This window comes from Papaver somniferum, unplaced genomic scaffold, assembly GCF_003573695.1.
Source record: "Papaver somniferum cultivar HN1 unplaced genomic scaffold, ASM357369v1 unplaced-scaffold_118, whole genome shotgun sequence".
Classification (NCBI taxonomy): domain Eukaryota; kingdom Viridiplantae; phylum Streptophyta; class Magnoliopsida; order Ranunculales; family Papaveraceae; genus Papaver; species Papaver somniferum.
The window spans coordinates 5,623,949-5,696,037 of NW_020620825.1; the positions used below are offsets into that span (position 1 = coordinate 5,623,949).

Genomic DNA, 72,089 nt, shown 5'->3' on the forward strand with positions numbered 1-72,089 from the left:
CAACATATTTCCATCCCAACTTAATAATTATCTCCAAAATTTGACCATATGTGTTCGATTAAATCTTGACGCAAGCGAAAATGTGTTTCTTTATTGTGTATAGCATGACGCCGATGTGCAGCTCTCATTCTGGAAAGTTCCTCAGTACCTACCCTCGATATATTCACCGGTGCCGACCTGCTACGTGAGTCATATTCATGTGGCCAATCACCGGGAAGACGCTCATCCTCCACTATCATATTATGTAAAATAATAACCGTTTTCATTATATAGGCAAGCACATCCGGGTTCCACATTCGTGCAGGTTGTTTGACAATGGCAAATTGTTGTTGCAGTACACCAAATCCACACTCTACATCTTTCCGTGCTCCCTCTTGCATCGATGAAAATTTATATTTTTTCGGTGTATCTGGTTGTTTAATGGCCATCACAATAGTAGCAATCTGTGGATAAATGCCATCACCGAGATAATATCCCATATCATATGCATGCCCGTTTACTTCAAAGTTCACCGGTGGTGTTTTCCCGTTGATAAGTTTTCGAAAAATATAAGAACGATTCATTACATTAATATCATTGCAGGAGCCGGGCATACCAAAAAACGCATGCCAAAACCAGAGATCATGTGACACCACTGCCTCTAGCACAATACTTTCACTCCCTTTATACGCGGTGTATACTCCTGATTCTGCTGACGGACATCTATCCCATTTCCAATGCATACAATCCACGCTCCCCAGCATCCCAGGAAATCCCCTGTCTTTGTTTTCTTTCAGCAACAGTTCAACATCACCCGCAGTTGGTGAGCGTAAATATTCTTTCCCATATAATACCACAATCGTCTTGCAAAACCGACGGGTTGCTTCTAAAACGGTGGTTTCTCCAATGCGTAAATACTCATCTATTGCATCTGCTGCACATCCATAAGCTAACATTCGGATTGCTGCAGTTACTTTCTGATGAGGGGATAATCCAAGAATGCCACAAGCATCTCTTTTTTGAGCAAAATAAGGATTTCTAGACACTACATCTGCCAATATTCGGTTGAACAATTCTCGCCGCATTCTGAATCTCCTACGAAATATGTTAGCTGGGTAGGTGGGGTTGTCAGAAAAGTAGTCATTCCAGAGAAGTATATCTCCGGCTTCACGATTTCTTGGTATTTTTATACGAGTATGAGACCATGTCATACTTGTAATGGCAGTTCCCAAACTAACTGCTAGATTATTTCGGCTCAATGCAACCGCATCTTCATCTGATGAGTAAAAGCTGTTATCAGAGATCGCAGAAGAAGAAGTAGAAGAAAATTCGGAGTCCGAAGAAGAAGAAGATTCAGCGTTATTGTCACAGTATTCCATTGGAATGTATAGTTTGAGAAGTGATTGGGAGAGTTCGAAGAAGAAGAATATTTGCAGTGTTGGTTTGTATTCACCGAGATATGTAGTATTGGTTTTATAGACACATGATAGACACTTATGGCATTGCAGATTGAAAATGCGAGTGAAAAGAATTGACACTGCAAAGACTAAGACTATAGCTAAAAAGAAGCGACACTGACCGATTGAAAATGAAGGCTTAAAAAGAAATAACACTAATTAAACTACAAGTACCGAAACAGAGGCTGAAAAGAAATCAACATGTCAGAATGAAAATGGAGTCTGAAAATGGAGGCTAAAAAGTAACCCTATATAGAGATAACATACGCACTTTGTAGGAGTATCCAAAGTGGAGGCTAAAAAGTACATATCCAAAGTGGAGGCTAAAAAGTTACTTATTCATCAGTAGGAGTATGCGATGGTGTTTGCCGTGGTGGGATAAACGTCATTCTCGGATGGGGGTTAACAGACGACATTGTTGATGCTTGACTCACTGGAGCCCACACCGCTGGTGGGATAGTTTCAGAAAAACTGCCGAATCCAATAGGGGGACGCGGCGTTTGTTGCATACGGAATTGCATCTGATCCTCCAGGTAATTGTTACGAGCTGCAAGGCCTCGTATTACTTCATCTTTTGCCTTTAAACGTATCATCCTGTCTTCCGTTTCATATAATACAAACTCGCGAAACGCACGATTAAAATCGGCATGTTCTTGAACTAGATTATAAGCTTCAGGCTGTCGATATCAAAAAAATAATTAAGAAATGAGATTACCATATATTTTAATATAATGACGGGATGTACTTACGTATGATAATTGTTGTGGTGGTGGAATAGGTACATGCTGAGCAGGTCGTTGAATAAGGTGTTTAACACGGTCACCATCAACCCCGTGTAATTCAACTACCCAATCGACTTTGGTCACGAATTGATGGAAGTTAGTTACATGTCGCCAATATCGCAGATACATATTATATGAAACAGCTTTCACAAACATATTTGCATCTACCCATCCAGCTTCTTTCACATGTTTTGCTTTCTCATGACTGACCTCGCCAATTTTAAATGGTGGATTTCTAGGAATTCCAAAAGTAGGATGATTTTGCCTCCAAGATCGTTCTCCTAGGTACCACATATTCTGTCAAATTACCAGTAATCAGAGAAAATAAGTTCTTCAACTGAGGATAAAATGATAACTTTGAAGTAATAATGTTCATATAAAAACAAAGTACTAACTGACCTTGCCAATCCAAGTAAATATAACCCTTTTGTTTGAAAGCTCCACAGCCCTGCGACCAACATCAGAGTCAAGAACACCAATGGCGGATTCCCACGGTCTCCATGTCACGATGTCTGCAGTCAACTGATTAAGCGCATTCCTACAGTGAACAATATCGATAGTCTTTTTCTTCGCTTTCCACCGGGAAGTTCTTGGCCATTTTTCTTCACTAGGGTGTTTGTCACTATCTTCCAGGCAATTGTAGTTATCTAGGGATACCACGGACGGTGTTGTTTCATCTTCGCTATCTTCATCGAACCCGGTATCTGGAACTTCCAAATCTCCAACATTAGGGTCTATTTCAGGCTCCATTGGACCTTTACCTTTGCGTTTCTTATTATTCATCTTTTTTCCTTGTGCAAATCTCGACGTTATTCTGCTCAACATCTGAGCACGATATAAATACAAGTTAGTAATTGTTTTTTCTGAGTTTACAGCATCCATAAAATGTTCTATTCTATATTATAGAAGATCAAAATTTACAGTATAGAAAATCCAAAAAATTTACAGTAAATAAACCCCAAGATTATATTTTATTTACTTACAGTATAGAAGATCAAAAAAATTTACAGAAAAAATCTAGACACCGTCTTTATAATACAACTGTTTAACATTTTGTATCTCCCCTTTGTGAGCAACACAGTGAACTTAGTCTATCAGTAAAATTATTCTATCAGTGAAGATCAACAACAACATTTTGTATCTCCCCTTTGTATTCTATCAGTAAAATTATTCATACATAATCAAACAAACAAATTATTCATATTCTATCACTCAAATCATTCTATACATAATCAAACATAATCAAACAAAGAACAGTAACAGTAACCTCATGTTATATGGTTAATGAAATCAAACAAACACGGTTATGCTTAATGAAATCAACATGCAATCCACTCATTCCACCCAAAAACAGCCTAATTAATCATACCTTTAATCTTCAATCCAACCAAAAACAAATTACCCAAAAACAAATCATACCTTTAATCTTCAATCAAATTTCCCCGCACCCAATTAACGAATAAGATTACTCGTTTCTTTCGCAAGAACTCGTTTCCCCGCACCCAATCAAATTTCCGTCACATTCGATTTAGGTTTTGCCCTAGATTTTTCGTCTGTTTTCGTCTTTTTTTTTTCTTCTGTAAACTGTTTATGTAAAAGGAGGAGGAGAAGAAGAGATAATGACGTCTATATCCAGACGGATTTTCCGTGCACGCCTCACTCAGACGCACGTATTACAATCGCTTGATTCAGACGCATGTATTACAGACGTCCCACTCAGACGCTCGTATTACAACCGTCCCTCTCACACGAACGTATTACAAACGTCCCACATAGACGCAGGTATTACAAACGTTCCACTCAGACGCTTCTTCTATAAACGTCTCACCCAGACGCATAATCCATTAACGCCCGAAACATACGCATAATCCATTAACGCCCGAAACATACGCACTTTATATCTCCGTACGAGTGATACGCACTTTTCATCTCCGTCCCAGTAGACGCACTTTCCATCGCCGTCCCATATCCGGCGTTAGTTATACTTGCGCCTCAATCAAGCGGGCATTATACCTCCGTTTCATTCAAACGCATAATAAAAATCCGCTTCATCAACAGACGTGAGTATAAGTTACGTCTGGCATCGGGCGTTAGTGTAAGTTACGCTTCACCAAATTTGGTGTTATCCCACTGCGCTTGGGTCACCCAAAATACCAAAAATTTTTGGTTTTTAGTCTGGCTTTTGGTATTTGGTCCGTTTCATGACTGTGGTTGCTCTTAACATACAAGAAGAGTAAACCTGACAAAGTAGAGATGAGAAAGTACCTGGATATAAAAGTTAAAACTGTTTCATAACCTTTCAAAAGGGTGTAAAAACAAATTTTCACACGAAATATTGAAGAAAATATTTTGCACCTAAAATATGAACGGGCAATTGGGGGATACTTTTTTTAATTGGGGGATAAGCTGTTGGCATGGTTTTCCAATGATGTCGGTATGGTCGATGGATTGTCGGTATTGAAAAACCATACCGACAGCTATAGTAAAATATCCCTAATTAAAAAAAAGTATCTCCCAATTAATTGTTCTAAAATATGCCTCTTACAAAACCTTGTATACATAACTTAAAGGATGCAAGAATGACTTTCCACATAATCATTACTTAATTCACACTAAAGAAAACAAGTATGGTTTGCATGGTCTTGATCCAACCAATAGAAAACCATTATGCATAATCCAATGCGTGTAAAAGAAATCATGCGGATTAACACTTCAAATACATATCTTGGAAACACTTTTCATCGATAATAATACTTGTATTTATTTAGTATTTCTTTTTGGTAAGATAATTATTTAATACTTTGATGCACAATTACTTTATATGTTTAATGTCACATCATCAATTTCGTACTGGGGTTTACGTATGTCTATAGGTGTCTTGAGTTCCCAGTTGTACATATATATGTCCATGCTTTTTCCTATCTTGCCCTTTATCATATTCCATGTGTTAGAGACATAAACTTAATTGTGAGGATAACCAAACAACATAAATAGGAGTTAAATGGTTAAAAGTCATCTTGAAATTGCCACTCCGCCTATCTAATGGTACAAGAGAAATGCAATATTCCGCCTATATAAAAGGTATGGAGGGAGTATATTTGATGCGGGACCCTTAGTAAGATTTTATAAACAGAAAAAAAGGTTTTGTGGGTAGTTGATGATTACAACATCTTGGACTAAAAGTTCAAAAGTAAAATAGGTGGGACCGCTATGTTTTTGGTTCACATTTGAATTAAAGTTAGAGAGAGAGAGAAATTTTATCTCTTGGATTAAAAGAAAAAAAAGTTTGGGAAAGTGAGCCTTAATGTCACATCACATCAATCAATAATTAACACGTTTATTTCAAAATTTTGGCTCTCTTTGTCAAGACAATAAACAAGAAACCTCTTACAAGTGACTCTCTTTTGTATTCTTTTTATGACAATTCCAACTTTAAATTATGTTGAAAAAGTTTTTCTTCAACTGTATGTGTGACGCGTTTTAGGAAACAAATATTATACTTATCATGGTGGGACCACTATATTTTTGGTTCACATGTTAGCCCAATTAAATTTAGAGAGAGATAGAGAGTTTATTTATTGGATTGAAAAAGAAAAGGACAAGTTTTCTAACTTGTATATGACATGTTTTTGGAAAGTGAGTCTTAATGTCATGTCATCTCTTTACACACATCAATTTATACTTGGCACGTCAATTTGAAAAACTTGTCTCTCTTTACCGAGACAAAAAAACAAGAAACCTCTTTCACATGACTGATGACTATTGTTTTTATGCGACCTTCCTAGGCACGGACCATTAGAGGTAAACCAATTTGGTCTACCTCTCCTCCACCACAGGATCTGATAGGGGTGGGGTTTTAAGGTGTTAGTGTGGCCTGCACAATTTTGTTGGATGGTTGGATTTCATTGGTCCACAATTGGACTATGAAATTTGGTGTACCATTAGCTTTTTTCATTTTTATGCTAATTCCAACTTTAACTTGTGTTGAAAAAGTTTTTCTTCAACTATATGTGTGATGTGTTCTAGGTCAAAAATAATTTATACCTAACTCATTGAAATTTGCTTTATCTCTTGGATTGAAAAATAAAAGAACAAGTTCTTTGACTTATATGTGATATGTTTTTGGAAAAGTGACAATTAGCTAAAACATGATGCGTTTCCAGGAATGTTTCTCGCACCCTCTTACACATGATTGTTTTATTTTCTTTTCTTTATTATTACTTTTTTTTTGTTGATTTTTGATGGAGTTCTCTCCTTTACTCCGTTTCTTGCTATTGTTACTTTAAATTTTATTTCAGAAGGTTTGTTTCAATTTTATAGTGCGATAACCTGTAGGGCAACTATTTTTTTTAATGAATACCAATCAAAACGAAGAACGTAAAATTTGGATGAATCATACTACACTCTTTACCTTACAATAGAAAGCAAGAGATATGACCTACATACTTTACACGTGTTGGAAATTTTGCACTTAAAAGGATGAAACAGAATAAATAATTTTTTGTAGCTATGACTTCAAAACCTTTCAATTGTTTTCGACAAACATTTTGACCCAAAGACTGCATTTTCAGCTGAGTATAACAATAAAACTTTAGTGTGAACAATTTTATTTTCACCCATGTTTGAGTGTAAATAATATTTCTTACCTATTTTTTTTATGAAAAATTGTATCTTTCAACCTCGATGTTCATGTGAAAAGTTTAATCTTCACATGTGTTTTTAAATTGAATAATCCATTTTTCACATGTGTTTTGAGTAAAACTCGTAATTTCACTATTGAATTTGTCATTACGAGATTAAGTTTCTTAAGTAGCCATATTTTATGTCAGAATTAGGATCCAACAATATTTAACATACAAGAAGACTAAACCTGACAAAGTGTAGACTGAAGGTTACCTGGATGTGGAACTGTTCCAAAACCTTTCAAAAGGATGCAAAACCAAATTTTCACACAAAATATTGAAAAAAGAATTTCGAACCTAAGATATGCCTCTTACAGAACCTTGTATACATTTCCACATAATCATTACTTAATTCAATCTAAAAAAAAAACAAGTATGATCCGCATGATCTTGATCCAACCAATAGAAAACCATCGTGTATAATCTTACGTGTATAAAAGAAATCATGCAAATCAACATTTCAAATACACAGCGGGAAATACTTTTATCGACAACAATACTTGTATTATTTTTTTTCTTTGTTGTAAGATACTTATTTAGTATTTTATGCATTGTTACTTATATTTTTATATGTCTCAATGAATAAATTTAGTGATATACGATAGTTGATCTTGAAAACAAATTTTGCATAAACAGCTTGTATTAAAACTTTTTGTCTGGTACTTTGGTTTATAAAGAGAAGTTGGATATGTATTTGCTAAGCAGGTAGATTTGATGCAAGACCCATTATTTATATTGTATAAACAAAAATAGGTTTTGTAGGAAGTTGATGATGTTAGCATCTTTGATTAAATGTTGAAAAGTATAATAGGTGGGACCACTATATTTTTGGTTCACATGTTAGATGAATTAAAGTTAGACAGAGATAAATATTTCATCTTTTGGATTGAAAATCTTTGAAGACTTGAAGACAAGTTAAGGCAAGACTTGAAGACAACACAAGACAAGTTAAAGAGAGATAAAGATTGACAAGACAAGACTTAAAGTCAGAGAGAGATAGAAGTTTATCTCTTGGATTGAAAAAGAAAAGAACAAGTTATTTGACTTATATATGATATTTTTTTGGAAAAGTGACAATTAGTTAAAACATGGTACGTTTTCAAGTGAGTACACATGATTGTTTTCCGCACCCTCTTACACATGATTGTTTTATTTTCTTTATTACTTTTTTTTTATGGAGTTCTCTCCTTTATTTTGTTTCTCACTATTGTTACTTTAAATTTTGTTTCAGAAAGTTTGTTTCAATTTTATAGTGCAATAACCGCTAGGGAAACTATTTTTTTTTAATGAATACCAATCAAAACGAAGAACGTAAAATTTGGATGAATCATACTACACTCTTCACCTTATAATAGAAAGCAAGAGATATGACATACATACTTAATATGTGTTGGAAATTTTGCACTTAAAAGGATGAAACAGCACAAAAAAAATTGTTGTAGCTATGACTTCAAAGCCTTTCGATTGTTTTCGACAAACATTTTAACCCAAAGACTCCATTTTCAGGTGAGTACAACGATAAAACTATAGTGTGAACAATTTTATTTTCACCGTGTTTGAGTGTAAATAATATTTCTTACCTATTTTTTTATGAACAATTTTATTTTTCAACCTCGATGTTCTTGTGAAAATTTTAATCTTCACATGTGTTTTTAAATTGATAAATCCATATTTCACATGCGTTTTGAGTAAAACTCGTAATTTCACCATTGAATTTGCAGTTACGAAATTAAGTTTCTTAAGTAGCCATATCTTTATGTCGAAATTAGGATCCAACAAAGATTAAGATCCAATAATATTTAACATACAAGAAGATTAAACCTGACAAAGTAGAGACTAAAGGTTACCTGGATGTTGAACTGTTTCGAAACCTTTCAAAATGATGCAAAACCAAATTTTCACACAAAATATTGAAAAAAGAATTTCGAACTTAAAATATGCCTCTTACAGAACCTTATATACATAACTTAAAGGGTGCACGAATGACTTTCCACATAATCATTACTTAATTTAATCTAAAAAAAAAAAAATATAATCCGCGTGATCTTGATACAACCAATAGAAAACTATCGTGTATAATCTAACGTGTGTAAAAGAAATCATCCAGATCAACATTTCAAATACACAACGGGAAATACTTTCATCGACAACAATACTTGTATTACTTATTGTTTTTCTTTGTTGTAAGATATTTATTTAATATTTTATGCATTTTTACTTTATATTAATATGTCTTAGTGAATAAATTTAGTGATATACGATAGTTGATGTTGAAAACAAATTTTGCATAAACACCTTGTATTAAAACTTTGTGTCTGGTACTTTGGTTTATACAGAGAGCTGGATATGTATTTTGTAAGATCAGTTCTTATGGTAATGTTCAAACTCAAAATTTTGTTGAGCCATCTGGATGGTCAAACGTGTTTCTCCACTATGGTAAAGCATGGCAAAATGAACAGATTTGGTTTTCTAGGGCCCCACTAGTATTTTTTTTAATATAAAATATTTTGTAGGATAAAGATGAAAAATAAAATATAATATTTAAGTGAGATAAAATAGGATGAAGTGAGATAAAATAAGGTTAAAAAGTAGTAAAATAATCAGGGATTGTACTTGGCGTCAATCCAAGAGTCGCGGGCATCAATCGAAGTGGCGCTGGCGTTTTTCCGCATGAACGCGCGTCATTTCTTCTGACGCCAGCGTTAGTAAGGATGGCGCGCGTCCTTACAATAGACGCGCGTTTGATGTTCCGACTCAATGTTCAAATGAACAGATTTATTCATTTGAACATCCATTTTCTGTGTTTGTTCATTCCATAGTGGGAGCAAAATGAACAAACTCCAAGTTTGTTCATTCCATAGGAATTTCCCTAAGGAGGTAGATTTGATGTGGAACCCGTTAGTTATATTGTATAAACAAAAATAGGTTTTGTAGGTAGTTGAAGAAGTTAGCATCTTTGATTAAATGTTGAAAAATAGAATAGGTGGGACCACTATATTTTTATTCACATGTTAGATGAATTAAAATTAGAGAGAGATAAAAAAATTATCTTTTGGAACGAAAATCTTTGAAGACTGACTTGAAGACAAGAGTTGAAGATTGGCAAGACAAGACAAGTTAGAGAGAGATAAAGATTGACAAGACATTCAAGACACTAGTACAAATCGTCACATAGGCCACGTTTTCATATCAAAAGCCTAGCCACACCAAAATGTTTCTCCGTGGCCACATGCATGTATTGGTGTTGTGGCCAGGTGTTGTGGCCACGTCGATCACTTTAATGTAGCCATAGGATATTATTTGGCCATGGATTTAAGGGTAGACCCGTGACCTGTAGCCATATGCAAGTGTATGGTCACATTAACTTAATGTGTGTGTGTCTAATACGTAAGGTGGCATTAGACATGCCTTTCTAGCCAAGACAAAAAGCGAATTCATTTAGCCACTTTGATATTTTTATGTGCCCAAAATGTATTGTTCGTTGGACATGTTGATGTTAAACACAAACATTAACATCTTCACAGAACAAATTAAACGACAAAAAAATTGATAAAAATTCGTTATACTAAACTTCATTCACAGATCCCTATATGAAAACACACCGATCTTAACAAACTTATCGACTTCATAAGCAAAAAGAACAAACAAACATTCGTTACGATTGACTATTCTAGATAACAAAATTCAAGTTCACAGAATTATACAATGCGAAAAAAGGTTGCAACGAAAAATCCAGTAAACCAAGAATTTAAGAAATCCACGATACTAGTTACTGCAAGACAACATTTACTTCTTCTCATTCCAAAAGAATTAGGAATTGGTTCCAATAAAGGTCTAAACTGAATATAGCAGGTACAAAATCTTGTTCTATACAGTGCCAAAACACATTCTTAAGCTCACATTGGAGAAATACTTCGAAATAAGAAAATAGAGCAATCCAAAGAAATTCTTTAATAAAATACCAGAAACATGTCAGAATTTTATCATCATAATAAAACTTAAGCAGTAGAAAACTCAAGCGGTAGCGACTCCTTGTGTTGCGAGACACTACCTTGCCTATTCGATGATGGTTAACTTGATACCCTTCCTTGGGTAGGGTCATCATGGCTTTGAGTCTTCGACCCTTATCAATGGTGAAGACGTTTATCAAACGGGTGGGAAGTTTATGACCGGTGTAATCCTGGATCTGAAGGGTATCAAAACTTCCCTTATGATTTTCTGTTTTTAATGACACCAACACAACCTCTGTTTCTTCCTCCAATACCCATGACAAAGTTAACAATGTCAAATTTGATGAAATCAGCGATCTTGTTGCTCTCAACATCAAGCCCGATGGTGTCATTGTCCTTGATGGGGGGGATCTGGGTACCGGATAATGCGACCTTTAAATGAGTTGATGTATGGGATACCCTTTATTCCAAAATGCACATTATGGACCTTGCAAAGCTTGAACTGCAATAGTAAAATGTTTTGTGAATTATACATTCTTAGTAAAATGTAAGTCTATGAACTCCCAGAAGACAACTTCTTTTAAACTATTACACATCTAGAGTGTGTTGATTAGGCTACAAAGTGAAAAGGTTTTATTATATCCCCTACAACTGTGAAAATAACAAAACAGAAAGAGTGACCTTGGCTTCTTCATCCTTGATTGAGTGGAGTCTGAAACGACCTTGGTGTCGTAAAGGAGATGGAAGTTCTCATTTCTCTTGGGATTTGACACGACATCTGAAAACAAAGCCAAAAACATCACAAAGGTAAGCACCAGAATAGATGGTAAACTTCTTCAACGAGATTCAAATTTTGTTAAACTGAGAATAAAAAAAATCGGCTATGCAATGTCTTGGGAAATCTAAACATACAATACAACCAAACATGAACTAGTTAAATATCGATTCCATCAACCATAATCGTGGGTTCTTAATCATTTCTGAGAATACAAATAAAGAATGAAAATATAGCTAATCCAGTCGGTGGTGATTTTAGGACATCTATAAATAAATAGAATGGAAAGGAAGCATTATGCACCAGAATAGCTACACGTTCATTGTCCAAATTCATCCATATTAACTTGCTCAGAGAAATTCAAGTAGTCTTGAAGTATAAACGAACTTAAAGAAATCCAATTTATATATCTTATGCTTTACATGATCACTCCAAAATCACTAATTATACCGCCAATATTATTGAACCAGTTTATTGTCTACAAATACTGATTTGCTGCTAAATACCTAGATAAAGCAAATAGGTGCAAAACATGGACATTTATTCGACAAAAATACTATTTAATGCATATAGTTGCAAAATGTAGAAATTTGTAACTTAAGAAGATTAAAAATGCAAATAAACCAAAATCAGTAAAGAACTGGAGATAACAAATTGAATGTGATGTACTTTGGAGGCAGATTTGAGATAAGTATGACTGATTGTTCGATTTTGTCGATCAAAGACCTATTTTGAGGTAACCACATATTAGGTTGAGGTAACCACATATTAGGTTATATTGTAAGATACAGCAAATGATAGATGCACGTCAGAATTTACCATCGAAAACATAAGTCAAATGACAACACAGATTTGTTTAATTGTGTTCAAGGGAAGACTGAACAGTACCAATCACATGCTCAAAAATATCTTTATAGTAATTACTCAAGTTTTGCTTGAGGATATCATGATAATACACCAAAAATATCCTTATAGTAATTACTCAAGTTTTACAGTACCAATGTGATGGAATTTGGCCGGAATGCATTCAATATACATTCTAAAGTAGCTTCCACAGCTTTTTCACTAGAGGTATTGTTCTCAATATTGTTAGAACGATTTTTGTAGTTTCCTGCATCACCGTAAACTCCCGAAGCAAAGCACTCACCAAATCAAATTAGATAACTTAGGAAAACCTAAAATTAATTTAAAAGAAAAAAATGCTCAAATTAATACAACCCCAAAATCAAAGTGTGAATTACAGGGAACAAGGTAAATTGATATACCTTATTTTCTTCATCTTTAAAATCGATGTGCTTCCCCTTCACCTGGTTTCTCAAGAAGCAATGCCAGCCCGCAAAATGGATACATATAATGATATCAACAAATGATCCTGAAATCACATTGATATTATCAAAATGAGTAGAAACTCCATAATAAATGGAATAAATCTACACAGGATTCTGCATTCACACAAAACAAATAAGAAAGACACACTTGAAGGTTAATTCTAGTGCTGGCCTTAGGAAACTAAGTAATTAGGTTATAACTACAATTACAAATATAGAACTTCTAGTAGTCAAAGAGCTTCTGAACGGGGATTCTCACAATCACATGAATTCAAAGTATCAATTTTTTTTTTCTAATGACAAATTTCCCTAATTTCAGTAAGAATTGAATGGCATGAGACACCAAGGCAAAATCGGTTAGAGAATATTCTATTCTACACACACATCTGCTTTAGACTCACATGATGTCATGAAATTTCTGATCAGTAGACTTGTTTTAGATCTCACCACTTCATTCAGACACGCACATAACCACAATTATCAGCGAGATATTTTCGATTAAGTCCTTATAAACATAAATCACACAAATTGAAAAGTTAATTCATCTCTATTACCAAAACCAACATCACAAAAACGCAAATTCTCATATTAAATCAAAATCCAAAACAAAACTTAAAAGACCTAATCCAAAAATCCAAATCTCAAAACCCATTTTATAAACAACATAGCAATAAACCAAAAGATTAGAAAAACACCCGATTTTCACAATCAAACCCACCGAGATTTATAGAAAATAGAAAAAAAAAAGTGATTACAAAGATTCGTAGAAATCCAAAATATCTAGTTGAATCAAAACCCACTTCTAGTTTTAACAGATATTTCTAAAAATCTAACTCCAAATCTCTAATTTGAACACATAATTGTAGAAACCCTAAATCCACAATATCTAATTTAACAGAGATTTTTCCAAACCCTAACTTCATTTGATATAAATTGAAGAAAAAACAACAAAATCATAAATTTGAAATGTTATATTTCAACTCAAAAGATATTCATCACTGTTGAGATATAAGATAGATAGTGAAAGAAGAAGAACGACGGCTATTTCGTTTTACTGGAACTATTTCTCATATTCATCACTGCTGAGATATAAGATAGATAGTGAAAGAAGAAAAACCACTACTATTTCGTTTTAGTGGAACTATTTCTCTTTGTTGCGAGAGGAGTAGCGAGTTGGAGATAGAGGAAAGATTAGCAGAGAGAGTGAGGGTTAGTTTAGAGAATGAATTATATGCCTAGGGTTTTCAGTGGAGGGAAAAGAGAGTTTGGTGAAATTTTTGATGGGAAACACCGCACCACAACAATCTATGGCGGCAAATTTAGATGGTTCTAGATATTTTAGATGGTAATCCGTATGACTTCATAAAGATGCAATCACGATCGTTGGATCAGATATAGTTGGCTTTCTATTGGCCAGATTATCAATTTAAGACTGTCATACGGATCAAGGTAAGTGTGTTTTCTCATTGTGATTTTGTAATTTTTTTTTGTGCTTCCGGTTTGAATTTCGACTAGTCACATAAGTCATGAAGTAATTTCGTCTAGTCGTAAAGGTCATGAAGTAGCTTTAGTTCACACTGGTAGACTCAAGAAGCATACAAACTATGAACCAAGAAGCTCCGGGAGGGTTCTGACTTCAAACTTAGCATGATACATCATCGAAATCGATAAATATGAAACTCATTGTCGATTCGAACTTCAAATGTGGTATAACGGCATACAAACTATAAACCTCTAGCTTAGGGAGGGTTCTGACTTCAAACTTAGCATGATACATTATCGAAACCGATAAATATGAAAGTCAATGTCGATTTGAACATCAAATTTAGTATAATGACAAACAAACTATGAACCAAGAAGCTCCGGGAGGGTTCTGACTTCAAACTCAACATGATACATCATCGGAATCGAACTTCAAACAAGGTATAACGGCATACAAACTTTGAACCAAGAAGCTCAAGAGAGTTCTGACTTCAAACTTAACAGAATACATCATCGAAATCGAAAAATATGAAACTCAGTGTCGATTCGAGAAAGAAAGTGGCTCCGAGCTCGAAACCTGGCCGCGAGTTGACTATTATAAGTTGGAAACTTCGTAAGAAAAAATGAATCCAACCATTCATAGGTAAGATTCCATGGAATTTTCTCTGAAATCTTAAACAAACCATTTTCTGACGACTTCGAGAAAGAAAGTGGCTATGAGCTTGAAACTTGGCCGCGAGTTGACTACTATAAGTCGGAAACTTCGTAAAAACGAGGAATCAAACCATTTATAGGTAAGATTCCATAGAATATTCTCTGAAACCTTAAACAAACCTTTTTCTGGCAACTTCGAGAAAGAAAGTGGCTCCGAGATCGAAACTTGGACACGAGTTAACTATTATAAGTCGGAAACTTTGTAAGAATGATGAATTCAACCATTCATAGGTAAGATTCCATGAAATATTCTCTGAAAACTTAAACAAATCATTTTCTGGTGACTTCGAGAAATAAAGTGGCTATGAGCTCGAAACTTGGCCGCGAGTTGACTATTATAAGTCGAAAACTTCGTAAGAACGAGAAATCAAACCATTTATAGGTAAGATTCCATGGAATATTCTCTGAAACCTTAAACAAACCCTTTTTGGCAACTTCGAGAAAAAAAGTGGCTCTGAGCTCGCGATTTGACTTTTATAAGTCTGAAACTTCGTAAGAACGATGAATCCAACCATTAATAGGTAAGATTCCATGGAATATTCTCTAAAATCTTAAACAAACCATTTTCTGGCGACTTCGAGAAAGAAAGTGGCTCCGAGATCGAAACCTGGCTGCGAGTTAACTATTATAAGTCGGAAACTTCGTAAGAATGATGAATCCAACCATTCATAGGTAAGATTCCATGAAATATTCTCTGAAACCTTAAACAAATCATTTTCTGCTGACTTCGAGAAAGAAAGTGGCTCCGAGCTCGAAACTTGGCCGCGAGTTGACTACTATAAGTCGGAAACTTCGTAAGAACGAGAAATCAAACCATTTATAGGTAAGATTCCATGGAATATTATCTGAAACCTTAAACAAACCCTTTTTTGGCAACTTCGAGAAAGAAAGTGGCTACGAGCTCGCGAGTTGACTATTATAAGTCTGAAACTTCGTAAGAACGATGAATCCAACCATTCATAGGTAAGATTCCATGGAATATTCTCTGAAATCTTAAACAAACCATTTTCTGGCGACTTCGAGAAAGAAAGTGGCCCCTATCTCGAAACTTGGCCGCGAGTTGACTATTATAAGTCGGAAACTTCGTAAGAACGATGGATCCAACCATTCATAGGTAAGATTCCATGGAATACTAAGCTAGGGTTTAGAATATACTGAAATTGACCTGAAATGACCTTGTAGGCTGATTTTACCGAAAACTGACCATTCTTAGTATAAGGCCAGATAAGCCTATCATGTCCAATAAGAAGAATCCTAATATCAAGGATATATTGAGCATTAGGTGGTGTGAAATAAGCATTTACAAGATCAGGTTTCCAGCTCTTAGTATCTTGATCTATGAATTCAGACACGCAGTAATTAGGATTAGGAGCAGACACATACAATGGTTCAACTGGATTTGGAATCCAGTTGTCCCTGAAAGCAAGGATATCAAGACCATTTTTCACTTCCCAAAAACAATGTTGAGCAATAAAATCGAGACCAGTACATATGCTCTTCCAGACCCAAGTCGAGTCTTGTTTTTGTTATAAAGAAAAGCACAACCATTTCTAAAATACTTGCACCTCAGAATAGCAGTGCACAAATCTGTAGAGGAATGGAGAAGTTTCCAAGCAGTTTTACTTAAAGAGACAAATTTACATGTTTAAGATTTTTAAAACCGAGACCACCTTGTAATTTATGAGAACAGACCTTGCTCCAATTAGTAGGATAAAGACCACCAGATTGTGTTTTACCCCACCAAAAATCCCTTTGGGATCTCTCCATTTGTTGGAGGATACTGTCTGGGATTCTAAAGGTATTCATGTGATAAATAGGAGAATCCTTTAACACATGTTGAACCAAAACAGATCTACCTGATTGGTTAAAGTGCTTACCCTTCCACTTGGCTACCCTTTTGTCAAAATGGTCATTCAAATGATTGAATGAATCCGTACGGGATTTAGCAATGAAAAGATGAATACCTAAATATCTCCCATTTAGGCAAATCTTCTTAACATTAAGGGATCTAATTAAAGAAACAGCCAAATCAGGATGAACATTTTTGCTAAAAAAGCAATCGGACTTTTGAAAATTTATGACCTGACCAGAATAAAGACTAAAATCACGGACAATACTCATGAGAGAATCAACTTCATTGTGAGAAGCTTTGACAAAGATGAGGAATTCATCCGCAAAAAGCAGATGACTAATGCTGGGAGCCTCTTTGTTAACTTTTAATCCATGGATAAGATTAGAATTTTCTGCATGAATTAAATACCTAGAGAAAGCTTCCATACATAAAATAAAAATATAAGGAGACAAGGGATCTCCTTGTCTCAGACCCCTAGTAGGTCTATATGCTTTACATGGAGAGCCATTAAGCAAAATAGATATACTAGTAGTACTAACACATTGAAAAATTAAACTACACCAATTTTCGGAAAAACCATAAGACTTGAGAACATCCAAGAGAAAAGACCATTCCATCATGTCGAAGGCCTTAGACATATCAAGTTTAAGGCCCATGACTCCCCATTTATCCTTTTTCCTTTTCATGGTATGAACCAGCTCATGATCAATGATAACATTGTCCTGGATATGCCTTTGAGGGACATAAGCTGCCTGACAAGGACTAATTATTTTACTCAAGAGCGGTTTCATTCTATTTACTATAATCTTAGAGATTATTTTGTAATTAGAGTTACATAAGGATATCGGTCTGAAATCAGCAGGGGTGGAGGGATTATTAATCTTAGGGATTAATGAAAGAAAAGTGTGATTCATTTCCTTCAATAAATGTTTGGAATCAAAAAAACTCTGAACTGTTTTCCAAACATCCATGACTAGAAGATCAATGTTTTCTTTGTAAAATCCAGGAGGGAAACCATCGGGCCCTGGAGAAGTCCAGGGAGTCATTTGGTTTATAGTGTCTTTGATCTCTTATTGTGTAATTGGTCTTAGAAGAGTATTGTTATCATCTTCCGAAATACAGGAACTGATACAATTAAGAATTGCATTATTTCTAAAGGGATTAGTAGTAGTCCCTATAGAACTAAAGTGATTGACCAATACATTCTCAAGATTGGCTCTTTCATTGATCCATTGGACATTATCCATCTTAAGAGCACTAATATGGTTAAAGTGCTTTCTTCTATTGACAAAATTATGATAATAACTAGTATTCTTGTCAAAAGAAGTGTAAAACTTTTGTCTTGATTTTTGAGCATAAAATTCCTCTTGAACGTTTTGCCAATTGTCTAAATCAAGTTCAACTTTTCTGATGAGCTCTAAGTTCTGAGTAGTATAGGGAAGACTCTTCAGATTTTGAAGCTCATCATTTAGAGTTTTAACTTTTTGGTCTATATTACCAAAGTGATGGATATTCCACTTTTTGAGATCATGTTTAACGAATCTCAGTATATTTGTAAATTGAAAAGAAGGAGAACCTCTAACAAATTTAGAGTATGCATTTTTAATAACATCTCTAACAGAAGGATCCTTACCCCAGCATTTGAAGTATCTATATGGCTTACTACCCTGAGTAGACATAGAAGAGGTCTCCAGAATAATAGAAATGTGGTCGCTGCCTATGGTATCGATATGGACAACTTTAGGCAGCCCATAGTGTTGTAGCTAGAGACCATTCCCTAAAACCCTATCTATTCTAGCACAAATAAGATTTTCTCCACTTTGCCTATTATTCCAAGTGTATTGAGTACCAATGTAACCTAAATCAGAGAGGTCAGTATTATCAATAACTTGTTGAACGATAGGAAACTCAACAGTGGTGGGGGTAGAGAAAGTTGATCTTTCATGGGCATGCATAGTAATATTAAGATCACCAATTATAACCCAAGGAAGATTAGCTCTGGACCCAATTTCCCCAATGTAGTTCCATTGTTGTACTCTCTCATCATGGTATACGGAACCATAAAAGAAAGTAGCGAGGAATTCAGTCTTACTGGGGTCATCTCTGATAATCACATTGATCATTTTATCAGTATTTTGAACAATCTGACAATCAAATCCGGATTTCCAAAGGAGGGCAATGCCCCCAGCAAGACCAATAGAAGGAAAAACCCAACAATTTGGAAAATTAAATCTTTTTAAATAACTAAACATTTTTTCAGAGTTGTTTTTAGTTTCACATAAGAATATCATTTCATGGTTTTGAGACCTGATCAAATTCCATAGTGAAGTTCTAGTGGTCGGGTTGCCGAAGCCCTGACAATTCCACGACAATATTCTCATAATGAGAGTGAAGTAGGAATAACTAGAACTACAGTTAAGTGGAACCAAGAAAACTCTGATAATACACAAAAATAAAGAATCATATAGAAACAACAGGGGAAAACACAACAATAAGACCTTAAAAAGACAACTCAAATTCCTTGTTATTCCTATGCAAACAGTGAAAACAATAAAATACTTTCCAATAGAGTTAACAATTATTGCTGAGATTTCAAGATGATCAGTCAAATGGAACTCAACAATGTAATTTAACAAAACCAAGTCACCCAGAATAGTAACTCTAACCAGGATAATATCCAATAATAAATTGAGAGCAATAAACACACAATAGCAGTCAAGCAATTTCGTAGCAGCAGTGAGCAGATGAGACAGAACAGAGTGATTGTTGGTAACCAATATGTGGATTAGGTAGCAGTTTTCAGAAAAAATTTGGGATTGCAAGCAATAAATCGATAACAGGGAGTATTAAGATAAGAGAAATTAGGGTTTATAAGTTTTGGGGAAATGAAATCTATAATAAGAAATACCTTTTTAGCAGCCTCCATGACATTAACCAGCGTAAGTTCATCATCTTCAACTGCAGTTTCCTCATCAAGATCCTCCATTTCCACACCATCCATGGGTTCCGTTAGATTGCCAAAAGTTGTCTCGGAATGATTACAAGTCATCATATCAGTAGTAATTTCCAGATCTGTTTGATTAGATCTAGTAGTTGGCGGGTTGAGAAGAGTCGAAATCGATTGATTGGGGTATGTGCTGTTCGGAGATGAAGCAATAGCACTACGGGATAGTTTGTTATTTCTCTCCTCAAAATTTTCTAAGTCTTCATCGGTAATATCAGTAGTTAAGGACCCATTTCTGTTAATAGCACCCGTGTTTGGAATAGGGGCACTCAAACCATTACTTCCATTCATATTACCAACACCCGCATTTCCTTCAGGTGCAGCCACAACTATAGATTCTTCGTGTTGCTCTAGACTCCATACTTCATATTCTTCAGCGGACATTGAATCAAGTTGTAACTGAAGTGCAATTTGTTCACAGTTGTCATCAGAATGGTCGATAACAAAGCATTGACCGCAAATATTATAGGGTTGCTTTTCCCAGTGGTACTTAATCCAAGCTTCGCCTCCATATGTTGTTCTCATCCAAGCGCCTCTCTTAAGTGGAGAAGTTAACCGCATTCTAGTTTTGGCCTTCACCATTCTGCCAATTCTAGGATGTGCATTAGAAGGGTCTATTTTCAATTCTCTCCCCCCCAAAAAAAAAATCATGAATGATCTCATCCATCATAGACACATTAAGATGTTCTAACTGTAAATTTCTGAACTTAACAATCCAAATTTGATGAAGAAATTTAGTTTCAGCCAACGAAATTCTCGGATTGTATATCTCCACAGCCAGCAAATAACCTTTTACAGTCCATGGGGACTTTTTGATAACTTCCTCTTGCTCTCTGGTGTTGCTGAATTTGAATACGAAAATACTAGGACCCATTACTTTTGTTTCCCTGTTTTTGAATTTCTTCCAAATCGCATTGATCTCATCTAGGACTTCTCTGACTTCCAATATCTCCGGACAGATGATCTTGCCAAGCACACTGTTGGACCGCTCATCGGCAGCATTATCGATAACTTGATCAGATCCTAAAGTTCTTCTTTGGGGTCTAACAACCCCAATATTTGTATGATGCATTTGTGTAGTGATAACGGATACTTGAAGTTTAGAATTAGTGTCCATAATAGAACACTCAGAATTACACCGGTTGAGGCGAGAAGTATTGAGAATGAATATAGCTTTGGGTTTTTTGTAATGTGAAAGAGGCGAGATAATGAGGTTATTTATAACAGAGATAATCTTGTCATAGGTGCTTAATTTATCATGCAAGGAGATATCTTCTAACCAAAAATAGGAAAAAGAGTTATGAGAGTGATGACTGTTGGGGTGATTTTGTTGCTGAACGACAGTTTTAAAATATGGAAGATTCGGGTAGCTAAAATTATGCAGTAATTACTCACGCAAAAATGACGCATAGAATTGCAGGAACAGATGTAACCGTTAGTTTGCTGTCGTGATATGAGACTTTCCCTATTCTGAAACCTTGAGGGATCAGCTAGATGTTGAAGATTAAGCTTGCTAAAATAACGCCAATAATTAGTCACGCAAGAATAACGCCTAGAATTGCAAAAACGGCTGTAACCGTTTGTTAGCTTTCGGGATATGAGACTTTCCATCTTCTGAAACTTTGAGAAATCAGTTGGATGTTGTTGATGGAACTTGAATAACGATGAGAATTTTTCAGCAAGATTATGGCCAAATTGATAAGAGACAACTTTAAGCAACCTATATGGAACCATCTTGGAGGAGATAGAGAGCACAACTGCTGAGGAGTGCACAACTGCCGGAGGATACACCACTGCTAGCATTGATTCGGAAATGCGTATTGCAAAAATACCACCACTGGAATGAGCACAACTGCTTATCTTACGACTGATTAGTAAACATGGATGCTGACACCAAAGGATTAGTAATCCATAAGACAAAGAAAAAACAAAAGAGAATTAGTAAACAAGAAAAAAATTGGAGAGAAAGATAAAGAGATCTAAGATAAAGAATGAGTCTGATGAAAATATAGTTCCCTTATAATATTTAGAAAATCCCTTCCTTCATCATTTGGTTATCAGTTTTATATTATTTTGCAAGATCGAAAATTTGGTGTGATTGTGTGGAAAATCGAAGAAAGTAGTGAGATCTAAATAATGTTAATAATATTTTCTTAATTCTTAAAGAATTTGGGGACCTCTCTGAATAAATGATTAATTTTTCTAAATCAATAACTTTCATCACATGAGAGGAGGAAATAAAAATTTCATCACAGGAGACTTGTCTTATGAGGATAAAATAAAGATTTCATCACAGGAGACTTGTCTTATGAGGAGAAAATAAACATAGTCAACACATTCTACGATAAGAAACTTAAGACACCTACAAATTGTTCTAAAATTAATACCCCTTTGCCACACCTGTGCAACCCAGGTGAGACCCCATGTGAACCATGTGCTTTGAACTTTGTTGCTAATCACTTGTTCCCCGCTTGAGCATTTTCATACCAATCAGAAAGATATAAACTAGATAGATGCTGACCTTAAAAATTTATTAGACTCCAAAGCTTTGAAACATATAAACATGTTGAGACTAAATTTCCAGATCCCGGGTACATTAACCAATTTAAGGATGAATGTTCAACTGGAAAGTTACTAAATAAAAATTAAAGCTTAAGAATAACAACATTAAACTAGCAAAATTAAAGCTTAAGAATAACAACATTAAACTAGCTCTTCTTGCCGGCGGGGTTATGTAACGCAAGCTGCTTTTGGCAAAAAAATTCAGTGTTTAAAATCAAACCACATGTCCTTTATTTCGGTCATAGAACCTAACATGTTAGAATATACATGTGGTATATGTATCTCTGACCAAGCATGCAGAAATAGTTTTTCACCCAAAAAAAATAGTGAAAAAGGAATTCTGCACTTAAATATGCCCGTAACAGAACCTTCTATATATATACATAGTGGTTCTAAACAAACCGAGGTGTAGAAACAAGGGCAAAACCGCCTCTCATGGATTTTTTTTTTTGGATGGGTACCAGTGTGATCCGCTCCTCGGGAGACATGCAGGAAAAAGTATGTGGAAGACGGGTTTTTTTCCTTTGTTTTTTTCCCGATTTGTCGAGAATTTTTGATATATATAATATATATATATGTACACCTGCAAAAAAAAATAAAGGGTGCAAAAATAACTATCCACGTGAAAAAAAGGTGAAAAATCAAGTTTGCAGAAAGTATTGATCAAAACTCGAAAGCAGCATTTTTTTTTGTTTTTTTTTCCTTCTTTTTTTGAAAAGGTGAAAGCTGCTAATGCAAGGATTCTCAAAAATATCCATGTTGATAATGTTTATAATTAAAATAACTTCGTTCAAGGACAAAAACAATACATCATCAAAGAATGAGATTCTTTATACTAACAGGTCTATGATAAGCTATAAAATGTCAGAGCTTTAGATTCCATACAAGTGCATCTAATGAATCAGTACATAACTACATATGGCTCCAACAACTACTTCAATATATAGTAATTTCCCCAAAGGGTGCAACAATAAGTTTTCACACAGAAAAGGGTGCAGAAATAGGTTTTCACATAGAAAAGGGTGCAAAATCTTTTTTGCAGACATGCTTCATAAGCATATGCTTAGATTGTCTAGGAATGTGAGTTCACATATAAGGGATCATTTGTAATTCTGTTACATTTCAGAAAATTTGTAAATCATGGGATTAAGGCACTTTGATAACAAATAGACATTTAATCACATCGTGAGCAGGTTCAAGTTTGAATCAAGTAAGACATTAAAAAAAAAAGACATTGATTTCAGTTCTTTCAGTTCATACAAGCTGTTACATCCCCAATTCCCCATGGAATCAACACTCCTTAAAGTCCAGCTCACAGCGAAATTGTTGTCCAAGGCTGATAGATACAAGGAAGCGAGGAACTTACTCAATAAAAAGTTGTATCACAAAACAAAAGATATCACTTCTAGGAAAAGTTCACTTTTGGTGGTCTCGGAATCCATGTTTTCTATTACTGGAAACCCACCTACAAACAATAACATCTTAAATCTACTCTCAACTAAATCAAAAAACAACGATTCTACAAATATATGAATATACTCAAAACCCTGGCTACCTGATCAAGGTAAATCCATTAGCAAGGCAGAAATTTGCTGCCGAACTTTTATCCACAGCCAAGAATAATTCCATTAGATATAACAGATAACCAAAACCCTTACACCCAAACCTTAAAATCAAAAAATCATTTAAAATAAACAAGAAAAGGACACGAATCAAGGTTTCACAATACCCATTTTAAATTGGGTCGCACAGGGTGGCACCAAGGGTGCAAAATCAGACTGGCAAGAACAACACCAAATCCTTCTCATTCCATTGTCTTCCAAGTGCATACTCAAATACAAGATATTTCCGGTTCCCAGATACATCAGAAAGACAAAGACCAAAACTCTCTCTATCGTGTACTAAAAAAGAAGAAAGGGATTGGAGTGCACTGCACATAGATGTAGATCCTTTTTCATCCTCCCCCTCTTCTTGAGCAAGGTGGCAAGACTTTCAGAACCAAGCCTTCCAAGTTGAATGTGTACATACCTGACACAGGTCAAAGTCAGCAAGCTTGATACATCCTTTATTATCAACAAGAATATTTGCACCCTGAACATGACAGCAACTAACTGTATATGTAAGGACTGACTAAATTGAGTGAGTGAAAGGAGTGAATGTCATTGAGAAATACAAGCTAAATAAGATACCTTAATGTCATTGTGAAATACAATCTAAATAAGATACCTTAATGTCATGATTATTTTAAAACATGTGCATCTCTTTCCAGTTTTCAAATCCTTGTGCTTTGACAATGACATGATAAAGATACTAAAAGAGAAAATCTCGATCCATACACATCATAACAAAAACTATCAACCTTGGAATGTTCTCCATTGTGCAGCCTCTCGCAATACTATTAAATAGACCGACACTAAGCATAAATTTGGGATTAGGCATGTAACTATTTTCTTTTTTACTTTCAAAGTATTAGTTGCTCAAGATTCAGAGGTAGAAAACATGAAATTCTCATACTTCACACAAATCAGTCAAGGAAAACAACAAAAAAGCTCTAAAAAGAGAACAAATACCTTAAACTTTTCCTTCCAAATTCATGCTTACTGCAGGTTACTGCAGGCTGAGTTAGATTGCATTATTAACTGAGTAACTGGATCCACAATCTGATGCCCAATCTTATCAAAACTTTCTTTCATCTCCTCTCAGAGGTTAGCTTTCTATTTTCTATTGTCCAGCTACTTCCTCCATTCAAAAATGCTCAGCCACCACCTGTGCATGTCCATAAGTTAATGATTTGCTTATGTTTGCTGTTCTGAGCTTCATACAGATGTTAATGATTTGCTGTGAGGGCTGACTTTCGAATGTTATGTGAACACGCCTTGCTTGGACAGTAGCCTCGTACTACTATGAAGTGGTAGTATAACTTGTTAAAGTAGCAGAATCATTCACCTCAACCTATCAATTGAGCATATGGCACAAGGAATCACAACTGTAAGATGAGGGATAACACCATTGAACTATGCGTTAACAAAACAAAATGCATTAAAAGTGGCAGACAAGGACTATCAACATGAAGACCCATTACTCAAAAACCTCTTTAAAGTCCAAAACAAAAATCAAAATTTAAGGCACATTCACAATTTCATTACTTAACTTGGGCACTAACAACTGAGAAGGGATAAGATATAACACTGGAATACATGCAATTGACTAGTTTTGGTAACTACGCTGCCAAGATGCTTCTTTCCTCGGATTAATGCACATAGATATTTCAGTACAGGGAATTACACAGAAGATAAACACTGACCTCTGCAATCCACTTCCATATGAGCATCCAACGATGAAACTGACTCGAGGCATCTGTTCTAATACTTGCTTATATATACCCACAAAGACGACAATAAAAGAACGTGATCAGCATTCATCATACGAAATACAGATGCCATCATAGCCAATAAAGAAGTGAATACCAGAATTACGTACATGTTCTTGATAGTAGCTGTTTTCGCCAAGTAATGGATGAACATTCCACCAGAGGCTCTAAGGAGATACACTTAGTAATTTTAGTGACAAGGGATAAATGATCAGGTGCAGCCTCGTCTGAATCGCCCATTTGATTAAAAGAGAAAGATAAGACACATGAAGCAAGGGATGCTACACAAAATGGATATAAATAACCTTATAGTTTCTGTACAAGACAACTTATGAGCAAACTGAAGTAAACTTAAATCTAAAAGCATAAAAACTAAAATGATGCTTAGCTTAAAAATCTGTCTCAAAGATCTTCAACTACCTCACATTTGTCTTTTCCATACCATCCATCAATTCATCTCCATATACAGGGGATCAAGCAGCCAATACCAACTTATGAGCATGAAACTTTTCGCTAGCTTAAAAATCTGTCTCAAAGAACCTTCCTGATTCTCAAGTAGCATACCAAAGTGGGATCCAATATCGGAGTCTGGAACCTGGATTAACTGTAATCTTGAGCAATCTGTTGTACATACTATCAATTGTTAAAGCTAACCTGGTGCATAATGACAGATTCTGGAGGAACAACGAGCATATTACAGAAAGCAGTGGATCCCCATTTCAGAAAAGCAAGTCTCTCCTTGTTTTGCTCAAATACAATCTTCATGTTATCCTCCAAGACATTTTCTGCTCTAGTCACATCAACCTGAACAGAATGATCAATGCCAAGATGCTTCTTTCCTCAGATTAATTCACAGAGTTAATGCACAGGGATATTTCAGTACAAGGCATTCCACAGAAGAGTAAACACTGACCTCTGCAATCCACTTCCATATGGGTATCCAACGATGGAACTGTGATACAAACGCACCTAAAAGAGAAACATCGACTACGACTTTAAGTACCACAAAAAATAGGCATTGCAGTATAGGCACACAAAGGAATTCTTAGTTTCTTACCAGCCAGCTTTCACTTGAACTAGCCCATGGGAAGGCTTCCTTTGACTTCATTTGTTCCTCTGGATCTATGATGTCAATACATTTTTCGTTTCTGCAATTTATAATACCACACATCAAATGGCAAAAGTGCAACAAAAACTCAAGCATGGCTCAAAACATTAGTTCATGGGAAATAGTACAGTTAATCCAACAATTTTGGTATATCTTGTCTTGTCTGCAATTACATATGTGAGTAGTTAAGGTTACAAGTCACACTCATAATGATGCAGTAGATTTTAGAAAAACAAAGCAGGACAGAAAGAATCATTTGGAAATTGTAATATTTTTGTTAGCAAAAATCCACTAAAAAAATTAACTCACCCCAGATTCGCATGCTCCCATCCTCTGAACCCGTTAGTATGAACCTATCAAACTGAAGCATAAAATTATATCACTTGTATGAAATGAAAATTTTAAACTCATTAGGGGGAAATTCTCTTGAATTAACAACTAAAGGTAAAGAAACAAATTAAAACCCTCGACTCATTGAAGATTGAAGAAGACTATTTAAGCATCGACCAGTTATCAACCAAATCATCAGAGATTAAACCACGAATTTATCCCATTTTGTTATCAGAAAATCTGATAAAAGAAATTTACCCGGTGACATCGATTCAATCTCTTCAAGCAAAAGACCTCCGTGACTGTATAAATAATCTAGGAAGGAGAAATTTGTCTAGTTTTCTCCATGGTGATGTGGTTTTAGAACTGTTATCTAGGGTTTTGATTTTGGGATTTAAATGGTTTGAAATTCCAGCGGGATGAAATGAAACATGAAACAGATAGACCCGACTTTAAATCTCGACCTAAACAGATAACGATTTATTGACGATGGCAAACCATGATTTTTGTCCGGAAAAACCAGGGTTCATCCGCGACGAGAGATAGGAGAGAAATTTTCCTTCTCTTTTTCAAATTTATACGTCCCTGCTTTTCGCGATACAAGTGCGACTTTTTTTTTAGGATACACACGGTATTGACGAAAAAGATCCTACCCGGCTCCGATATATTAGAAATTTCGTGGTAGTTTATGTAACTATTTTCAAGCCGTGGTATTGGACATGAATATACCCCCAAATATGCCTTCCAAACATAATTTAATCCTGCATAGAGTTCTTTAAATTTATTGCCGGAGAGCAGTATGCTTTCCGGTAGAGTTCTTTTATGCCAAGACCTTAACCTCGATACTTCGGGAAATTCATGCTACCCTGCTGCGATTGAACATTAATTGTCATGTCATATCAGTATTAAGGGTTCAGCCGGGGAACATAGCGCAGAAAAGTATTCATTGAGTCTTATATTAATGAATAGTATAGGCAGGGCGGCGTTATGTTGAATCTGTGCTTAGAAAATTCAATCATTTGATTGTAAACCTGCTCATACTCCATATGATCCTTGTTGTAGACTCAAAAAGAATAAGGGTAATGGAGTGTCACAACTTGAATACTCACGAGTTATAGGAAGTCTGACGTATTTGATGAACTGTACTAGGCCAGACATTGCTTATGTTGTGAGTAGGTTAAGTAGGTATACTTGTAATCCAAGGCAGGAACACTGGGATGCATTTTATAGAGTGTTGAGGTATTTGAAATACACTTTGACCTTTTGTTTGAATTATGAAGGGTACCCCGCCGCCCTTGGGGGATTTTGTGATGCAAACTGGATATCGGGCTCAGAGGAGTCTAAGTCTATGAGTGGATATGTTTTCACTCTAGCAGGCGGGGCTGTTTCTTGGAAGAGCTCCAAACAGACCTGCATAGCTCGATCCACGATGGAATCCGAGTTTATTGCGTTAGATAAAGCATGAGAGGAAGCCGCTTGGCTAAGATGCTTTTTAGAAGACATTCCTCTCTGACATAGGCCTGTGCCAGCTATACCTATACATTGTGATAATCAAGCTGCCATAGTTAAAGCTAAAAACAACCACTATAATGGGAAGTCTATACATATTCGTAGAAGACACGATACAAGAACTAATCTCAAAAAGCGTTATTTTCATTGAATGGTTAAGGTCCAAGGAGAATATCGCGGACTCTTTGACGAAAGGTTTGTCCAAGGAGATAGTTAGTAATGCATCGAGGGGGATGAGGCTTAGGCTCATTAAATAAAATTGCCATGAAGGATACTCAACCTTGCTGACTGGGGATCCCAAGATCAAGGTTTTGAATGAGACAACTAATTTGTGGTGGGTCAAGGTAAACACTATTAGAGAATTTCATTCTCTGCACCTTCCCTATGGTGTAGACGTGATAGTATGACTGCATGTGAAGGATCACTTTTAAACTAAGTCTTAATGAGTTCTACAGTTTCAATTTAAGATTGAAGTGGGGTGTAGCAGTACACACTCTTGATGGAACTCACCTATCTGAATGTGGAAGTGGGTCGCTTCCTATGAGAATAGAGCTGATTCTCTAGAGCGTTCTGATAAACGGGATTTGTCCAGGGACAAAAAGGACACAACGACACGAACTTGACAACACCTAGAGAAATATCACGCGTGGTTATTATCGCGGATTACACCAAACGATGGCAGTTCAAGACATCGCGTTCACTGTCCATCAAGTAGTTCCGGTAATTTCTCACTAAGCAAAGGTTCAAGACCTCATGGACACCTCTTGCCTAAGTGGTATTTCTCGCGTTCCGTTTTCTGACTTTTATCGGTATTTCATTCATGTGGGGGATTGTTAGAGAAAATAAGTTTATATATGTTTGGGTTTTGGTCTTGGTGGGATTAGAACTTATGACTTATTGGTCACTAAGGACACTAGCTCATTTTCATTATTTGTGAATGAACCTTCAGTCCCACATAGGGTAAACTAAAGATGATACCTCTCCATAAGTATTAAATTTCTTGATCTTAGAGTGGTTCTTGGGTCATACGCACTTTTGTGTGGGGGAGAGGACTTAGGCAATAGGCTAGTTGGTGCAACCACACATTTCACATACGCGCAGTGCTTCGCACCGAAGCACGCACGCCGCTGTCCGGTCGATCGGGCCGGGCTCAGGTTCGGGTGTAGGTGTGGGTGTGGGTCAACCAAGACTTATATTTTGGAAAAATTTCTTTTGATTTATTTCCTAAACGTTTTGAAAATCAAATTAAAGTTTTTCTTAAATGTGGGGGGCGTGTTACCCCGCTGAATTTATTTTCAAATATTTCTTAACGGCTTTATGTACATGGATGACGACATTTTTCTTACCGTTTTTTACTATTTTATGACCGAATTATGTCGACATCATGGCAGCATAATTATTTCACACATAATGTGCATTGATTTCACCCTCTCTGTTAAAGAACTCGTCTTCTTCATTTCAATTTGTGTCTAGAAGAGCTACTATCCTCTTCTTTTCGTCTCTCTCCCTCTGTGTGGTCTTTTTTTTTCTTCTGTCCAATTGTTCTTGAGTTCGTAAGAGTGGACAAGTACTGTAGTGCTAACAGTGCTTGCACCGGGTAGTTTTATCCTGGATACGACTTGACCACAAGGTATAGGCATCACTCATTCTTGAGGCGTAACAGTCAACTATCGTGCTAAGGACAGCGTGTTGAACACGTGACTCTATCCTCTGTTTGTTATCAATTGAGTGTTTATTTACTTTTTGGAAATTTATTTCTAACATCTTCACATCTTCTTTTAGTGTTTTATTGTTATAGTTGCAACATAAACCATTCCCTGACAGCTTGTAGGAGGATTGGGAAAACCCATTAGGTGGTTTAGCATTTTTGTTTTGCAAAAATATATTTCATCTGCAATTCTGTGTGCACATTTCTTGAATGACCCATTCATCTAATTGTGGTAGAGGCCGATAAAGTCATGAAAGCCATTCTGAGTGCCTTCACGTTTAACCTCATAGAAAATTCTGCACCAACTGCAAGACAAACATTTTTTATGGCTTTTAACTTATTCAAACGTCAGAAGTTTGAAAAGAAGTTGGTACTTGTACAACAATTCAAACATACTAGTATATAGTATATACCGTGCCGAAGATGAGACGTCTTTCTATCCTGACCCCCAAGTAATGCAGTACTTTTTTCCATATAAGACAAACATTGGTGATCCTTCGCATCACAACCAAAATTGTTAACAGGAGTGCCGATTTATTAAGGATACCAAACTGCATATAAGACAAAACAACTTATATTTTTGAAATGGTATGCTCCAAATAAAATGGTACCCCCGTTAGAGCGACTGCAATGGTACGACTAAACTCAAAGATCAAAGACCAAAAAAAAAGACTAAATATGAGTTTAATCTGTATTGTGACGTTACGGGGAGAAGACCAAATTTGGTCGCGCGTAAAACAATTTTACGCATGAAGACGGGCGGAAGTATTAGTTACGTTTCATTTCTGCGCGGAATTATAAATTACGTTTCAAACGGGCGTAAATATAAATCACGTTTGTTATCGAGCGTAAATATAAATTACGTTTGGTAAGGGGCGGAATCTTAAATTCCGCCCGTTCATCAGACGGATTCCAAATGACCGCTCGAAGAAACGTAAAACTAAATTCCGCCCGAGTTAAACACGGTCACACAGCACGTGTGAGATCAGACGGGCGAACATCTGGTATCCGCGTGATGGATTGTACGGACGGACATCTTCTGTCCGCGTGATGAATTTGTCAGGCGTAAAATATTATTACGCCTGAGACGGGCGTAAACAAAATTTCCGCCCAGTAGGTTTTCATTAGGGTTTAGGGTTATGGCGTACTCTTCCTGTCCGTCTGATCAAATCGGTGTGCAGACATATACCCGTTATTTTCGTCTTAATTTTTCCGAAACTCATATATGTTTTTTATCCTCACCGAGTCTTTATTTTTTCTTGAATAAAACCAGTGAGAGAGAAAAACTCAAGAGAAGAAGAGACAGACACAGAGAGAGAAGCAAGAGATACAATTTTTCATTGCTACTTGCAATGAAATCATCATCTGCCTAATCTCTCTATTAAAAATCAATCATCTTCTTTTATGTTTGAAGATTTGGGTCTCTCGTCGTCGTCTGGATTGAAAAAAATTTGAAATCTTGAGATTTAAGGAAAAAAAATCTAGGTTAGAAATCATAATAACCCCTTTGTTTTGATTTGTGAACGATAAATAATCATCTGTTTTGATATTTATTCTCGATATAACCTAATCTGGGTTATTTCTTAATTTTCTTTTTTCGATGATAAAATTTGAATTTTGAATCCAGTCTTGATGAATCTGATTTTTTTTTTCTTAGATAAGAAAAATGCCGAGATCGGATGAGAACAGTGTTCCTGGTGTCCGCCCCAGACAGGCGGAATTTTGGTGTCCGCCTGGCAACGTGCGGAATTCTTCTGTCCGTCTCATCAGGCGTAAATTTATGTTACGCCCGCAACAAACGTAAATTTAAATTCCGCCCCACCAACATACGTAAATTTGGTTTACGCCCGTTAACAAGCGTAAATTTATGTTACGCCCAGCATCAAACGTACTTTAAGTTTACGCCCGACTATATCAGAATTTGGGATTTGGTCGCGACCATATTTGGTCTGGAATTTGATCTTTGGTCCAAATTTGATCTTTACTCCGTCCCACTGTGTTAGGATCTCATCCCATAAATTTGGTTATACTCGCCCACTGTGGATGCTCTTAGCGACCATACTTTCTTTTATAGATTTGACTTTGTATCATGTATGCCTCTAAATAAGCTGCTAATAAATGATACCATCTTTTGCGTCTCTACAGCCTACCATACCTACCTACTCTGTTTGTCGTGCAAGACCACGGAAGAGGATTCAGATTCGGATTCCTAACCAAGGTCAGGTTTCATCGATTGACTGGACTTTTCTTCACCCTACTACTTCATGGCTTTATGCTAAATTGGCTGGGGAATTTTTAAGGCTGCTAATGGGAGTAGCATTTTTCTTGGGGGTATACCAACCCAAAGGCAGATGCTTTTTTGTCCTCTATGTTTATTGGTATACCCCCAAACAAAACGGTACCCCATTAACAGTCTTGGGAATTCTGGTTTCGGTGTGCCAACCTTAATTGGCTACTTGACCAAGGAAGTCATTATTAGGTTTCGACTTTGGGTAAGAACTTGGCTAACTTATTTTCCAAAACTAGAAGCTTTTATCATGGTAACAATATGTAAGTAAGTAACAATCTCTAGATACAATTAGGGCTGCACACTAACCGCACCGTAACCGCAAACCGAAATGTAACCGCAACAACCGAACCGTAACCGCACCGAACCGTTAATCCAACGGTCGGTCACGGTTTTCATTTTACTAACCGTTAGATCTACGGTTCGGTCAACGGTTTTACCCATAACCGCACACTAACCGCACCGAAAAATCGAAAATCTATAACCATCGATTTTATAACCATTTTAATCCTAGCCCTACATTCATTGCATATAATCAACTAACCCTAAAATCAACACTAGCTCACATTTCCAACTCTCTTATCTTCTTCTTATCTTCTTACAGAGAACTTCGACCTTTTCTCTTTTATTTTTTTCTTTCACCTCCTTCTTTTATTACAGAGAACACTCGATCTCCGCCACAATCACCAACTCCTCTCCTTCTTCTTATTTGATTACTTCTTTTTCTTCTTCTTGTTCCCAACCATCTGCAGCAACACCAGCGCCTGCACCACCACCTGCAACATCATCAGCGTCACCGCCTGCTACACCACCAGCACCACCGACTTTTGATTGGGCAAATTAGAGATTGATTGTTTGAAGATTATAATTTTAGGGTTCATAGAAAATTGATTTTCTTCTGTGTTAGGTTTCCCTGAGGAGATGATATTGATCTCCTCTGTGTTGATTTAAGGTTTTTAAGAAAATTGTATTTTTATTTTTAATTTTACATTATTTTCTAATTAGATCTGTATGTTGGGTTGTTTGAGGAATTAAAAATTGAGATGTAAAACGGATTGACGAATCTCTGTTCAATTTGTTTGAGAAAGTTAGATGTAAAAATTCCTATCAATTTTAACTCTAACAAAAACCGATCAAAAACCGTAACCGACCGACTCAACATGGATCGGTTTTATAACCGAACCGATTGTAACTCGGTTCGGTGACAGTTTGAGAAACAACAACCGTGATATAAGCGGTTAGGTCAACGGTTTTGACCATAACCGCACCGAAACGCACCGTGTGCAGCCTTAAGATACAATAAAGCAAATCGGATACACCTCTTGATTGTGGCCGCCCAAGAAGGTTTATTGGCTTTATTAGCTGAATTACTCCATACCTAACATTGACAAATACCACAAACACAAAATGAAAAAGACAGAACAAACAGGAAATATGATGCTGATGTTGTATGAACATTTTTTTTGTATTCCATTATTTAAATTGTTTGTCTGTTATTGATTTCTATTAGAGTATTTTTATCATGATACCAACATGTTATTAAAGAGCAACGAAATCTCAAAGTTTGACCAGTGTTTGTATTTCACAGACGGAAAAGAAAAGAATCAAGATCATTCATATCCTTTACAAATCTGTAGTTATAGATATCACAACAACAACAACAGGACTATAGAAAAGAAACAGAAACAGCTAAACAAATAGTCACTGTATCTCTGAAGTCCAAGTTAACCTCAACCTAACAAGATTAGCGTCATTCCAGTATCAAAGTTGTGCAGAAACAAGATCAATTTGCTGGCAAATCATTAAACACTATGAAAAAAATAAAAATAGAATGAGAAATGGGCAGAAAAGTTATTATAGTATTCAAATGAGAATAGGGTACTAAGTTTTGGAATTTATAACAAGATTGTGCTTTTAGTTTAAAGAATCAAAATGACAAAATCTAATGAAACAAAGATTCAAGTGTAAATTTATCATCATCCACGACGAATATATTTATTATTATTATTATGTATATATAGAAGTTGCATTTTTATACAGAGAACGGCACTTTTATCCCCCATTATAAATAAATAGAACTAACAGAAGAAAAGAACTGTCAGACCGACCTATCAAAGATCCTTTCCTTTGATCATCATCTTCTTCTTTTCCATAGACATTTTCTTTTCAATCTCTCTGGCTGAACTCGACTCTTCTTCTTGATCTTCACTTACTACTACTGGAACCACAAGTCTTCGCTTACGCATATGCATTTTCACATAAAAATTCATATACAGTAACAAAAGCGCAGCATTGAGAACAGAATTGAAAACCCAAGCTCCAATTCCATTACACCCTCCTTTAACAAAATGCAAGAAAAGTACAGCCACATGACAAACTAAATTACACCCCAACAACACAACTTGGCAGTTCTCAACAAATGGAAAACAAGCACTTCGTAACCCAATCTCAGTCCAAAATCTATATCCATACACCACCGAATAAATCAAACTAGTACACAAAATCGCAACAACTTGAAATGATTGCGAAAACTCTAACCATAGAAAGGACATACAAATCAGAATAGATTGATTAAACAACCGGAAAAACGTCAATTTACGATGCCTTAAGATCGCGAAAAATGTTCTAAGAAGATGAAGAAATCTTGATAGATAAAATACATATGACCAAAAGAAAACTCTGCCAGTAGGTCTAGTACCTAATGGAAAACATAAGAACCATTGAAATGGGGTTTTAGATTTTCTCCAGAACCAACGTGTATCACGGATCTCAGCTGCAGATGAGAACAAAATACCTATAAAAATTGTAATTGAGATTAAAGCCATGCCTAATGAATGTATAGCAGGAATAGGGCCAAGTGGAATCGGTTTACGACATCGGAAAACTGCTAAAATCAAACGAATCAAAACTGATAAAGCTATATAACCAGCAATTGATGTGAATAGAAAAGACCAAGTCGAACCCCAATTTTGACTATGATTCCATCTAAATCCAATTATTGATGGATGTTCTGATAAACAATACGATAAGCTCTGAATCATCGGTTCCATCATTTTGAAAACCGATGATTTGGGGTTTCTCCTTGGTGAGCTACAACCAATTCAATGGCGTGAAAGTTTCCCCCAAAAATCAAAGAGTTGAAAATTGGGTTTAAAAGTTGCTATTGTTTTTTTTTTCTTCTTTTTCTGTAAAAATAATTTGTTTCGTGTGAGTTTTGAGAAATGTTCCGAAGGAGAAGGAGAACTTACAGAGAGCTTAGCAAATAAGAGGTGTATGTTAAAATTTTAGTGGATGAAGATTATGCGATTGGTTTATAATTGCCAGGAAAAGAAGGGAAAATTAAGAAAATATCTTGTCAACGAAGAAAGAAATTTTGCTACATTTATAGTCCATTCATTTGACCATGTTTACACTTTTAATGTGTTCTACACAGGGGTTTCAGAGCTAATTTTTTTTATATATTTTGGGTAATCGGGTCTGTGGTGGTTTCTTTGTCAGGGAAGTGAGGCTCAATTCTCACGTCGCTCTACACTTTTTTTTTTCTTTTTTTTTGGCAGGGACGGCAGTGTGATAGTAACGTCTCTCTAGTTGGTTAGGGGATATCCTATAAAAGGTGTAAATTAACTAGATTATCCTCCCAATTTTTTAACCTAAATCAAAACTAAATTGAAAATTTGTTTTCTTTCTTCTTCTCTTATCCTCCTCCCATCAACCGTAACCTCCACTAAAACTCAAAATTTCATCATCTTCGATTAATCGACGATTCGAAAATTAATCAAGTATAGTGTAATGACTTATATGAGGTATGTTTTGAAAACCCAGTTACGATTTGGTTTATTTTGTTCGATTTAAGTTTAATTTCTATCAAAAATTAGGGTTTTAGATGAAAATTGAAATTGAAATTTCTGGGTTATGTGAGTTACGGTTGATTTTAACTCAATTACGAACCGTAACTGGATATTTTGATGTTGTTACGATTGGTAATAGTTCAATTACCAACCGTATGTTTATATCTGAGAATTTTCTCCAGTTACGGTTGGTTATGAGCATTTGGTTACCTTCTCCAGTTACGGTTGGTTATGAGCATTTGGTTACCAACCGTAACTGAGTTACGGTTGGTATCGAGCATTTAGTTACCAATCGTAACTGGTTTTACGATTGGGTTTTCTTCAAATTTAACCAGTTACGGTTGGTAGTTCATCTTTTACGAACCGTAACTTCGATTTACGATTGGTTATGAGCAAAATTCCAACCGTAATTAGTTCTGAAAATGTAAAAAAAAAATGAATTTTTTACGTATTTTAGATAATTTTGAGCAACAAAAAGCTAGTTGGGACTAATTTAGAAGTATACCCGATCATTTTCAGGTCCTGGTTCTTCATTTTGTTGGTTAATTTCTCCAATTGATTGAGATTGACCTTCTCCTCTAATTTTTTTTTTTTAACTCTAAAAATCTGATTTTGGTTTTGATTTTGAGTTAATATAAGTGAAATTAATCATCAACACTAAACTTGATTATCATCATTAAACTAGGTTATCAATTATGAGGATTAATTTGTAATTTCCATTATCTTTTTTATAAGGGACGCCTTGAATGATCATGTAATGACCCTTTTTGTCCTATTAGAATGCCACCCCTATAACAGGTTACATAAATAAACCAGGTTCAACCCTGGAGATACATTCCATAGTTCGTTACAATTTTATCTTGTAGAAGGTTTACCAAAAAAGTGTTAATGAGTGGATCTTTCCACTGCGACCTGAGTTTATCTTGACAACAAAAAAAAAAACCATCTTTCTTACCATGAAATTTTCAGTCTCGGGAACCAGACCAAGTTCCTTGAGCTTCCTAACACATAATTTAAAGTTTTTGTTTCTACATGTATGCAGCTTTTCATTTTTTTTCTTCGCTTCTCCTAGTTGAATCTTAACTGCTTCAAGAACTTCCTATTGTCTCCTTCAACTTCGACCTAAGGATGGTATTATGAACCTCGTACGATATATGTATTCATAAAACTATATTGAAAGAATCCTATTATTGGGGCTGTAGGGGGCTAGGATTTTGGGAACTTAAATTATTAATTAGAACCAAAACTTTATAGGGGGAGATCAGATTTATGTAAAAGTTCAAAAATACCCTCAATCATTTTCACTTATTACCCTTCTACCTTTCCATTAACTAATTAACCTAACAATAATAAAAAAAACTGAAAAATCATTAAAGAAAAAAAACTGAAAATCATTAAAAGAAAAAAAAAACCGTCCCTCCCTCTCTCTTCTATTTCTTCCTCTTCTTCTTCCCACACTCTCCTCTTTCTGTTTTCCTTCTTCTTCTACTTCTTCCATTTTTCGTTTGAAACGATTAATCGTCGTTTCAAAAAAAAAATTGTCGTCGATTAAATTCATTGTATAAAACCATGAAACCTAAGGAAAATCTAGGTCAATCTTCGTCGAATCCACCTCCTTCTGAAGTAGAGAAACCAACTTCATCAAATGAAGATGAAACTGAATATCAAGAAGAAGTGAATGAAGGAGATGCACCAGCCGCCGAGACTCCTGATATGACATCAATAAGGTATGAATTGAAAAACCCACTTTTATTTAAACATTTTATTGATTATTCAGTTGGTTTCTAAAATTTTAGGTCTAAAAAACAGTTTCTGACAATGCTTACGGCTGGGGGGAGTTCTTGTATTCCCAGCCGTAAATAGGCCTCACAGTTGGGATCTATTTCTTTCCCAGCCGTGTATATGTCTTACGGTTGGGATATCTAAGAACTCCCATCCGTTTGTAAGCTTTACGGTTGGGATTTAAGAGAACTCCCAGCCGTAGAATAGTCGATGCGTACGAGATTGAGAATCCTATCTGCAACAAGTTGTATGCGGCTAGGTTATTCCTAGCCGTATATTCTCCTTGTTCAATTTTTTTTCAGTGGTAGTATTTACGTCTCAGTCTTTCTACCGTAATTTTGTTTCCTAACCGTAATAGTTAGCTTCCTAGACGATTTTATATTACGTCTTGGTTTTTCCTAACCGTATGTGTTACTATGCTGAATATTAAACCAGCTGTATTTTCACGTATAGGTTTTCCTATCTGGTAATAGGAGTAACCAAGCCGCAAATTATGTTCGTTATTTGTTTTACGTCTAGGTCGACTACTAAATTTCCCATCTGTAATTGTATTTGTGTCTGGGACTATCCATTTTTCCTAGCCGTTTTCAGTGTCACGGCTTGGTTATGTCAAAATTTCCCAGCCGTTTTTACTTATCTACTTTTGGTTTTTGGCCTTATTTGTCTTTGAACAGAGCAAAATAAAAGAAGAATAAAAGATCACAATAAGTAACACCTCATAGTGACCCGACTCCGCAACCTCGTCACACAAAACCATTAGGTGCAAATGCAAGGAATGCAAGTGGAGTTGTGATTGGTGGATAAAATGAAGGTGGAGGAGATGGAGTTGGAGCTGTAACTGCTTTAGGTAGTCAAGTTGTAGTTTCCACAGGTGGAGGAAGTGAAGTTGGAGTTGGTGGAAGAAGTGAGGTTGGAGTGGCTGTTACTGGAGGAAGTGAAGTTGGAGTTGGTAAAGGAATTGAAGTTGGAGTTGTTGTTACTGGAGGAAGTGAAATTGGAGTTGGAGTTGCTGTTACTGGAGGAACTGAAATTGGAGTTGCTGGAGGAAGTGAAGGTGTACTTGTTGTTACCGGAGGAACTCAAGTTGGCACTTCTACTGGTGTTGCTATTGATTAAAGGTAAATCCGTAGTTGAGGAGGACAATAAGAAGGGAAAGAAGAAGTATCCACCAAAAGAAAATTAAAGACAAATCATTGATGTTATGGTGTTTTTACCTCCCAAGAAGAATGGGAGACCTTGGTGTGAGCCAAAGGATAGATCCGTCTTTTTTTGTTACCAGTCATCATGGGCTGCTAGGGTCTTGCCACAAAGGTAATAAATCAAGTTTAATATTTTCATTTTATTATGGATATTTAATAGTAATAACTTTATATTCTTTGTAGTTTCCTAATAAAGCGGTCCCCAAACTAAAGCACCAACAAGGAAGGTTTTGGTCGTTGGATCAAGAGCATCCAAATGTGGTAGCTTTGGTAAAAGCTTCGGGGTTATGGTCTGGAATCGAGGATTTGTAGAAGACATATGATGTTGTGACTAGTTTGTGGTTTTAAAGAAAGATTTGGCCTGAAACCATGACTTTTCTACTCCCGTTCGGCGAGATGACTATGACTCTGGATGATGCAAAACAAATCACTGGTCTTGCTTTGGAAGGAAAGGCCATGTTTGAGGGTTTAAAAAATTCTATTCCTTTTGATCAGCTTTGTGTCTTGGTGAAAGACTGTCTTGGGTGGGGCAAAGATGAAACGGAAGAAGAGTTTGAGATAGAGGATGAAGCCGCGCCAAGAGCTAAAAGGGAATTTAGTCAACCGGGTGAACTTAGTGAAACAGTTAATATGGCAAGGAACATTAATTTGGTTCATCTAAGGGAGAAGTTTGGAGATTCTGACCGCAAGACTGCTAGTGGAGAGGTGGTGATGGACGCAGAAAGAGCTAGACATACGGCTATAGCTTACTTGTTGCACGCTCTTGGAACCGTCCTTTTCCCCGATTTCTCAGGAAATAAGGTAAATGCTTGTTATTTGTAGTGGTTGAAGACTCTCACTCTCGATCCGGAAACAAACGAGGTGCCTAGGTACTCATGGGGCACATCCCTCCTTTCTAATGTGATGGAAAATCCTTGCAAAGCTTCTAGGTGGAACGTAACACAAATTACGGGATGTGTTGCTCTTATCCAGGTATATTTTTGTTTTAATATAACAAATGTTTATTTATTTTACTTTTATATATTGGTTTGTGGGTAATATATCATTTATAATTCTTTTTTTTTTCCGTACTCATGGCCTTACGACCATTTTAAATGCTTGAGGCCTTCTCGGGATACAAAATGGCCTCTAGAAAAACCTACAGGAGGAAGATACCCCTTTGGAGGGATCCAACACAAGGCTAAAGAGATGGAATGGTGGAAATGAGGAAAATGTTGGATGCTTTGACAATCGATGATGTGGTTTTTGATCCATATTCGGAACTTGATGAGGATGGAGAAGATGAAGCTGGTGATGATAGAGTATTTTATGATGTGGCGGACTATAAGGGACATTTGTTTCATTCAACTAGGTTCGTCATTTTAGATCCTCGCAGAACGCTCCGCCAAATCGGTATTGTCCAGAAAATTATACCTGCAGACTCTCTTTTTACACTGAGCATAGCCAACTCCCAATTTAAGGACAAATATGTCAAATTGACCTATGAAGCAGCACCATTGATCGAGCATTGGAATGTTCATTCGGAAGTAGCGAACCAAATGAGTAGAAGAGCGCTTGAAGCTTCTCATGGGACTTCTGAAGCGGATTCAAATTACACGGAATAATATCAAGAGTTGGCTCATCCTTATGTGGAAAATTTGGATACGGAAGCGCAAACACACTTCAAGAAGGTAGAGAGAGAGTTCAAAATCAATGACATCAATGAATGAAGAAGATGATTGGGAGAAGATGGTGGTAAGTATACTACTAATTATGTTTGTATATGTTTTTTTTTAATTATCTATGAATAATTAGAGTATGTGTATTTGATATGAAAAAATAGGTTGAACGATTTAATTGGGTGGTCAAGGACATGACCCTTATGATTAATTCGGGTGAGAAGTTAACGGTATCTGAAAAAGATTACTCTGGAATCGAGTTAAAGGCATAATAATCCCTGAGAAAGGAGGTCTATATGCTTATGAAGAGGACAGACCAAGGAGAGCTAAGAGGGCTAGTTCTCCTTATTCTAGCGACTACTCGGACACTCCCTCCTGTGAGCAAGTTCAATCAAAGAAAGACAAAAACGGTCGAGACGGTAGAGGTGAAAAAGGTGGTCGTGCTGGAACAAGTGAAAAAGGTGGCTGTGCTGGAACAAGTGCTCGAGGTGGACGTGGTGGAGGTAATCAAGGTGGAAGTGGTCGAGGTAAAAAATCTAGAGTTGTAGAACAAGTTGTGGAACATGAGAAAGAGGACGATTTGGATGCGTTAATGCGCTCGTCTTCGGAGGAGGAATCAAGTAAATGACTATTTACTCGCTTTTTATTATTTTACTTCATGGATTTTTTATTATCTAAGACTTTGTCTATTTACTATTTTCGTTGTTTGGTTATGGATTTGGATGGATGAATTTTTATAACTTCGCATGTATGAATGAATGTTAGTCTTTCCATTTGTCTAATCTAAGAAAAATGAGGAAAAAATCAACATTATTGAATTTTTTGTGCACTTTCGGCTAGGTCGATGCTTCACATAACCTAGCCGAAAATGCATATAATTCTTGTCAAATAAACTTGCACAGGTTTTCAGTTAGAAAATCCTGGCCGTTAACAGGAAAACGGTTAGGAAAAGCAACCGTAAATTTTGTGCGCTTAGGAAATACCTAGCCGTATATTGCTCTGGTAACCCAAAAATAAAATGACTCTTGGTTACGGATACATATCCAGGATGTGTATCATATTTGGTTAGAACTCCAAACCTTAATTTTGACATAAATTTGCAACTCTTGTTTACGACTTGGTCGACCTTTCTATTTCCTGACCGTAATTCCAGTTAGGAACTCATACGTGATCCCTTTACGGTTGGGAATTACCTAGCCGTATGTCTCTCTGATAACCCAAAAATAAAATGGCTCCTAATTATGGCTACATATCCAGGCCGTAATTCTGACAGAAAGTATCAACTCTTTTTTACGGCCAGAAATACTAGCCGTAAATCTGACACACCACAAACCTTGCAGGTTTATACAGAATTATGGTTGGGTCTTCATTTCTATTTCCTAGCCGTAATTACCTACAATTTCCTTTTGTACCACATCATATCGGCTAGTTTTTTGAATTTTGAAAAATAAATCTGTTTGAAGATTGATCTATAGAAGGTTCTAGCTGTTCAATCACTTATTTAAACTTGAAATAACTCCACCTCCATATAACCACCCATTCCAAATAAAAATCACACCTTCTACATTAATAATCTCCACTAAAACTCCTATAAACTCAATGCAATGTACTCAAAGGATAAATCCAACATTACTTTGCAAGAAGACTTGTCTCTTTGGAAAATTTTTGTACTATACTATCCAAAGAAGGGATAAGAACGAAGGAATGGTGGTTTACCAAGTCAATCGTATTGGAATAAGATTTTGAAAAATTTTGTAGTGAAACAGGTAACACTAACAACCGCGATGGGATTGAATTGTATCTTCGATTTTCAGACATACGCGAAAAAGTGGAAGAATATATGGCTTTACTTCGTATGTGCAAGCAACTTCGACTTAGAGGTGATACTGATAGAGAAGTCATAGCTCAAGCTAAGAAGGAATAAAGAAAATGGAAAGGTTATAATTTCAACTTCGAAGCTCAATTTTCCATCATCAAAGACTTCTTGATACATCGAAAGAGATGTTATTAAAACCAACTTTGTAATGGGGATCCATTAAGTATGTAATGGGTTTTATTGTGGTCTAATTAATGAAAGTATTACTAATTTTCAATCGTAGTATGTATTTATGTTGAAAATCAAAATTTCTCAACTTACTTATTCATTTACGGACGAGAAATATATGTTATCCCAGCCGTAATACAGACTCAGGAGATTCTGGGAAGAATAACGACCAGAAGTTCTTCACTTCCCATCCGTTTTTTGTGTTCACGGCTGGGAATTCGTCATATCCCAAACTTAAGTGCTTATTTACGGCTGGTTCGACACAATTTCTCAGCAGTAACAAGTAAAATTTTCAGAAAGAGCTCTGATTTGTAACGGATTTGAAACGATAAAATTGATGTTGGGAGTTGATATAAGGTTATCCCGAGTTTGGGACGAAAGGTTTCATCATTTTTCTTCAATTTATTTGAAACAAATTTCATCAAAATCACCATTTTTCCTTCTTCAAAATCAAGTTTTGGTTTCCAAAAGTTTAATCATTTGATTAGTCTAATCATTTCACCAATACTGATTAATTAGCTTAATCTATTTAATTAGTACTAATCATATTAAGGGTAGATTAGGTATTACATAAAATACCAGGATAAGGGGATCTATGCATTGTTATTTCATGACCTCATAAGCCCCAAAATACCAGCCGTTTAAAGCCCCAATATATCTCAAAACATCGAGGCTCTATTGAAAATGAAAAACGTTACGAAGATATCTCAAAATGAGTCTAGCTGTGACGAGGTCATATTCTCGACAACTTCCATAAGAATGTAACTTTAAATCCTTAGATATTATATCATAATTATGCATCATCTCGAGGATGTGTTTAGAAATTAATTAATTAATTTTTGGTTATCCTCGTCTTTCATAATTTATGCCAAATGAGGAGAGGATGAACTATAAAGGAAGACATACTTTTTATTTTTTAGTTGAATATCCAAATGTACGTTATTATGTACGTTATTTTCGTTTTAAATGGTTTGAAATTTTTTGATATCATACATTATAAGGTAAAATATTATAAGTAAATCTTGTTATATGTACTATCAATCATAAACGACCTCGTGCATCTAAAGGTGAAAGTTGATTCAGAGAAGTTAAACTTGATTTGATTATTTTAGCTAGATAGTTAAACTTGATTCCATTCCGTAAGTTCTTGGGTGCCCTATAAGATGATCACATATATTACAAATGATCAGATACATTGTAGTTTGAACTATATATGCTTTGAGTGTATGTATGTGTACCTTTGAATTAACACAGTCCATGCATTACATGATGAGCGTTCATTTGATGATGTTAAAACTGATTTCAATTCTTAAGATAGATAATTAAATGAAAGGAATGTTCATATCCATTATAAGACGATCGCATGCTACGCAATAGTTGTAACTTTTTCTTTTCTTTCCTTGTAGGTTCTTAAGTTGATATCTTAATGATTAGCTTGTTGTTAGGTTAATTTCTCTTTTAATCTTAAATATGAAACCATATTAATGCGATTCTAAGTTTTGAAAATTTCTTTATAATCTTGAAGATATGCTTGAAAGGACAACCCCAGCATCATGGCCGCCTATGAAATTTGGATGACCTTGTGCGAAAGAGCTCAGAACGCCCTTTTATCCCCACCCCCCTCCCCCACCCAAAAAAAAACCCTACTTTATAAAATTGTGTTGACGGTGGTTTTTAGTTTATGGCGAAAACTATAAAATTAGTATTAATGCTCTGATATCCAAAATTCTACACTTTGGTGTATTTCAATTCCGTAAGGAGTTTAAGACATATATCAGAAATCTGGGGAGAGCCTAGCCTCTCTTCTTGTATACATGTAGCTATGTTTATGAGCTTCGTCTGGCTGAACTCAAAATATATGTATGTGTATAACAATATTCACTGCATAATGCAATATCTACATACATATGTAAAATTATCAGAACAATATTGGTGCATGTTGCAATAATCCAGGTGTTCTAATATTTTATCACGAAACTCAAGCTCCTAGATGAAGAGCCAATTGAGTCAATTGAGAACTGTTCTTAACTAAACCCTTAATACTGACTTGAAGTTCATGTTCATTCTTAACTGGGTAACATGGATTCATGTATAAATTAAGATATGCATGAAAGGCACTGCAAGTCGTGCCAACAACAATAGGTGTGCTACATGTAAGGGTAGCCAAAAAATTGATAATTTTGTTAACGTGCAAAATTCAAATTTACTCAATTTTGTTTCGATACAAAAAATTTAATTATTTGACCTAATTTTGCGTCAACTTGATAAATTTGATTTTTACCCTAAAAATAGAGCATGTAGGATATCTTGATTCCTATTGGTCGAAACTAAACCTAGGAAAGCTAAGAATTAATAAAAAATGCGACCGGTGGGATAAAACCCTAACAAGAGTTAAATCCAAATAAAAGAGGAGCCATGACCGACCAGGTCAGTCACGGAATGGGCTTGACCGTGCCACTTGGCCAGACAATTTAACCCACCTCGAGCCTCTAACGCTCAACCGGACTTAATCCATGTTGGCCTCCTTGCGCCCCTCTTTCTTATCGGCCAATCACATTGCTTCTAGCCTACAATCCCCACTTTAAATTTTTTGTTAGAGCATTGCTCGGTCGAACTCGCATGCTTTGCTATCTCAAGCATGTTTGTTAATGTTAGTGATCAAAACTATAAGTCTTGATTTCTAGTCTATTATAGCTGAGTCTCGGACTAGGATAGAAAGTGTAGTTGAGCTCAAGGACTTCATGGCGATTCATCATACAAGTAGAAGAACTACTCAAGGAACCGGTGAAACTTCTCGACAAAAAGATATGTGAAGACTTGAACTTATCTATCACTCAAAAGTCTATCTACTCTATCTCATACTCTTTGAGACAAGAAGTCGTATGCTTTATATATATACTTTGGTTATACACGTTTGGTATTCCGAGCCGAGTATACCTCGCCTATCTATATCTCGAAATATGAGTTGGTAAGATTTTCGCTTTAACCAAGTTTATCTTTACCATGTGACGAAAGTCATGATATGTTTCAATCATCTTGAAAATTGCTTTGACAAGAAATGGTGTAACAACTGTATAACGTCCTCTAAGAATGTTTCAATGATTCAAATGAGAGTTTAGATTACATAACCAATGATGGATATAAGCATTGTTGTGGAAACACATTTATGTATAAGTCTTATTCCTTGAACCAAAGTTTGCGAACTTTGTTGATCAAGAGAACCGGAAGAATGGCGTGAGCCAAGTCTGCGAACTTCCGAAGTTCTCAAACCCGAGAATTTCTGCTGGAGTTGAAAAACTATTTGAGTGAAACTGAGTCCGCGAACTCAGTCCGCGAACCCAATCCAAGAACCGGCGAAGTTCTCATACCCGAGAATTTATGCTGGAGTATGTAAACTCTTCCCGGTAACTTAAGTCCGCTAACCTACTCTGCGAACTTGAAAAGGTTATATATCTGAAGATGAGTTCTGAACTTAAACTTAAAAAGACTAAGGAATGCAGTTTGCAAACCATGGATATAAAAGTTCATGAACCAATTCAAGTGAATCAAATCATCTTTGCTTCAATTGTGCTTTGTGTAATACATGAGATTTCCTTGCAATTGAACAACTCTCTAACTAGTTCATTTGAAATCATTTGAACTAGTTATGGTAAAGAAGAACGTGGTTGATATGGAATACTTTGGTTAACTATAATTGAACCAACAAGTGCATACGTTTGGGTACGGTTAACAAACCTAAAATCGTGCATTGTCAATTGTGTGTAACAAGCTAAGTTTTCGATCTAACAGTTGAGAAATATTAGCTTGAATCTAAATCAGGTTTTCATCTAACAGTGGATATTGATTGCTTTGTTACCAAGGTAACTTAATTGCAAACCCTGATTTGAAAGCCTATATAAGGGGAACTCTAGCATCTGTGCAAAACTAATCCCCACACCTCACGTGTGATACTAGTTTGCATACTAGAGTCGGTTCTCCTTTAACCTTTGGTTTTCTTCTTCTAAAACCAGGTTAACGACTTAAAGACTTCATTGGGGTTGTGAAGCCAGACTGATACTACTTTTATCGTATTTATGTGATATGATCTTGCATCTTCTATCGTACGAGTACAGTCAGATTGATTGGCTTGAGATTGATATCTCCGATAGGCAAGATATAAAAAGTAATCACAAACATCTTCGTCTCATTGTTTGTGATTCCGCAACATCTTTTTTCGCTACCATGCGATTAAGATTGTTGTGAGGTGATTGATAACTCTATGCGTTTCTTCGGGAATATAAGACCGGATTATCAATTGGTTCCTGTTCACCTTGATTATTATCAAAAGACGGAACAAAACCTTTTAGGGTTTATCTGTGGGAGACAGATTGATCCTTTGATAGACTTGTCTGTGTGAGACAGATTTGTTTATTGTCAAGTCTTCGACTTTGGGTCGTAGCAACTCTTAGTTGTGGGTGAGATCAGCTAAGGAAATCAAGTGCGCAGTATCCTGCTGGGATCAGAGGCGTAGGGAGTACAACTGTACCTTGGATCAGCGGGAGACTGATTGGGGTTCAACTATAGTCCAGTCCGAAGTTAGCTTGGAGTAGGATAGTGTCTGTAGCGGATTAATACATTGTGTGTTCAATATGGACTAGGTCCCGAGGTTTTTCTGCATTTGCGGTTTCCTCGTTAACAAAATTTCTGGTGTCTGTGTTATTTCAATTTCCGCATTATATTGTTTTATCTTTATAATTGAAATAATACATGTTGTGCGTTTAGATCATCAATTAGAATAATCCAACCTTTGGTTGTTGATTGTCATTGATTGATCCTTGGATATTGGTCTTTGGTACCATCCAAGTTATTCCTTGTATTTGATTAGAACTCGCAGTTCCTGCTTGAGTAAATCAAATCAAGAGAGAGATATAAACTCGTTGACATACTTTTAATTGATTGAGTCTTGTTGATTCTCTTAAAAAGTATACTCAAGTTTGTCCATACTGATCTCTAAGCGAAATATTGGGTGGTGTTGTTAGACTCCCGTTTTTTCAATTGGTATCAGAGCAGGCAAACACGTTTAAGACCTTACAAGTCTGTGTTTGTAGCGATCTGACTCTATGGACAAGAGTACTATCTCTGATAAACACGTCGCCAGAAATAAAAGTTCTATCTCGTCTAACTCTATTAAAGAGAAGGGTTCTACAATCTCGAATATAAATGAACCTTATGTATTGACAGACAGACTATCACTAACATGTGTACTTTCGATTACCCTTCAAATGTGAGCCTCTACATTAATGAACGGGATTCAGCTAAAGAGAGTGAGTTGATTTTAAATCTTGTTAGAATCCAAGATGATAGATTCAATCGGTTGAAGCACCATGTCAATGTTCTACTTGGTTTAATAAGATATTGCAAACCCAAAGGTAATTCTGAAGTTCATTCTTCGTGTACGTCTCTTGAAGCTAGCTTCAGAAGAGATGCCTTGGAGATTGAACATCGTTTGAGTAAGCTCTCTATTAAATAATGCTCAAAGCAATATAATATTCCAAGTAATTCTGACATAACTAAAGATGGTTCATGCTCAGAAGTAAAAACGGAAGCCCTTTCTAGTAAAACGGATGTGCCTGAAGTCACCATCACTCAGGGATGTTGCACATCAAATGGAGGGAAGAAATCTTCTAATGATGATATTAAGACTGTACAATCTAATCATTTTGATGATCAGAAAGTATGTCTTGTCTGTAAGACAAAGTGTTTTGTGAAACGAAAGGGAAACTCTAAGTTGAATAAAAACTCCTTGGTTCAGCTTCAAAACACCTTAGACTTAATTCTCGAAGGTGTAACTGACATTCGTATGACTAAACCAAGTAGTTTTCGTACCTACCCTGTGTATGCTACCAGGAAAGTCAGTTCAATGAGTTCCTTAAACACTCAAGTGAAGAACAATCGTCTTAATAAACATCGTCTAAAGGAAGATCAAGTCATGGTCTCTGGAAATAACGTTGTCCCTGATGTGAACGAAATTCCAGGAGAAAGAAGAAAAATTGATAAAATGAGAGATAATCTGAAGGACATAATCGAAAGGTATAAGGAAATTGTCAACAGGTTTTCCTCCTCCTCAAATCAACATTCTTCTGGTAAGAACTCAAACCATGTCTCGTATTTTGATGACAGTAAGTTTTATGATAATTTCTCACATCAAAAGGGATCCCTCTCTAGATTCGGGCGGAAAAAGAGATTTGATCATAAACACAAATTTCTTGATGAGCTCGTGGCTCATAGTTGTGCTAATTAATCACAAGGTTTGAAGAGCTTACTCATAAAAACCCTTTCGAGTAAGATGTGTTAATTTTCAGGTATATTTTTGGCATCTGCGTCTGTTAAGTTGAGCTATCTTCTTATCGTCCATAGCTAAACTATTGATTGCAGATTTGCTGTGCTTAAAGTATTGTTGTGTCTAAATTTGCTCCTTTTTTTCTTTAATAAGTCTTCGTTTGAGTCTTGTTTCTTGCTACAACTATGCTCAAAAATTGCTTTCCTGAGTTATGTAATTTTTCGAGTCTTTTGTTGCAAAAGTCCCTTTTGGGCTTTATTATTTTTGGGGGTCGTGTTGTACTCGAACGGATACCCGCGTTCTGGGACGAGTCAACTGTTTAAGAAAACTCCTAGAATCCCTTCCTAAAGAGACCCTTAAATACCAACCCATTGAGTTATGAAAGTCACGGTTGGCTTCTGGGTTGTCAAGAATGTCTTCTTCTTCATCTTACTATGGTGGTTTTGCAAGAGGATTCCTTGGCAAAGGTTTTGTCATTGAGTCCAAGAAGAAAAGAACTCTTGTAGATGAAGATCATCCTAAATCTTCATGTTATTTTTCCTACGTTCATGAGGATGCTGAAAAAGATGATATGATTTCTGCTAAAGTTGTTCATGACTTTCTTAAGTACTTTGGGGAATCAAAACAAAAACTCATTGTTACGCTGAAAAATCTTGATGCATTGAAAAATGAGTTGGAAAAGGTTACTGCTGACCTGGTCTCATAAAGTCTTACATCAATGATCTTCGCAAAGAGAATCACCTCTCTAATGTTGCAATGAATGTTGTTGTTCACAAGTTCAAAGACCCGTTGTCTCATGAGGATTCTGAACCGTCCATATGATCTTAGTTCGTGTTCGGAACAGCACTGGAGTCTGTTTTCCTTTAGCTTGTGTTATTTATGTTGCCTAGTATGTCTTCTTTTTGATCTAGTTGGAAGAATAACTAGTGCTTGGAATAGCAATGATTGTGACTACACATATCTATTATTATTTTTCATCTTCTTGTTCTTTTTTTTAGGTTTATTGTTTTAAATTCTAAAAACTATTTGAAGGATGTGTTTTTCAGTATTAATCTTTATGATTTGTTATATTGCAATTTTGTTATGTGAAACTCAGTCCGCGAACCGGCGAAGTTCTCATACCGAGAATTTCTGCTGGAGTTTGTAAACTCTGCCCGGTAACTTAAGTCCGCGAACCTAGTCTGCGAACTTGAAAAGGTTATATATCTGAAGATGATTTCTGAACTTAAACTTAAAAAGACTAAAGAATGCAGTTTGCAAACCGTGGCTATAAAAATTCATTAACCGATTCAAGTGAATCAAATCATCTTTGCTTCAATTGTGTCTTGTGTAGTACATGAGATTTCTTTGCAATTGAACAATTCTCTAACTAGTTCAGTTGAAATCATTTGAACTAGTTATGGTAAAGAAGAAGGTGGTTGATATGTAATGCTCATATGGGTAACCATTTGGTTAACTATTGTTGAACCAACAAGTGCATAAGTTTGGTATGGTTAACAAACCTAGAAGCGTGCATTGTCAATTGCGTGTAACAATCTAAGTTCTCGATCAAACAGTTGAGAAATATTAGCTTGAATCTAAATCAGGTTTTCATCTAACGGTGGATATTGATTGCTTTGTTACCAAGGTAACTTAATTGCAAACCCTGATTTGAAAGACTATATAAGGGGAACTCTAGCATCTGTGCAAAACTAATCCCCACACCTCACGTGTGATACTAGTTTGCATACTAGAGTCGGTTCTCCTTTAACATTTGGTTTTCTTCTTCTAAAACCAGGTTAACGACTTCATTAAAATTGTGAAGCCAGATTGATACTACTTTTATCGTATTTATGTGATCTGATCTTGCATCTTCTATCGTACGAGTACAATTAGATTGATTGGCTTGAGATTGATATCTCCGATAGGCAAGATATAAAAAGTAATCACAAACATCTTCGTCTCATTGTTTTTGATTCCGCAACATCTTGTTTCACTACCATATGATTAAGATTGTTGTGAGGTGATTGATAACTCTAGGCGTTTCTTCGGGAATATAAGACCGGATTATCAATTGGTTCCTATTCACCTTGATTATTATCAAAAGACGGAATAAAAACTTTTAGGGTTTATCTGTGGGAGACGGATTGATCCTTTGATAAACTTGTCTGTGTGAGACATATTTGTTTATTGTCAAGTCTTCGACTTTGGGTCGTAGCAACTCTTAGTTATGGGTGAGATCAGCTAAGGAAATCAAGTGCGCAGTATCCTGCTGGGATCAGAGGCGTAGGGAGTATAACTGTACCTTGGATCAGTAGGAGACTGATTTGGGTTCAACTATAGTCCAGTCCGAAGTTAGCTTGGAGTAGGCTAGTGTCTGTAGCGGCTTAATACATTGTGTATTCAATATGGACTAGGTCCCGGGGTTTTTCTGCATTTGCGGTTTCCTCGTTAACAACATTTCTGGTGTCTGCGTTATTTCAATTTCCGCATTATATTGTTTTATCTTCATAATTGAAATAATACAGGTTATGCGTTTAGATCATCAATTAGAATAATCCAACCTTTGGTTGTTGATTATCATTAGTTGATCCTTGGATATTGGTCTTTGGTACCATCCAGGTTATTCCTTGTATTTGATTAGAACTCGCAGTTCCTGCTTGAATAAATCAAATCAAGAGAGAGATATAAACTCGTTGATATACTTTTAATTGATTGAGTCTTGTTGATTCTCTTAAAAGTATATTCGAGTTTGTCCATACAGATTGCTAAGCAAAATATTCGGTGGTGTTGTTAGACCCCCGTTTTTTCATTGTTAGCCAAAGGAGGCTGGTCGAGCTGCTTAATTTCTTAAGAAATAACTCTTGTCCGCCCAAGTCAGCCTCAGAACGATCACGACCATCCAACTTGGCCGGCTGAATTAACTAGCCTAATCCCTTACAGGCTCGGTAAACAAGTTGTCGTCGTGATTACCAGTCACCCACATATTGCCTCGACCAATCATTAAATCTTGGTTGTCCAAGTCAGTCGCAGAATGATCACGACCACACAACTTGGACGGTCTATTTAACAAGCTTGGCTCCTTCCTGGCATGACCGAGAAATCCGTATGGTGATTAGTTGTCGCCCTTCTATTATCTCAACTAATCAAAGTACTCCTAGCCTACATACTTCTCTCTAAATCGTCGACCAAAGTAGGCTAGTCGAGTTGCCTGCAAGAGTCTTAGTTAGGTCAACGACGACTCATAACTTCCCCAATTCATCTCAGCCGTCCAACATGGCTGGTCAATTTAGCCGGCCTAGATTAAATTAAAGCGACTAATGAGGTGTCGTGATTGCCACCTTCCATCCTTCTTCTTAACGGACAAATCACGTTTTTTGTAGCCTAAGTGTGCAGCCACCAATGGACGGCCAAAAAAGGGTGGTCACACCACTTTTTTAACTATGAAATCCGCGACTAATTCAAGCAGGCAGTATACACGATGCTTTACATGCATCGAATATTTTGAGATGCTTACTTGAAAATGATGCTTCACATGCATCGCTTACAAACGATATTTATAGGGAATCGATTATATAATCTAATTATTTAACCTAAAGCACCGTGTGCTATTTTTTGATTACTACAAATGACAAGTCCCATTCCTACGACTTGACTTGTCACTTATGATCACCTGCTACCTAACTTGCGCATGATTGGTCGAAATATTTGCCTACATGTTGGTTTTACACACAAGACCCACGATACATGTTAGTTGAAGGAATAGTCACTTATTTATTCTTCCACTCTTCATGACCATTTCTCACATGTCATGATGGTAGGTCCACTCAGCAACTACCGCGCTTCACATTACTAGTATTGATACGACCTGCTGTGTCATATGGACCTTACCATGCAGGTAGGCCTAGTTGTGCAAATAAGTTTTAGTCTTATAGGCACGACTTAGTCATGCAAATCACGACTAAGATCCACTTTCTATCAAAAATACTCGAGACATCAAACATGTCACAATTGGGGGATGATCATCAGGGTATTGGTCCAGAAGTTTACAACATGCAGTGTGCAACACACTCATTATGAGAAAGTGTCAGGAAAGGAAAACAGTCGACAAGAGTAAAGGAGTATGGACGTGAAACCGTCCAGTCTTCCCTCCATGATAGGGACACGATTTCATCACTTTCACACGATCTCCACTTTCTCACTCCTCCATAACTTCCAATTCCTATGAGATCAGGGTGTTCGACTATGACTTGATATAAATATATTTTTAATTTATTCAATCAACAACCAACACAAGCTTTCAGAATACACAGAACGCATAACTTAAATTTTACAAGCAAGTTCCATCTTTTGAGATAAGTCATACAGAGTCCGTCTCTCTGATCTCAACACCTTCTCTGCTTTCCTCCCTAAGATCAACCATTCTCCTTTGTCTTGTGACCGAAGAAATAGTGGAACGACCATTTCTTGGTTTAGGTTAGAATTGTACAAATTGATCTCTCAAATCAAAAATAATCCTGTGCAGTACATTTTTTTAGGGTCGAGACTCGTTTCTCATCAACCTACCCACTTTTACTCTTTTCTCCAGAATCAGTTTTTACCCTACTACAAACTGGCGACCACAGTGTGAGATCAGTCTCTCGGTTACAAAAATCGATTCCCAAATTCTTTCAATTTTTTTAATTTCAGAAAATAGTCAGTCTTATGTTGGGTTTAACTACCAAGCCCAATCTCAAACCAACGACGGTGGTATTCCTAAAGCCACTACTCCTTTCTCAAATATTGGTACTTCGGATACCAGTCCTTCTGTCAACAACAATGATGGAAATATCAGCAATACATGTGACACATCTTCACCAACACTTGCGTCAATACTAGAATCAACATCGATGCTATCAACTTACCTCTCTCTGGCCACAATAATGAAGAATCCATAAACAATCGAGATCATCCTATCTTTAGAAACGGAGGGAAAGTATTTCTTTTTAGAAACGGAGGGAGTACAGTAAACTGGCAGCCGCTATATTTTCTTAATATGCCAAAATGAAAAAGTGAAAGTATTTCGTTCTTCGAAACGGAAGTGGTATTAATTTATTTTGTTGTAAGTAGTATAGCAAAAGCTATTTCGACAATTGTTAACGTTGTTGAAAAATCATCAATGGTATTTATTCTTAAAACTTCTTATTACTAATTTGCTTAGCGGCCGACCAAAGGAGGCTTTCTATACGATGAGAAATGTCTCAATGTCAGTCACAAGTAATGTCCACATAATTCAAAATTAGTTTTTAGGTGGTCACGATTCCATTAATTTATGTTCGAATTTGAGTTGATCAGTTAAATTGCTTACAAATTTCCTTTAATTACCATCAAACAAATAGATTCACTGTTAAAAAAAATTCAAAATAGCCATTGAATCGATCGGAATTGATCAAATTCTATCTATATATATATATAAAAGAAACAACACAGAAGTTCATCACAATCCCATCAAATTCAATCAAATTGCTTAGAAATATTTCCAACTTCCTCACAGAGATAACGGTCAAAAAAATTATTTATTCTTCTTGATTTCTATCATGCACATAGAATTGCATCATTTTCGTACAAATTTGAAGAATTTCAACTCTGGGAAAAACAGAGGGTTAGCCAAACAAAGTTCTAGTTTACAGAGATTTCGGGTCATACCGTGTCATCGCGGGTATAAAAGGCAGGCGAACTGATCCGGGTTTTCACACTTTCCTTACAAGTGGTCCACCAAAAAAAGCCTAAGAACATTTCTATTTCTTCTTTCTTTTCTCTGCCCTTCTAAAAAAAACCTAGAGTTTTTTCATCTTTCTTGCTCAGATATGGGCAAGAATTTTCTTTTTCTTTTCTAGTTTTAGGTAATAATTTATTAAATAAGATGTTTTTATATCATTTTTTTTGTGTCTTTCGACATGTTTCTTCACCGTTTTGGGGCGATTTTTCTTCGTTGTTGTGGGGCGAGTTCTTGAATCTTTGATGGCTGGTTCTTGGATTGATACTATCGATTCAACACGAAATCGCTTCGTATCCATACTCTAGGGATTTAGGGCATCCAAGTTCGTTTGGATCTACAGGTTTATGCTCAAAATTAAGGATGCACACGGTACGGTTCGGCTCGGTTCTTGCCGAGGCCGAGTACCTGTACCTCCCTAACCTCGGTTCCAAAATTTTGGACCGGTACCTGTACCTTGTACCTCGGTTCCGGTACCATTCGGTACATGTACGGTACCGGTTCCAGTCGGTACTTCCTGTCAGTTTATCACCTAATTGCATATACCCAGAAAAAGCATCTAGAGAATGATCAGATCCTTTTGTAACATCAGGAACCTTAATTGCTTGTTCTAAAACATGTATGGCCTCTTCAAATCTTCCCAAACTACAAAAAATTGCAGCGACAACATGTAAACTCATTGTTAATTCCAAATTTCTTGGTTCGTCTGAACAACATCTTTCAAATGATTTAGAAGCCCTAATTGCAAAATCCATTGCCTTAATTGGACTATCGCCTGATGCTACTGTATCTCTGGCTTGTTTTAATAAGAATGGTCCTAGATCTGGATTGTCTAATGTCGTTCCATCAATTTCAGGTTTCTTTTCTATTTTTTTCTTTCCTCCTGAAGATGTTCCAGTTGATGGTCTACGTCTACTTCTTGATGCCATCGATGGCGATGGTTGATGATGTTCTTTTTGGGATTGGTGTTCGTGATATAGACCGACGATTGTTGATGTTGGACAATTCTTCTTGATTTTCATCTGATATGTGAATTAGCAATGGTGTTGATCCTGGTGGTGTTTTTACAGATACTAAGCCTGGCATCTTCACCAAACTTTTCTTTTAACAAATAATATATGATGATTCAAGCTCGGTACATTCGATTGTCGATTAATCTTCAAACTGGTAGGACTTGAAAGAGTACCTACGACTATGTCTAACTGCAAGTGCACAGTGTCACAATGTAACACAGGGCAAGCACAAGTCGATCTTCAGGGACAAGGTGGGTGTAAATCTGAAACTATGGTCTCACTTAAACTGATTCTAAACAAGAAAGAGTAACCAAAATGGGGGTTGTTTTGATGTGTCGATACGACAAGGTGTTCGTGAGGATTACAACAGAAAATAAATAAAAGTAAAAGATGCAAATAACACAGGGAGTAAACACTGAGAATGAAGGTACTAGGATTGTCGAATCCACCATTAACTCATACTATGTATTCAACTAATTATGATACTCTTGTCCTTTTAACAGATAAGGTAGAGGTGTCAAGTCTATTACTTACCTAAGGTGTTTCACCAATGGATGACTCAATCACAACTAAAATATCAATCCGGAGCACTAACTGTCTAATTAAGCACAACTAGTCAAGGGATTAACAATAGTCTCTAAAGCATGAGCTGCAGCATAATCAACACCGTTTTATCCTGACTACAATGAATACATGGCATACACTGTGAAAGCAAAGCATTGACGTACTAAGATTGAAACTATCCTAACAGTTTAAGCATTCAAGAGCAACACAATTAGTATGAATAACACAGCAGAAAGCTAAGGTTTCATCTAAACCCTATTTATTGAATTAGAACATAATAACACTACTGAAAACAAACATAAATTACTAAAGCTTGGTGCACCGGCTAATCCGGGCATCTAGGTTTGAGCTCTGGCTAACCCAGGCATACCCACACACACATGTTCTATTTATACCCAAAATTAGGGTTCTTAACAGTTTCCCCCAAAATTCCCAATTTAGGGTTTACATTGAAAATTAAAATAAAGCTCACCCGTCTCTGCTTTTGTTGTCTCCCCCTCGACCCATGTCTTGTCTTCCTTATCTGCTACTCCACATGCTCCAATTGTCTCTTACATCGCCTCTGCTACAAACCCTAGTTCTCTCTTTCTTGGTCGTAGTGTCTTTGCGAGAAGCTAAAACTAAGCTAGAGAGAGTCTAGGGTTTAGGGTTAGTCTGTTGTGGTGTCGGGTGAAGGTAGAGATGGTGAAGCTCGAGAAGAAGGGGAAGAATGGTGTTGCAGGTCTGTTGGTCGGGGAAGAAGGAGAAATTTTGGAAGAAGAGGAGAAGTCGATGGTTTTGGGAGAAGATATTTGGTGCTAGGGTGTTGAGCGGGTGTAGCAAATTCGATGTCCAGCGAAGATGATACGTTGGATGATCACATCTGGATTGAATCGAACGGCTAAGATGGAACAAGCTTGCAGCGACCATTGGATGCGTGATACAACAATTCTGACGGCTTAGATTGGAGTTAGGTACTATGATGTTTGACAGGAGCTTCAATATTTGATGCTCGGTGATGAGGCGAACGTTGGATGATGTGATGGATCCAATCTGACGGCTCTCATGGAAATGGGTATGGATATTGTAAATGGATTTGGGTAAGGGTTTTGGGCCTTGGGTATGCCAAGCCCATATCTTCTTTAAGGACAATTCTTCCTCTTCAAGCCCACTTCTAGTTGATCCGGCTTTTGCAAACATCATTCTTCGCTTCCTTTCTGCGGGAGTCTTTGTCGTTTCTTTGCTCTTTTCGCTCCGTGAGTTAACCAGGCTTTATTTAGTACCTAAAAATGCAAAATTAATTGAGAAAAGTATTTATTCTTGAAAACAACGAAAACACAGAATATGGGATAAAATGGAGCGTTAGTGCACAAATGATGAGTTAAATGCCAATAAAAAGGTGCAAATATATACAATATTTGGCACTCATCAAATACCCCCAAACCTGAATTTTACTTGTCCTCAAGTAAAACAAAACTAAGGAAATCCTACCTATACCACTGTCGCTGGTCTCTCGATTGCATTTAGCGAATGCAATAAGCCTTTTAAACCACTAAGTGTCCCTAGTGGACGAGTTGAAGTCTCGTGAAGGTTTTCTTAGAACGTACCTACAAAGTTCTAGGACAAAATATAAGCTCAGATTCCATGAAATGTGACATGTGCAAGACAGTAGAAGCTCACAGCAAAATGGAGATGTCAATCTAGCTATCAAAGGCACAATCCTAGCACTGATAACAAATAAGACATGTGATAAGAGTGTAAAGTGTATCTACACATGTGTAAAGAAAGATCGGATATGACTACTAATCACCAAGAGATAGTTTCTCAGGCTAAGAACCGAGGTCGAAATCTAGCTAGCTGTCCGGACTTTACGAGAATTGTGAATGAGTTGGAGGTATTTCACAATTACTCGCGTTGTACATCAATGGCATACACCCTTCCTTGCTTATAACACAAAAACACAAAAGACTCTTTACATGACTCTTATTTACATTGACTACTCTCTTTTATTTTTGGAACAAGATTGATAAATACTTGATTTTTTTTTTTTTTGATTTTTTGATATTTTCTGAATATTACATCGTTTTTTTTTTTTTTAAATTATTTACAACATGGTAACTCTTTTGATACATAAGCAAAAAGAAACAAAAAATTACATGACACTTTGCAAGAGGTAGCCCTTTTTGATGCACCCAGTTAAATTCGATGGTTGTCTTTCTTAATGTAACCTCCACCTTCTATCCCAACCAACCAAAGAACAAGCTAGTCAAGTTTCGTTCAGTATTCTAAAGTGATTGGCAATCGTGACTTCCGATAGAACACCTCAAGGATGAGGCTATACATGTATTGGTAGATCGTGCGCGTGCAAGTTTCTTATCACTATGTGAATTGTGCTAGAATCAGGGTGCCTAAATATCTAGACTAAGAATCCTTATGTTTACATACATGCACAAGAGTCAACATTTCAAGGTAAATGAGCTCCATTTTTATGTTTTTTTTTTTTTAATTTTTTGTTTTTTTGTTTTTTTGTTTTTTTTTTGTTTTCAAAAAGAAAGAGTTCTGTTATCAATTATAGCATGTTATCAAAGTATCCACTTTTCACCCCCAAACCTAAACTAAACATTGTCCTCAATGTTTCAAAAGATAAACATGATTATAACACATACCATGAGAGCGATGCTAAGTGTAGAAAAAGGAAAGAGATTACCGGATATTGGCGAAAGCAAGTTTTGAACTCCATTATTCAAGGAAAAACCCAACAGTAACTCAACTGAATTCACATTGGGTTAGCACAATATATACAAGAAACATATGATTCCACTAAACATTACCTACCAGATTATATACAAACAATTCACTATATACATACAGTCTAAAGAGTTGAGGATCAACCCAAAAGACAAAGTGTTGAAACATAGACAGTTTCAAACAACTATAGTTGGACTGTAATGCGAGTGAGAGTGAAAAACCGAATGAATCACCCCTAAACCTGAATTTTTCAACAGATTTATTTTTAAGCACAAAATCTAGCAATTTTGGGGGTTCGGGATTCACCAGGTCTAACTCAAAATGGACTTTTTGCGGGATGGGCAAAGAAATGTATTCCAATTGTGGCTCCTTAAAAGTATTGTATTTTGATGCAAAATAGTCCAAAGGACTTGGGAGGCACACAGTTCCAATCCTAGGTTGGGAATTTTCAGAAAAGTTGGTTTAAAAGTTTTATTACAAACCAAATCTAGGTTGGGCGGAATAATCTCAATATGCGATTTAGGTAAGAAAGTTGGTACTTCTAAGTTAGTTTCATGGATAAGATCAATAGTACCAACACATACTTCCCCTAAATCAGAAATTGGTAAATCATGCTCACATTCATCGAACAAAACATCAAGACCTAAATCGGTATCATGATTGTCCGTAGTACTCAAATCAACATCGGAAGAAATAACATTTTGTGCCTTAGGCAAGGAATCAGACACATCAAATTTGTTTTCATGCATATTAACATTAGTGTCTACAGAAGATTCAACTATTCCTATGTCATGTTCATCTTCGAAGAACAATTGTACAAGTACCATATCAATATCAAAATCATATGATTTTCTATGAGTATTAGAAGAAACAACATTCATGAAGGTCGAGGGCGAGAAGCCATATGTTATTGAACCAAAAGGTTCCACAATATTTTCATGTTCTTCTAACATAACATCATTATCATCATAATCTTCATAATCATCATCATGGTAACATGCATATTGGTCCTCATTAACAGTGGTGGTGTCATTAGTCGATTCGTGTTCCTCTAAATTAGGTTCATATTCAACATCATTTACATGAATGGGACTAGACACTTCATTAGGGACAACATAAATTTCCTAATGAATTTCCTCCTTTTATAGGTGAAGCAAAATCTGATCTAAATATGCCTGAATTCGTGATGTAGATCTAGCAAAGTTTTGCTCACTGAGTCTAAAAGCTTCTGTGGTGGGGTCTAAATTCATGGGAGTACAAAATTCTTCATGTTCAAATTGCAGTGAATGGTACATGTGTGCATGGTCATTAGGGTTTATAAAAGATTGATCGCAACCCTCGAAGGATTGATTATGGTCCCAATGACTACCAGCCTCACAATTTGTGGGCATTTTATAATTTGGATTTTCATGAGATTCTCTAAATTTCCTATAATCATGCAAAATATAGCAGTATTCATCCGGGTGGTCTAAACTACCACATAAGGTACATGCATAGATTTCAGGTTGTCTATGTGAACTAGATGCTACAGATTGCTCATGTTTTTGAATTTCTAAAGCAGTGATCCGAGCCTCTAACTGATTCACAAGTGACGAATGTGTGAGTTGGATATTGTCTAGATGTTCATTTTCACTCAATGGTGGATGATACATGTGTGAATAGTCATTAGGGTTTGCATATTGAGGTTCATGACCTACAGAAGGTCCATAATAATAATAATCTCTATAACTATTGACATCATGGTCTGTGGGAGGCTCATAAGGTGAATCTTGCCCGTAAGCTTCTCTAATAGATTTATTCCCAGTGGCAGACCAAAATCCAGACATGTTATGTTTATCAAACAATCACACAATTCAAAAAGATAAATAAGGCCCACACTTTTCAGTTATGGGTTTCAAAAATTTGGTTTTTAGGCTTTAAAGGTAAAGCCTATTTGGGATTTTTGGTTAAAAAGAGGGAGAAAACTTTTGGTTTTAATTGGGAGATAAAAAGAAAAATTTGGTTTTTAATATTGGGAGAAAAACTTTGGTTTTAAAATTGGGAGCAAGCCCACATTGGTGGGAGAATGCACAACCCACTAGAAGTTTGAAAAACAGCCTACAGCTGTGAATTTGGATGAAGTTTGAACAGGCCCAGTTGGTATTTTAACAGGTCCGAAAACATAGCCCAGTAGTCTTCAGGAGGCCCAACAGGTTATTTGGAAAGTGAGGAGCCCAGCAAGAGTTTTTGAAATTGGAAAACTTGATAGATTTTCAAAGATTTTAAGCCCACTGTCCAATTAAAATTACAAGCCCAAAAGTCCAAAAACACAAGCCCACTGTTGGGTTTAAAATAATATTACAACCCCAGAAAAAAATATAAACCCAACCGACAATAAAGAAGGCCAAGTTGGGCTTTGCTAATGGGTTCAGGCTTACTTGTTTTTGGAGGGAAGCCCAGTTGGGCTTTTATCCCCTTTTCTTTTGTTGCACAGCCCAGTTGGGCCTTGTTCAATCTTTCAACTCCAACAGCAGCAGGATCACCTCTTCAGTGGCAGTAAGCTAGCTCACAGCCCACAGCAGCAACATGTCATGGTATTTGGCCCAACAGCAGAAGAGAAGGACCAAGATCAGCTTAAGAGTTAAGAATGGAGATGCACTGCTAAGATGGAGTGAAAAACAGTGCAAAAACAAGTTGACAGTGCAAATGACAGATGAAGAGTATGTAATGAAGGGGATGCAAGATGTAACAGGATGCAAGTAGAGCAAAATGCAACAGCAAAAGAAGATGCAAGTAGTGACAGTTATGCAGTGAACAATAGAGCAAGGATAAAGAAGATGCAAGCAGTGACAGGAGTGAGATGAAGCAAGTGAGATGAAGGTGAAAGAAACAGCAGGTTATGCAGGAATGATGCAAATGTATTTACAAGTTATGCTAAATTAAATGAAATGATTTTTTGTAAACAACAAAGAATATGCTACCAGAATGCAATAGAAGCATGAGATGAATAGATGCAAGAAAATGATGCAGTGAAGACTGCAAGATGATATAATTCAAATAAGATGCAAGAAACAGTAAGACAAGGGAATGTACAACAAGAACATGACAATAAAGATCAAGATCAAGAGCAAACAGTGAGCAAAGAGTGAACAACATATGCGCCGCCATCGAGTTCCCGGCAGCGGCGCCAAAAACTTGGTAAGACTTGAAAGAGTACCTACGACTATGTCTAACTGCAAGTGCACAGTGTCACAATGTAACATAGGGCAAGCACAGGTCGATCCTCAGGGACAAGGTGGGTGTAAAGCTGAAACTATGGTCTCACTTAAACTGATTCTAAACAAGAAAGAGTAACCAAAATGGGGGTTGTTTTGATGTGTCGATACGACAAGGTGTTGGTGAGGATTACAACAGAAAATAAATAAAAGTAAAAGACGCAAATAACACAGGGAGTAAACACTGAGAATGAAGGTACTAGGATTGTCTAATCCACCATTAACTCATACTATGTATTCAACTAATTATGATACTCTTGTCCTTTTAACAGATAAGGTAGAGGTGTCAAGTCTATTACTTACCTAAGGTGTTTCACCAATGGATGATTCAATCACAACTAAAATATCAATCCGGAGCACTAACTGTCTAATTAAGCACAACTAGTCAAGGGATTAACAATAGTCTCTAAAGCATGAGCTGCAGCATAATCAACACAGTTTTATCCTGACTACAATGGATACATGACATACACTGTGAAAGCAAAGCATTGACGTACTAAGATTGAAACTATCCTAACAGTTTAAGCATTCAAGAGCAACACAATTAGTATGAATAACACAACAGAAATCTAAGGTTTCATCTAAACCCTATTTATTGAATTAGAACATAATAACACTACTGAAAATAAACATAAATTACTACAGCTTGGTGCACCGGATAATCCGGGCATCTAGGGTTGAGCTCTGTCTAACCCAGGCATACCCACACACACACACACAATACCATGTTCCATTTATACCCAAAATTAGGGTTCTTAACAGTTTCCCCCAAAATTCCCAATTTAGGGTTTACATTGAAAATTAAAATTAAAGCTCACCCGTCTCTGATTTTGTTGTCTCCCCCTCGACCCATGTCTTGTCTTCCTTCTCTGCTACTCCTCCTGCTTCAATTGTCTCTTACATCGCCTCTGCTACAAACCCTAGTTCTCTCTTTCTTGGTCGTAGTGTCTTTGCGAGAAGCTAAAACTAAGCTAGAGAGAGTCTAGGGTTTAGGGTTAGTCTGTTGTGGTGTCGGGTGAAGGTAGAGATGGTGAAGCTCGAGAAGAAGGGGAAGAATGGTGTTGCAGGTCTGTTGGTCGGGGAAGAAGGAGAAATTTTGGAAGAAAAGGAGAAGTCGATGGTTTTGGGAGAAGATATTTGGTGCTAGGGTGTTGAGCGGGTGTAGCAAATTCGATGTCCAGCGAAGATGATACGTTGGATGATCACATCTGGATTGAATCGAACGGCTAAGATGGAACAAGTGCGTGATACAACAATTCTGACGGCTTAGATTGGAGTTAGGTACTATGATGTTTGACAGGAGCTTCAAGATTTGATGCTCGGTGATGAGGCGAACGTTGGATGATGTGATGGATCCAATCTGACGGCTCTCATGGAAATGGGTATGGATATTGGAAATGGATTTGGGTAAGGGTTTTGGGCCTTGGGTATGCCAAGCCCATATCTTCTTTAAGGACAATTCTTCCTCTTCAATCCCACTTCTAGTTGATCCGGCTCTTGCAAACATCATTCTTCGCTGCCTTTCTGCGAGAGTCTTTGCCGTTTCTTTGCTCTTTTCGCTCCGTGAGTTAACCAGGCTTTATTTAGTACCTAAAGATGCAAAATTAATTGAGAAAAATATTTATTCTTGAAAACAACGAAAACACAGAATATGGGATAAAATGGAGCGTTAGTGCACAAATGATGAGTCAAATGCCAATAAAAAGGTGCAAATATATACAATATTTGGCACTCATCACAAACATGGAGCGGACGAAGGCTATTCGTATGAAACAAACACATAGAAAAACTAATCGAGATAACCCTGGATTTGCAAACTTAGTTCAACACAAACGGATCAAAGAAACCGTTGAAGAAAAAGAAATCACTGACGCTGCTGAAACCGAAAAAATTGCGCGATTGAGAAAGTAAGGGGCTTACTTAAAATCACTCCATTACTTCAATTTTATGTTTGTGTAGTAGGGTAAAAACTGATTCCGCTGAAAATGGTAAATTGGGTGTCCTGCCGAGAAACGAATCTAAACCCTAAACAAATGTACTGCACAAGAGTAGTTTAGATTCGAGAAATCGATCTGTACAATTCTGACCTAAACCAAGAAATGGTCGTTCCAGTCTTGTTTCAGTCACAAAAAGAAGGAGAAGGGTTGATCTTAGAGAGGGAAGCAGAGAAGGCGTTGAGATCAGAATGATGAATTCTATAAGGTGTAGTTTATGACTTGTATCGGAATGTAGAACTTGCTTGCAAAGTGTAAGCTGCAAATTCCAGATGTTTTCTGAGTACTTGCGTTAATGAACTCCTGTTGGTGAAAATAGATTGAAAATCTATTTATACGATTCATAGTCGAACACACCCTGATCTCATAGGAAGTGGAAGTAGTTGAGTAAAGGAGAAGTGGGGATCGTGCAAAATGATGAAAACCACGTCCCTACTATGAGGGGAAGACTGGATGTTTTTACACCCACTACTTCATTCCTGTCACTAACTGTCGGCCTTTCCTAACACTTTCTCATAATTGGCGTGTTGCATGCCGCACGTTGTAAACCGCTATACCAATACCCTGATGAACATCCCCCAGTTTGTGACATGTTTGATGTCTCAAGTATTTTGTAGAAAATATGTAACAAGTTACACTAGGAATGGAACGAATCCTACATGGTGGTTGCTGAGTGAGTCTTGCTTGCAAGACCTAAATATTTCGACCAATCACGCGCGAGCTAGGTGGCGGGCAGTCATATATGACAAGTCAAGTCGTGAGACTTGACGCATAAAAGTAACATACAATGCTTTTAGGTTAAGTAATTAAGTTATTTGTGAAATCGATATTTATAAAATATCGTTTGTAATTGATACTTGTAAAGCATCGCTTTGAAACAAGCAGCTCAAAATAATCGATGCATATGAAGCATCGTTGTATAGAGTCTGTTGGTTGGTCGTGGAATTCACGCTCTTAAGAGAAGCGCGACCGATCATTTTTGAGCAGCTGCCGGGAGCCATTCGAGTAAGTTGAGTGAGAGTCAATTAGTCCTCATGGAAGAGATAATCATACTGGTCGCCCAAAATCAGATCTAGGCCGGTCGATTTGGCTCGCCAAGTTGGATGGCCAAGATCGTTTTGGACAGAAATGTACTTTCGCTAGCATAACTTAAGTTTTTTGATCCGCGCAACCAACCTATCTTGAGCAATCGTTTCGAAGCGCTGCTTGCAGGCTGGGAGGGTTCCGTGTGGCTGAAATAGAAGTGGGCCCGTCGGTGAGTATCATGAAACTTATTAGGTCACGCCAAGAGGAAGCTAAGCTTGATAAATCGGCCGTCCAAGTCGTACGGCCGTGATCGTTTTAAAACTGACATGAACAGTCTAGATTCAATTTCTTAAGAAACTAAGCACGTCGACCAGCCAACTTCCATGTTTAATTAGAAGCGTAGGTTGCGGCTTTGGAGCAATTTGATTGGCCAGTGGAAAAGAGGGGCGGGCAGACAACAATATGGGGTATGGCCATCCGATGATAGGGCGGTGCAAGCTAGGGCAAACCGGACGGCCAAGTGACGCGGCCGCGCCCCTTTGGCTGCTTCCTTCACTTGTCGCCAGTTTCCCCTTTATTTATTATTTTACAACTTTTATAAGGATTCTACTACTACTAGTTCCATGATGGACCAATTTCCTAGGTTTTGTCTCGACCAATAGGGACGGAGATATTGTGCAGGCTCAGTCTAGAGCCAAAAACCTATTTTTTTGTAAATTGATAAAATTAGGTCATAAAAATTTAACTTTGTGAGCTGACACAAAATCAATCAATTTTGGTGAATTTTGCACGTTGGTACAAAATCACTAATTTTTATTTCGAGAGCAGTGCAGCTTGCACGCCTCTGATTGAGTATTCTCATGCACATCTTAATGCTGACACTTCGAGAAATTCATGCTACCCAGCTGAGAGTAAACATTAATTGTCATATCATGTCAATATTAAGAGTTCAGCCGGGGAACATAGCATAAGATAGATACTCAGCAGGATCCGACATTAATGAATAATGCAGCTAGGAGCTTAAATACTCATTAGGCTCTATACTAGTGAATAATTCATCTAGGAGATTGAGTTTCAATAAAATATGAAGAGAGGCATATGCAATGATCAGATTTTGATATATTTTTCAAATTCCTTGCGGAATACAGATATATGAAGGTCTACTATTTCTGATGTCGGGTCAGGTAGACATACTTTTACAGTTTTCTCCCTAAACTAAAAACCACATTCAAGATTAAGTCCCCTGCTTAGCACGTAACAGTGACATTGTTGGGGGGTCAGCACTAGATGGTGACAGACGAAATATAAAATTAATAAGATGAAGTAGATAGACGTTACTAGGGAGATATCAATTGGTTTGAACTTCCTTGGCAGTCGTACTGGTGAAGCAGCTATCAGTCAGGGGTTACTAACAAATTACCGCTTTTACTCATCGAACATCAACGATAGCAAAAAAAAAACGAGCATGTCCGGTCAAGGCCTTGGAGCTCAACCGGTTTCCCTAATCCTGTACGTGCGAGCGAGACCAACCCATCATCGTGTACGCCAACCAGCATCAAGGTAAGTTCATCTTGTCTTCGTCTTTTTTCTTTTCTTTTCGAGGTATAAAACCTAGTTGTATCTTAGCTGTGAGTGTAATATTCACGAGCAGTTGATCAAACTTGAACATTTAGCTTGGTGTGAATGACTTTCTTTGTTAGCAGCGGTAGAGCTAGCATCAACGACAACGAAGCAATTTCCAATAGTTATGATCAGCAACAAGGCGAGTAAGGAAAAGTCAAAGTAGGTGTTCTTTTAGGTTTTGCACATGTAGCACCCCACCAGTAACCAGGAGTGTAAATTTTTTTTTGGATAAGATGTCTCTTGCAGATATTTCCGCTGCTAAGCAAGGAGGCATTAATGATTCCAAAGACATGCCAAATATAAATGATGACTTCTTTGAAATATCCTATATGACTGTTAAGACTCATCCTGATCACGTGATGACTCTTCTTCCTGGACCAGAGGGTGTAGAAGTTGTACCATCGATCTCTCCGGAACGTGTAATAAGGTTCTAACTCCAGAACAAGGAGCATCTAGCCTCTCCAGTGGATTTCAAAATTTTCCAAACTCCATTCGGTATCCTCTAAACAAGGTAAAGGCAGTTCAGATGAGAAATAGGTTTGGTCAGAGAGGATTGCAGGTGGCACACGCTACAGTGATCTTCAATTCTTCGGATGTACAGGTATGTACATGTTTTGCTCTGTTTGACTGGCTGAATTATTTAGGTAACTTTGAAATAATCTTGCCCAACTTCTTCCGTAATTTCAGTGCTCTAGGAAGATGAATGCCTTTGTTAGACTCGCGCTGGCTGCAGGTAACTGGGATGACGATGAATTCAAGACACCTCCAAAAGAAAAGGATAAATATGGTAATACAGAGCCGCTTCCATATAACGATGAAAACCGAACAGATTCAGGATACAGTAACAACGAAGGCAACACTCTCCATTATTTGGGATGATGTTGCAGGAAGGACCGAGAGATAATCCAGGGATGGAGGCGACCGATGATGTTGAGGATGTGACTACGCCCTCGACTCTAAATTTGGCGCTCCTCTTGTAAATCATGTGTTAATTGGAGGGTTCAGCATGTTAGCTAAGTATGCTGAGTTGTACGCCCAAATATGGAAGAAGTGTGGACACATTGCTACGACCAAATGTGTGATATGACCAGGCATGCTGCTTCTGAGTGAGTGATCGCAAATCGAGAGTATCATCAAGACATGTGTGTAGACTTCGGGTTTAATGTTTCCTGGTTATGTGAAGGGACTTCCAAAATTCAAAATTCTCGAACTGAAATGGATAGACTTCCTTCCATGAATCTCATTAATAAAAAAGAATCGGAAATTGAGAAGCTGTCTCAGGAGTTGAAGTTGAAGCAGGCTGCTCTTCGGAGTATGAAAGGTGTTTCTCTAAGAAAGATGAACTAGTGCCGAATAGTTTCCCTTGAATGCCTTTATTTTCTTCCCGGGCTTTTTCCTTTTAGGTGTTTTGGAAAGATGAGAGGTTCCTTTGTGATTTGATTTGGTTTTGAACAGGTAGGCGATTGCTTTTGAAAGAATAAAGGTTTTTGTTTTGTGAAAGAAATGATGCTTCACTTGGCCAATAGAATGAAATCCTAACTATGAATGAAAATTGGTGCAAACACCTTGGAGGAATTGTAAACATCGTATGAAAACAAGGGAAATACTAGGGAAATGATAATATAACATTTTAGGCACTGACAGGAGCCATCTAACATGTATTGCTACTCCTTCCAGCTTGTCAGTACCAAGGAGCTTGCAATAGTCACATTGTATGATTTCGGCAACTAGGTAAGGCTCCTGCTACTTGACCTCCAGACTTCTTATCCTCGATCGAGACTTCTTCTAAATATTTGATAAAACATTGACAGAGACCAGACTCCTCTTCATATTTCCTAGTCTCAGTTGGGTTGATGATCGGATCAAGTCCCCAGTCCTTGATGAGATGAGGATTAGCCGGATGTAAAAGAGGTTGTTCGATAAGACTTACTTGTGCGTGGAGCCTATGAATGTACGATATTGTATTTTCAAGAGTTATGTAGTCGTAGGCACTTCTGGACTTCCTTTCGTAGTCCCTGACTATGGTTGGACAACGAGTAGCTCCTCGCTTTGGAATCCCTACAGCCTTCAGAGCCTGGATAGTTACAACGTTGAGATCAGTGCCTGCGTCAATTAGAGCCTTTCCAAACTCGACATCTCCAAGATAAGCAGTGGTTAAGAGTCCGCATTCATATATGCCAATCATGTCTTCTAGAAGAGATTTAGGCTTGAGGGAAGTTTCATCAATCGAAGGTAGTCGCTTGCCCGATACAACACAATTTAGAGCGACAAAAATATCTTGACGTTGTGCCTTGGAGAAATAGAGAATTTCACACACATGCTCTATGGTTGACTGTACAGTTTTGTAGATGGAGTCCCCAGAAAGCATGCAACAACTTATAATAGGAAGATGGTCTTTGTATACTTTTTCAGTGCCCAGTTGAAGTTCTCATGAGTGGATCTTCTCCTGGAAGATGCGCTTCAATCTGTTGCACTCATTTGTGGGATGGTTGACGAACCTATGGAGACGGAAGTACTTGGGATCTTCTATTTCTTGTTTGGTTGGAGGACGTCTGATACGAGGTAGCTTGATGACTCCATCTTGTATCCAGACCTCCAAGAGTTCAATAACCTCTTCCACTGGAAAGGGAAAATCCGGAAATGGTGGGGTCTCATTTGACCTGTGTGAAATGGAAGTCAGACACTTAGATTGTTGACAGTTGTTCCCCATATGCTTTCTCTTTCCACCCTCACTAGTGATTGATTGGAGGTTGGATCTTTTATTGGAAGGACGCCTGCTTTCCTGAACATCTTTACGAGCTTTTTCATTCTGGGATGGTTAGGATCGATTGGGCAAAGCAGCAACGGATCTCTTAGCAGCTTCTGATGCAATATGGGAATAAATATTTTCAAAGAAGGATGCATATAATGGAATCACCTTTTCATTGCAATGACTCTGATGAGGACATGATAAATCCCACGAGTCTTCTTTCTGAGTATGAGGAAACATCTCTTGATCTTCATGAGAAGACAATTTAGGTTGGTGGTTACCTTTCCGTTCATCGTGAGCATAAACTTTATCTTCCTCACCAGGAATATGAATCTTGGAAGAAGGACTACCACCATCAATATTGATCCAAAATGAATTGTCGATAGCGTTTTCCCTAGAATGAATACGTGTTGGTTCCTTTGATAGTTGATCCGTGAGGACTTTCAAAAGCGTAAATACTTCGTCCTACGTCTTGACAATAATAGCTTGATTCCTGATAATATCATTCAGGATTTTTATCAAATCGTGAATAATTGTTAAATATTGAGAATCCATAGCCTCGACAAGGGTTTTGGATGAAAGAACGGATTCAGGAATAACACATGCGGTATTGTCGGTGTTGGGAGAAGTAAAATTGGGATTGTGGATTTCTGAACCATTCCTAAGATCAACCATCTTGAGAAATTGAGGAAATCGAAAATGAAAAATTGAGAACTTGATTTTGCAACCGAGAGATTAATCTCCCACTGTGGTCGCCAATTTGTAGTAGCGTAAAAACTGATTCTGCTCAAAATAGTAAATTAGGTGTGATGCCGAGAAACGAATCTAAACCCTAAAAAAATAAACTGCACATGCGTACTTTAGATTCAAGAGATCAATCTGTACACTTCTGACCTAAACCAAGAAATGGCCGTTCCAGGCTTGCTTCGGTCACAAAAAGAAGGAGAATGGTTGATCTTAGGGAGGGAAGCAGAGAAGGTGTTGAGATCAGAATGATGAATTATTTAGGGTGTAGTTGTTTATGACATGTATCAGAATGTAGAACTTGCTTGCAAAGTGTAAGCTGCAAATTCCGGATGTTTTCTGAGTACTTGCGTTAATGAACTCCTGTTGGTGAAAATAGATTGAAAATCTATTTATACGAGTCATAGTAGAATACACCCTGATCTCATAGGAAGTGGAAGTAGTAGAGTAAAGGAGAAGTGGGGATCGTGCGAAATGATGAAAATCACGTACCTACTATGATGGGAAGACTAGTCATTTTCACACCCACTATTTTACTACTGTCACTAATTGTCCGCCTGCGCGTTGCACACTAATAGACGCATTTATGTGTCTAATTTGTCCTCAATGTTTTGTATTGTTGGTACTCGTTTTCGTCCTTATTATGGTGTTTTGTGTATTTTTAGGTATTTTTGGAAAATAAATATTGTTGGAAAAATCGGCTCGAAAAATCACTCGGAACACCCCCGGAGGACACTTGCTATACGGAGCCCAGATTTGGCTAAGGGGCACCCCCAAAAGGCAGCTGCTATTCGCACCCCACAGCTGGTTAGGGGGACACCATCTTCTTCATTTGGAACTTAAAAATTGGCGGGAAAAATGTGGTAGCTCTCTGAGAATGTTTCGATCGAAATTTGAAGATGTTCTAAGTGGACTAAAGGGATGAAACTTCA

General features: G+C 36.8%; 4 protein-coding genes, 1 long non-coding RNA gene and 1 pseudogene across 10 annotated transcripts; 1 reads left to right on the top strand and 5 right to left on the bottom strand.

Moving 5' to 3' along the window:
- Positions 1-20: 20 nt before the first annotated feature.
- LOC113330465 lies at positions 21-1,190 on the bottom strand. Its single transcript, XM_026577273.1, has 2 exons — positions 794-1,190; positions 21-688 (listed from the first exon to the last, which is right to left on the bottom strand). Exons 1-2 carry the CDS (start codon positions 1,188-1,190, stop codon positions 21-23), a joined length of 1,065 nt encoding a protein of 354 aa, XP_026433058.1.
- Positions 1,191-1,733: 543 nt separating this feature from the next.
- LOC113330391 lies at positions 1,734-2,396 on the bottom strand. The gene is made up of 2 exons (XM_026577216.1): positions 2,186-2,396; positions 1,734-2,113 (listed from the first exon to the last, which is right to left on the bottom strand). The coding sequence occupies exons 1-2, from the start codon at positions 2,372-2,374 to the stop codon at positions 1,772-1,774; spliced, it is 531 nt and encodes a 176-aa protein (XP_026433001.1). The 5' UTR covers positions 2,375-2,396; the 3' UTR covers positions 1,734-1,771.
- Positions 2,397-10,669: 8,273 nt separating this feature from the next.
- On the bottom strand, positions 10,670-14,239 carry LOC113330722 (annotated as a pseudogene).
- A 9,754-nt stretch (positions 14,240-23,993) lies between these two features.
- LOC113330618 lies at positions 23,994-27,928 on the bottom strand. Of its 6 annotated transcripts, XR_003350360.1 has the most exons (9): positions 27,634-27,928; positions 27,355-27,406; positions 26,995-27,085; positions 26,851-26,906; positions 26,636-26,741; positions 26,358-26,532; positions 25,872-26,164; positions 25,138-25,519; positions 23,994-24,595 (listed from the first exon to the last, which is right to left on the bottom strand). It is a non-coding gene; the product is annotated as an uncharacterized LOC113330618 (long non-coding RNA). The 6 variants fall into 6 exon arrangements; XR_003350359.1 differs by having other exon boundaries at positions 25,872-26,532; XR_003350357.1 differs by having other exon boundaries at positions 26,358-26,741.
- Positions 27,929-34,836: 6,908 nt separating this feature from the next.
- On the bottom strand, positions 34,837-36,213 carry LOC113330341 (elongation of fatty acids protein 3-like). The gene has a single exon (XM_026577155.1). The coding sequence runs from the start codon at positions 35,930-35,932 to the stop codon at positions 34,991-34,993; it is 942 nt and encodes a 313-aa protein (XP_026432940.1). The 5' UTR covers positions 35,933-36,213; the 3' UTR covers positions 34,837-34,990.
- Positions 36,214-38,925: 2,712 nt separating this feature from the next.
- Positions 38,926-39,625, top strand: LOC113330466. The gene is made up of 2 exons (XM_026577274.1): positions 38,926-38,956; positions 39,321-39,625. The coding sequence occupies exons 1-2, from the start codon at positions 38,926-38,928 to the stop codon at positions 39,623-39,625; spliced, it is 336 nt and encodes a 111-aa protein (XP_026433059.1).
- The last annotated feature ends 32,464 nt before the right edge of the window (positions 39,626-72,089 follow it).

Bases quoted from the DNA above. Each gene is read 5' to 3' on its own strand.
- LOC113330341 (XM_026577155.1), bottom strand. From the start codon at position 35,932: ATGATGGAACCGATGATTCAGAGCTTATCGTATTGTTTATCAGAACAT.
- LOC113330465 (XM_026577273.1), bottom strand. From the start codon at position 1,190: ATGACATGGTCTCATACTCGTATAAAAATACCAAGAAATCGTGAAGCC. The intron at 689-793 runs GTGATGTTGAAC...GTCCGTCAGCAG, and splicing joins TTTACGCTCACCAACTGCGG to AATCAGGAGTATACACCGCG.
- LOC113330391 (XM_026577216.1), bottom strand. From the start codon at position 2,374: ATGTTTGTGAAAGCTGTTTCATATAATATGTATCTGCGATATTGGCGA. The intron at 2,114-2,185 runs GTAAGTACATCC...TGATATCGACAG, and splicing joins CACCACAACAATTATCATAC to CCTGAAGCTTATAATCTAGT.
- LOC113330466 (XM_026577274.1), top strand. From the start codon at position 38,926: ATGCTGAATATTAAACCAGCTGTATTTTCAC. The intron at 38,957-39,320 runs GTATAGGTTTTC...GATAAAATGAAG, and splicing joins TAAACCAGCTGTATTTTCAC to GTGGAGGAGATGGAGTTGGA.